At 38.0% G+C, this 72,089-nt stretch overlaps 4 protein-coding genes and 1 long non-coding RNA gene across 6 annotated transcripts; 3 read left to right on the forward strand and 2 right to left on the reverse strand.

The window, feature by feature from the left end:
* Positions 1–3,024: 3,024 nt before the first annotated feature.
* Positions 3,025–3,465, forward strand: LOC131941846 (uncharacterized). Its single transcript, XM_059301409.1, has one exon. It carries the CDS (start codon positions 3,025–3,027, stop codon positions 3,463–3,465), a length of 441 nt encoding a protein of 146 aa, XP_059157392.1.
* Positions 3,466–7,134: 3,669 nt separating this feature from the next.
* LOC131941825 (uncharacterized) lies at positions 7,135–9,534 on the forward strand. Its single transcript, XR_009386683.1, has 3 exons — positions 7,135–7,198; positions 7,715–7,822; positions 9,439–9,534. It is a non-coding gene; the product is annotated as an uncharacterized LOC131941825 (long non-coding RNA).
* Positions 9,535–14,905: 5,371 nt separating this feature from the next.
* On the forward strand, positions 14,906–31,295 carry LOC131941862 (nose resistant to fluoxetine protein 6-like). 2 transcript variants are annotated; one of them, XM_059301424.1, is made up of 15 exons: positions 14,906–15,554; positions 16,075–16,235; positions 17,437–17,518; positions 18,310–18,400; positions 18,715–19,067; positions 19,377–19,541; positions 20,302–20,401; positions 21,185–21,277; positions 21,838–22,006; positions 25,033–25,112; positions 26,231–26,353; positions 28,902–29,028; positions 29,608–29,797; positions 30,282–30,424; positions 31,064–31,295. In XM_059301424.1, the coding sequence occupies exons 1-15, from the start codon at positions 15,137–15,139 to the stop codon at positions 31,178–31,180; spliced, it is 2,412 nt and encodes an 803-aa protein (XP_059157407.1). In that variant the 5' UTR covers positions 14,906–15,136; the 3' UTR covers positions 31,181–31,295. The 2 variants fall into 2 exon arrangements, with proteins under 2 accessions (XP_059157407.1, XP_059157408.1); XM_059301425.1 differs by lacking the exons at positions 14,906–15,554; positions 16,075–16,235; positions 17,437–17,518 and adding an exon at positions 17,765–17,783.
* Positions 31,296–34,500: 3,205 nt separating this feature from the next.
* Positions 34,501–37,979, reverse strand: LOC131941847 (GTPase IMAP family member 7-like). Its single transcript, XM_059301410.1, has 2 exons — positions 37,848–37,979; positions 34,501–35,829 (listed from the first exon to the last, which is right to left on the reverse strand). The coding sequence occupies exon 2, from the start codon at positions 35,644–35,646 to the stop codon at positions 34,501–34,503; it is 1,146 nt and encodes a 381-aa protein (XP_059157393.1). The 5' UTR covers positions 35,647–35,829; positions 37,848–37,979.
* LOC131941848 (GTPase IMAP family member 8) lies at positions 36,264–37,364 on the reverse strand. Its single transcript, XM_059301411.1, has one exon. It carries the CDS (start codon positions 37,362–37,364, stop codon positions 36,264–36,266), a length of 1,101 nt encoding a protein of 366 aa, XP_059157394.1.
* Positions 37,980–72,089: the final 34,110 nt, after the last annotated feature.

Raw genomic sequence — 72,089 nt, forward strand, 5'->3', positions numbered from 1 at the left:
TATGTTTTTATATAAGTTCCATTTCGTTCCGGGATGGGGGGGGGGGGGGGCAGATCTCGAAGAGATGCCTGGAAGAAACTCTGTTTATTTGATAGTCGTGCTAGACCAGGGGTCTCCAAACTTTTCAGTCCGAGGGCCGCATTAACTATCAAATTTCAGTTCGGGGGCCAGTTTCTTTCAGGCATGTCGTGATTTTTCGGAGCAAAGTTCTTCAGCCATCACCAACAAACGTTTTTTCCGTGGACAAAAAGATCTCCGCGGGCCGGACGAGAGGACCTCGCGGGCCGCATCCGGCCCGCGGGCCGTAGTTTGGAGACCCCTGTGCTAGACTATTGGCATTTGTCTAGTGCGCATCATGAAAACAAGAATTCCTCCCATCAACGACGAACAAATGTTTCCCATCAAGGAAAGACAAATTATGCTTCCCACCAAAGAAAAACGGCTGTAGAGCGCTAACTTTCTAACCCGAAAGTCTCGAGTTCGAATCCGGGTTCAAGTCAGTAGAACTTATTACTCACATATTTCAAAGGTTTTTTTTCTCTAGACATGTATAGTATACATGTCGCAAGTGTAAAAGCGGTGTAAGGACGGTATTCGGGACAAAGCTGTTCAAATCTGGCTTTGTTTGTTCTAGCTCTACATTCCGATGAGCGAAGGTATACAAGACTTCCTGGAAAGAACCCCATCACCCGGTTCTGCTCGAGATTCATCTAACCCTGTTGGATGGTGGAAAAACCGAAAACCTTCACAGGGATTCTAAATCTGTCTTGTGTAAAGTTCTACATAGCATATTTTTACATTACGAAATAAGGCACACAATAAAAAGTTGTATATCTAAACTTAGTATAAGTATATTACATAATCTTTATCGTGTTTAGAATTTGTAAATGACTTTTTCATGAAGTAAATTAAATCTTGTATTTAAAATCTGACTTGACCTAACAAAGATGAAAAGGACTGTGTATGTATATCTCTGACAGATTTGTGGAACACTTGCATGTAGTAAAAATCTCATATTCTTCACCATTGTGCCTAACAAACATTATAATTTTATGTGATAAAAATTATACAAGTTACTCCCCTTTAATCGGAAAAATAAATAAAAATAAAATGGCATCAGAAAAAAGAATTAGGCTACTTCCTTTTCGTTTGTTTTCGTGTTATAAAAATTCTAAACTATGCATGGAATTGATAAAGTGCAATGTGGTAGGTAACAAAAAGGTATTTAAATACTACCTTCATGTGTGAGGAGGAAGGGGGGGGGGGGGGGGGGGATCAACGAGAATGACGTCACAATTTTCCTTTTTTTTTAAAACGTAGGCTAATTTGCAAATTTCTTAGATCAATGCCTTCTGTTAACATAGCTTTTTAAAAAAAAAATACGGTTAAAAATTTCATTAAATTTTTTTCATCGTATACGTTACAACTCTAACGTATTTAATACTGCTCAACCAACATACACGTAATTTGGAAAGGGCATAGACGCTGCACGGTAGCAAGGTGTCACCATGCACAGAAACTACAGTTTTATAGGTATTTAGGGGGGTAACACCAAGGCAAAAAATAGCAAAATATATAGAGAAAACTTGAGAGGGGGGGGGGAGTGCAAATGGAAAGTTTAAGGGGGGGGGTGCAAATCAAAGGGTCGCTACGCCTCTGAGGGTGACACCATTAAGTGCCGCACTGGGTGACACCCGACCTCGCTACGCCCTGCGTAATATGGTATTATTGTGAAGTGCTTTAGCTAAAAATTTGTGAAGCAGATAGTCTAACAATTGTTTTCCTGATGTATAAAAAATTCAACACATTTAACTTATTCGGGCGGGCGTCGATCTGCATTTTAATATGATATATCTGTCATTGGTAAGATGTATAAAATTGAATACTAAGCGTCTCAGGGCAGAGTTTCTTCCAGGCATCTCTTCGGGGGGGTGGATGGGGGGGGGGGTAGAAGCCCTCCCCCCGAAAATTTTTTACCGCCCCCCGGACGAAATGAAATTTATATGATTTATATAGAAAATATATACTTTTAACAGTGTCCGCCTCCCCCCCCCCCCGAAGAAAGTCTACGGCCCCCCACCACCCCCCAAAATTTCAAGTGCCCCCCCCCCCCCCCCCCCCCCCCCCGGAAAAAAAAAGGTTTGGAAGAAACACTGTCTCAGGGTGTCATTGTTTACCAACCGAGAACCGCTGGGTACGAATGTCGGACAGTTCGAGAAAGATCCTGGACCACAGTATAAACAGCTGTCTGGCCATTATGTTTGTTCAGCGTTTTCAGTTCTTCTTAGGCTGAATCTGGATGTAAGGTAAAGTTTTCTTAACGTACTTTCTATAAGGTTGATGAAAGTTTTAATGAATGTAGGTTTTTACCTGTCTTTAAAGTTCGGATATATATATATATATATATATATATATATATATATATATATATATATATATATATATATATATATATATATATATATATATATATATATATATATATATATATATATATATATATATATAGTTTTTACATATTACTGAACTATTTTTTAAGGCACACACTTTAAGTTTTGTCTTAATGCATCGATTATAAAGTAACACCGCAATAAACGTAGTCTTCTTAAGTATTTGATAGTATTTACTGAAAAGAGAAACTAAAGAAAGGAAACAGTTTACAAAAACATTTAAAGTTCAAGCGCTTTGGACGTTCGACAGTGTTCCTTATTATTTAATGTCGTTCAACACTTTAAAGCGGTTACTGTTTGTTAAGAAATGTTTGAAGATCACACGGAATAAACCACCGATGTCCGTTTAAAAAAATATTTTGAGTTAGCGCCATATTCATGTCGCACTGGTATATATCTCTCACGTATAACAATATGAAATCGTAAAACCACCTCGATACCCTAAATATTTAGGAATTTAAAATCATGCCACAACAGAACAGCTAAGGATCTCAAACACAAAATCTCATTTTTCTCAAAACTGTGACAACTGTGGTTTATCTCCTGTGTTCTTCGTTTGTTTTGAAAATTTCAGATGCTAGTTCGAGGCACAGTATTGGCATTATGCCTAGTGCACATCGTGAAAACAAAAGTTCCTTCAATCAACGACGAACAAAAGTTTCCGATCAATGGAGAGCAAATGCTCCCCATCAAAGAAAGTCAAATGCTTCCCATCAAAGAAAGTCAAATGCTTCCCATCAAAGAAAGTCAAATGCTTCCCATCAAAGAAAGTCAAATGCTTCCCATCAAAGAAAGTCAAATGCTTCCCATCAAAGAAAGTCAATTTATGCTTCCCACCAATGAAAAACAAATGCTTCCCATAAATGACGATCAAATGCTTCCAATCAATGAAAAACAAATGCTTCCCATAAATGACGAACAAATGCTTCCAATCAATGAAGAACAAATGCTTCCAATCAATGAAGAACAAATGCTTCCCATCAAAGAAAGTCAAATGCTTCCCACATATACGTGAGTTTCTTATCTTTCCAATAAGTATCTTATCCAAGCAATATACTCTCTGTACCGAAGATATAAATTTATTGCTCTTTGTAAAATCACCCGAAAATGCTTCGAGATTAACAAGTAAATGGATTCACTAAAAATGTGGAATTTGAAGACAATATTAAAAGTAAATGGGTGATGAATTTAATTAAATGAGTTAAATTGACTAGGGGGCTAATTAATTATTAAATGGTTTTGGAGATGTGTTGTTGTGTTCATTGACGCTGAGTAATTACCAGCTGGTAGCTACTTAATACTGGCATCCTGTCAGAGGTGGTATCCAGTTGTTGATGGCATTTAGTTGGAGCTGGCATGTACTACATGATGGTGTTTAAGTAGTGCTACTTACTATATGATGGTATTTAAGATGTGCTATGCACTAAATGGTGGTATTTAAGTAGTGCTACGTACTAAATGATGGTATCTCAGTAGCGCTACTACTCACAAAATCTGGTACGTAATTAAATACTGTCGCCTTTTCTATTTGGTGTTAGTATCCATTAAGAAATGATACCTAATTAGTGATGTTATCAACTAATTAATGATAACTAATTACTATTGGCTCCAAGTAATGTTACCTAATTAGTATAGGATCTAGTTTGGAGCTGTTTACCTATTTCCCCCGGAATAATATTAAAGCAGGTTGGTAAAGCTCATGGTTGCTAAACTGAAAAGTCCCGAGTTCGAATTCCCGGGCAGATGAGGCTCAATAGCTGGTGACAACATTCCATCTATGAGAGACAACTCTAAAATCAAACAACTGCTGCGTTGTACTTTGTTCTTGAATGGACAAAGGCTATGAAAGCAAATCCAGAAATAAAAGCAGGCTGAAATCGGATTCAACAGCCTATAATGTGTATAACAGGTTGACAAGCAATACTTAATTGTGTTTGAGGAAATGCCTTCCAACATTATAATTAAAAACAAAGAAGAAGAAAGACTATTAAAGCTAATAACTAATATGACAAAATTCATAAGCAAAAAAATAATCGCCAGTGCAGTCTTTAACAGAGCGATACAAACATATTTCGCCTTTTTTACTTTCTCGTATATACGAAGTATAGAGAAAGTATTGTAATCGTGCGAAAAAATCTATTGAAATTTTAACAATTTTCACCGTATTACACCTCAGTCCTTCATCACATCCGAAGTATAGAGGACTTATTTTAATCGGGCAAAAATTATCAATCCAGATTTACCAAAATTAAGAGGTTTTATGCGTAATCCATTCTGAAAAACTGGGCTTTGCAATTCTGTCCGTATGTCTGTGTGCCTGTCTGTCTGTGTGTGTGTCTGTGTGTAAACACGATTTCTTGAGTACCGTTACAGCTAGGTTGATGAAATTTCATATACAAGTATTTTATCAAAATCGTAGATCCGTAACAACTTTTGAGCAATTTCCGATAACCGGAAGTGGTACTTTTTCTACTTTGAATTTTTCAAAAGCCTATAACTTGAGTAATATTTCAGATAGATAAATGAAATTTCACGTGTGAGTAAAAGATCTAATTCTCTACCTTCTGTTAAATTTTGAGTAATTTCCGTTGACAGGAAGTAGTAATTTATGCTACTTCCGATTTCTCAAAAAACTAATGTAAATTTTTAATGTGCTAATAATATTGCACACTATTATGCACTTTTTTATTTGGCGTTCACTTGGTGTGAAATTCTTTTGTCTACGAGATTTTATTCTATTTTTAAAACTTTAAGTATTTAAAATGGATTAAAAATCATGTCTATAGCCCGAGTTCCCATCCCCTGTTATTTTATATAAGAATATTCGAGAAAGTTTAGGGGAGATCACTCCCGGTTTATTATCCATTGAATTCATCTCAGCAGCTTTATCAACCAATATGTTAGGCAAACTGAGGCGATTCTACCTGGTTTGTTTCAAGCAGAATACGATCCTATGCATGGCCCATACGTGAGTACCAACACATCCAGTGGCGTAGCCAGGATCGTCTCAAGGGGGGGGGGGGGTTCCAATTTTTACACGGGGACAAACTTTCGATTTGCACCCCACCTCAAACTTTCGATTTGCACCCCCCCCTCAAACTTTCGATTTGCACCCCCCCAAACTTTCGATTTGTACCCCCCCCCCCCAAACTTTCGATTTGCACCCCCCTCATAATTTTTATATACATAACGAGGGGTCTATGGGGGGGGGGGGGGTTATGACCCCCTAACCCCCCTGCCTACGCCACTGAACATATCTAATCTGTTGACAATTTGTTAAATACAAAATTCGAACGTGATGAGTACAAAGAAAGTTGTGACGTTTTGGTTGTGTAATAATGTTCTTACAAATGGTAGCTGTTTGTCTTTTCTGTCTAATCTGTAACCACACTGTTGTGTGCTGACGAAAACCTTGGGTCGAAACGTCCTTAGTATTTGTAACTGTCTTTAACTAATGAGGTAGTGAGTGTTTTATTACTAATATTTTTCTTAGGGCTTGTCAGTAGGTCACAAACGTCTAGTTCTGGTACTTGCCAGCTAGTATTTTTCAAACCAAATATTAATTTTTTAATTACATCGGTTAAAAATAAATAAATAATAATTATCATTAAAAAAGTTTTAAAAAACCCACGTTTTCTGATTGAACTAAAAAGTAGAAAATAAATGCTATACATCACAATAATGCAAGCGATCACTCTACTATAAGCGATGCTAAAAGATGTAAGCTAGCTAAAAGAAAAAGATAGCCTTCTTTAAAATGTGATTTTTGTTTTAACGAAGCCTACAATTTGTTATTTAATCGAATTCGCAACAAGTTCTCCTAAACGTAGTTAAAATATTGATATAATATTTATAGCCTAGGTCACCGGTACTTATTTTAATTCTATTATTAGTATTTTTAAAAATAATAATATTTTTTGAGTTATCCTGGAATTTTAAAATCTTAGAGCTAGGCCTAAAAAAATAGCCGCCGTTTTTCAAATAAAAACCATGTTAAAAAAATAATTTATTTCATAACTTTATAGCTCTTCGTGACTAAAGAGATTTGAAATTTTAAGCTAGAGAGACCGAGACTTACAAGCCCTATACTACCTGAGAACAGCGCCGACTAAGGAACATAGTTTAAGGAAACAAATCCCCTTTATGTCTAAAAGGTTACTTATCTGCTTAGCCCGATGTTGATTGTTTGTTGTGGGGGTCGGCGTGGTCGAGTCGGTAAAGCTCATGGTTCGAACCCTCGGGCAGATGAGGCTCGTTAGCTGGGGACAGCCACTCTTCTAGGAGAGACAACTCCAAAATCAAACAACTGCTGCCTTGTAGTTTGTTCTTGGTTGGACAAAGGCTATGGAAGCAAATCCAAAAAGAAAAGCAGACTGAAATCAGAGTCAATGGCCTCAATGGCGCATAACCAGTTGACACGTATACTTAATTGTGTTGGAGGCGTGGTCGAGTCGGCAAAATCGTAGTTGATAAATTCGAACAAAGTCTAGACTTCAAACCCACTGGCAGATAAATCTCTATCCCTTTCAACACTAATAATTAAGAACGAAGAAGAAGATTGTTTGTTTTCCGATAAAGGGAATATAATGCGAATTTTAAGCTACTTTACTCACAATACTGCATGTTTAGTTAACTGAGCTTTAAAATGTTGAGCTAATAAAAGTTTTAACAGCTAATTTTAACACACAGACTATTTTTAGTTCGGATGAGGATGACTCTAGAATGACTAACCATGCCTGCTGTCAATCGTAAGTCGTGTTACTATTATTAGAACTTAGCGTTAGCTTACCGGATATAGGTGGTGGTGGTAATGAGCGGTCGAGTGCACGAGTTGTATCATTGAAGTCTCGAGTTTGATGGATTGGACGTACCTGAGTTCACATAGCTCAGATAAGTACCTGACCGTACGGCGTCATTGAGTCCACATAGCTCAGTTAAGTACCTGACCGTATGACGTCATTGAGTCCACACCGCTCTGATAAGTACCTAACCGCAGGATGTCCATGAATCCCCTGATGAGTGCCTGATTCAAGTTGGGGAAAATAAAAGCGACCCTTGACACTAACAGAAGGGGGGGGGGGTGTTGTTTCGGGCATAAGATGACTAAACAAAACTTGATCTGAGATTTTTTTGATTCTGATTAGATAATGTATGTTCATTTAGTGTCGTGTTTTTCAAAGTTAAATACAGATACAAACGGCTACAAACCTTTTAAATGTAATAACATGTTACAAAATGCTATACACAGTTACAAACTGTTGCAGGATCTCCACCCACCAGACGTACACCAGGCTCCAAGACGTGTCCAGCAGGGACGTCACACTGGTCAGCCTGCCAGGAAAACGTCAATGCTTCCCTACAGAGACTTGCATGTAAATATTAATACTAATAGTTTCGCTGTCTGTCTGACAAGAACGCTCTGTCTGACAAGAACGCTCTGTCTATAATAATAGTTTCGCTGTCTGTCTGACAAGAACGCTCTGTCTGACAAGAACGCTCTGTCTGACAAGAACGCTCTAGAGAAAACATAAGGAAATTAAAAACATGCATAGTATTTCGAAAAACGAAGTATGACGTCGACACATTTAGCATAGAGTAGAACATAATCTCAAACCAGAGAGTGCACACAGTAATATAATGACGTCATTGATTATTGCGTAAACATTGAATAAAAAGGAAATGTTGTCTAATCTAAATGGTTTGCGTGAAGAGTTTTTTGCATACAATTCTTCGGGTAGGGGCGAAGCCCCACCCCACGCGTAAGAACGTCTGAGCCCCCCCCCCCTCCCCAACTCAAAAGAAATTTCTTCATTTCTAAAAAGTGGTTTTCTTGCAATTTCTTTAATGCAATTCTTCGGGTAGTGGCTAAGCGCGACACCAGTGTTTCTTTCAGACTTTTTCCTCCCCGGAGAGGGGTGAGTAATTGAAATTTTCGGGGGCGGGGGTAGAATTTTCGGGAAGGGGGGCGGACACTGGAAAAAGTATATAATTATATTTCGTTGAATGGGACGGTAGACATGTTTTTTTAGGGGGGTGGGGGGGGGGGTGGGGGTGGGTGTGTGTGTGTGTGGGGGGGGGGGGGGGTTTAATTTAGACTTTTTCCTCCCCGGAGAGGGGTGGGGGTACTTGAAATTTTCGGTGGCGGGGGTAGAATTCTCGGGGAGGGGGCGGGCACTGGAAAAAGTATATAATTATATTTCGTTGAATGGGACGGTAGACATGTTTTTTTTTTTGGGGGGGGGGGGGGTCGGGGTGGGGGGGTGGTGTGTGTGTGGGGGGGGGGGGGGTGGGGTGGTTTTAGTTTAGAGAAAAGAGACAGCACTATCAACCTAGCGCCCGTTGTATCCTTCCTCAACGGGCCATTTTTCTCGTAAATAAATAGTTTTGTGATGTTTACACCAGTAGAGATTCATCTCAATATTTCTTCCTCAACGAAAACAAATCATTAATCAATGTACACATTATATATATATATATATATATATATATATATATATATATATATATATATATATATATATATATATATATATATATATATATATATATATATATATACATCTATACATATATATATATATAGATCAGAAATATATATGTATACATATATATATATATAATGCATATATATTTGTAAAATATATGTATGTACATATATATATATATAGCATTTATATAAATAACTATATATTTATACATACATACAGTATATATATATATATATATATATATATATATATATATATATATATATAATTTATGTATGTATTTATGCATACATTGCATTTATTTATACATTCATACATAAATAAATGAATATATATATATATATATAAATAAATATATATATAAATATATATATATATATATATATATATATATATATATATATATATATATATATATATATATATATATATATATATATATATATATATATATATATATATATATATATATATATATAGTTTTTCCCCTCACCATGCAGACAGACGACGACTTGTTACTGTGGATGCAAATGTCGCATGGTTGACCAGATTTTTACCGCACTAGTCTACAACCCGGACTACCCGGCAAGGAGCAACGAGCCCATCGCCCTGAGGTTTGTCAAGGCCCCGGGCTATTGTAGATGTTTAAACAATGCGAGATAAACCTGGGCGTATTGCTATATGAAACAGGTCACATTGTGACATGTACGATTATTGTGACATGTACGAATATTGTGACATGTTCAAACATTGTTTCATGTACGAATATTGTGACATGTACGAATATTGTGACATGTACGAATATTTTGACATGTTCAAACATTGTGACATGTACGAATATTGTGACATGTACGAAAATTCTGACATGTACGAATATTGTGACATGTTGTAATATTGTGACATGTACGAATATTGTTACATGCAAGAATATTGTGAAATGTAAGAATATTGTGACATGTAAGAATATGTTGACATGTAAGAATATGTTGACATGTAAGAATATGTTGACATGTAAGAATATGTTGACATGTAAGAATATGTTGACATATAAGAATATTGTGACATGTAAGAATATTGTGACATGTACGAATAAACACGTCGGATCTGGAGTTGTCAGTATTTCAATGTGTTTTTGTTACTCTTGGCTATACCATATTTGTATTACCTTTTTTGTTACAAGCTTTTACTTAGTTCACAACGTCTGTGGTAAGGTTGTAAATCTTGTAAAATCGTTTTGACCCAATTCTAATGCAGCGATTTCATTCAAACTTTCCATATATTTTCTTCTTCGATGACAATGCAAAAAATATTTATTATGCTTAATATAATAAGACTGAAGGTTAGTCATGGAAATTAAATCAATATACTCAATGATCAAAGGGAGATAATAACAGGATTAAATAATAGCTATCGCGTAATCAGCTCTTCGATAAGGGTTAGCTGTTATCACGGTTGGCTGATTTCTTGAGAGTGAGCTGTTATCACGGTTGGCTGATTTCTTGATTACTAACATACACAAAGAAGGGCCAGATGTCAATCTATTAGTCTGATTTGAAAACAAATATTGTTAGTCGTAGCCTATGTAGATTTATTGTCAACTTTATTTAGAACGAATTACTAAACAGTGTATAATAAAACGAATATAAAAACATTAGTACCAACACTCGTTTAAATACTCTAAAAATAAGAAAATAAAACAAACACAATGTGTAAGAGATCACTTTTTTTTTAAAAAAGCACGTTTTTTTTATTTTACATATTTTAAGTGCATTTAAAAACTTGTTATAATAAAGTTATGTATAATTGTTTTATGTAGCATTAAAAAAATGGTTTAAAAGGGAGGTAATTTAGGCTAGAAACAATAACTGTTAATATTACATACAATCAGTAAAAACAACTCTGATGATAATAAATTAAAAGAAAATCTTAATGATGTGTCTATAAAAAAACAACTATAATACTATATTCCAGTAATTGAAGATTTATATTAAGGGCAGAGTTTCTTCCAGGCATCTCTTCAGGGGGGCGAAGCCCCCCCGAAATTTTTTTACCGCCCCCCCGAACGAAATGAAATTTATATAATTTATATAGAAAATATATACTTTTAACAGTGTCCGCCCCCCCGAAGAAAGTTTACCGCCCCCCCGAAGATTTCAAGTGCCCCCCCCCCCGGAGAAAAAAGTCTGGAAGAAACACTGATTAAGGGTTCTCTATTATTAAAAAAAATCAGCTTCAATATCGGGTTGTTAAATTAGCTTCAAATCTAGTATCAACCAGGCTCTTACTCAGTCAACATGACTTACATTTAGTATCACTGACATATCAGTCATGAGTCATTTTAACTCAATTGCTGGTTTATGGTGTCTTGGCTTGATAACTTCGATACCTAGGACATAATAGAAATAATAATAATAATAATAATATTGATATAAGTAATAATAATAATTGAAATAATAATAATAATAATAATAATAATAATAATAATAATAATAATAATAATAATAATGATAATAATAATAATAATAATGATATAATAATAATAATAATAATAATAATAATGATATAAGTAATAATAATAATTGAAATAATAATAATAATAATAATAATAATAATAATAATAATAATAATGATAATAATAAAATAATGATAATTATAATAATAATGACAATAACATAAATATAATAATAGAAATAATAATCGTTGTAGTAATAATAATTATAGTAATAATAACAATAGTAATAATAGTTGTTACAAAATAATAATTATTATGGTAATAATAATAACAGTAATAATAATATTAATGATAACAAGAAATTGAAATAATTATAGTATTTATACTAATAAATAAAAAATAATAAGATAATAATAAAACTAATTAAAATGATAGAAATAACAATGACAAAAAATAATTATAACAACTTTAATACAAGGTAACCATTATAAAAATAACTAATTCCAACACTTACTATCTGAGAAGGACTACAAAGAGCAGGGTAAGGGAAGCAACAAATCTCTACTAACACTACACCGTAATAAGTCTACTTATCAGACTTTACAATATAGCTAATCGTGAAGAAAAAAAATGTCTAAAATTGTGTAAAATTTGCAGTATAAAACAATGCAAGGCTGTTTACGTATTTTGAAGCTCGATTTAAACTGATAGATCTGTGTTGATACTTTGATTTTAATTTCACTGACATTCAGTGCCGTGTGTTTACATTGTTGAATCAACTGATTAAAGAAAATACAAAGAATGAACTTTTAGCTTACACAGAGAAGATGGTACCAGATAATAGTTTGTTTTTGCGTTCATACTGTTCCAACTAAGGTTGATCAGGTGACTCTCTGATGTATTAGTCCCAGATAGTGCGCGGTGGGTAGCGCTGTGAATGTAATGTGGGCGTCGGCCTTGACTGTTGATATAATTGGAGCGGGGCGTCTCCCTTGACAACATCACTACAGTAATGTGGGCGTCGCACTTGACTGTGAATATAATGGCAGGAGGGGGGGGGCAGGGCGTCGGACTTGATTGAGAATGTAATGGGAGGGGGAGCAGGGCGTCGCACTTGACTGCATATGTAATGTGGGCGTCGCACTTGTCTGTGAATATAAAAGGGGGCGCCATGCACCGTGCCCTTGACACATACCTGTGCATGTAATATGGGCGTCGCCCTTGATAGTACATGTAATGGAGGGGGAGGGGTGCAGGGCGTCGCCCTTGACTGCGAATGCAATGTGTCGTCGCCCATGACAGTGCATGCATAGAAGACGGTCGCCCTAGACTGTGCGAGTTGGTTGTGTCACCCAATGATTCTGCGTCATCGAAAACCACCCCCCCCCAAATCCTTAAGTCAAACACAGCACCCACATACCTGACAATACACAGACACGGGTGATTATATAGAACTCTCTAACCGTTGAAAGGCGATTACACACAGAACTCTCCACTGAAAGGGAATTGAAAAAAGTACGACCGTCGATTTATGCACAAGTGGGACAAGTGTACAGGGTGGATATACAGTCACCGGTGACAAACTGGAACTTAGCTGATATCAGGTAATCTGTGTCCGCTTAATCGTGTGGCAGAGAACCAAGTTTGGTCAATTGAAATGTGGTGATTTGGTTCAATAGAGGTAGGGTGGGGGTGGGGTGAGGGATGGGGGGAGAGTTAGGGTGAATCATTACTTTTAGACTATATATATATATATATATATATATATATATATATATATATATATATATATATATATATATATATATATATATATATACATACAAAAATATAAATTTTAATATATATGCATAGTTATAAATGTATATTATATATATATATATATATATATATATATATATATATATATATATATATATATATATATATATATATTTATATATATTTATATATATATATATATATATATATATATATATATATATATATATATATATATATATATATATATATATATATATATATATATATTATATTTATGTATACATATTCAAATATGAATATATACACGTATGTATATATTTATAAATGTAAATGTACATTTATATATATCTACATAAATAAAAGCACTACCGGCATAGAAAGAAAGTGTCGATATAATTACTTCACGAATTACTCGAATGCCAAGATCCTCATTCAAGTACACAAGACCTCGCCTGTAGGGAAATACAGATGACGGGAAATATTTAATTATTGAATAAACCTGGCACACCCACATATATGTATGAACAGACTCTCACACACAATCACACACCATAGCATGTACACACACAATCACACACTATAGTATGTACACACACAATCACACACTACAGAAACTACAACACAATCCCACACTACAGTCAGTACACACAATCACACACTATAGTATGTACACACACAATCACACACTACAGAAACTACAACACAATCCCACACTATAGTAAGTACACACAATCCCCACAATAGTAAGTAAGTACACAAAAATCCGACACGACAGAAAGTACACACATAACCCGTGTGTACCCTATGAGTCATGTAGGCCTGGGTACACTGAGTTACACTTAACATTCCCCTGGGCGTACTTAATCAGCTAGTTACACTTAGCGATTCGCCTGGGTGCACCTAATCAGCAAGTTACACTTACCTGAAATAATTACCAGCTAAACTTTTTCTGCAATCCGAGTTTCTTTTAATCTGTTTATGCAAGGGGTGGGGGTTCATAATTTAAGTATACAACTTCATAGTTTAAGTATAAATAATATATCGATCTAGCTATATATATATATATATATATATATATATATATATATATATATATATATATATATATATATATATATATAATATGAATTTGTTTTTGGTGAGAAACACTGATTGCAATTATTAGCAATTATATTTAATGTGTTTAAAATAAATAACATTTGATATATTTAATAACGCCTTAAATAACGTTTCAATAACAGGTCTGTTTATTTATACAATTAAATTAAAAAAAGAAAACAACAAACAACAAAGTAAAACAACCAAAAGGAGACAATTTTATTTTCCACTAGGTCTGGAAAAGTTTTTCTGAGTTTTACAGAATTAATAAAATATAAAACACATTTGAAAACGGTTTTGTAATTTTTTTTTGAATTTTTTATTTTATTTATTTATATATATTGTTAGATCAAACAAACGCGTTTTTATATTTCGTGTGCTGTGATTCATCTTTTTTATAACCATAACTCAGCAAGGAAAAATGTTTAGAATGAAAACAGGCTGTAACTTTAACTTATAACCAGATCTACGCCCCTGTAATTCTACGAATAAGACTGTGATCGCAATTCTGATTACAAGGTTATATGAATAAGTAGTTCAGTAATGTTAGGGTGGGATATAAACAGACAACTGATAATCATAATAAATTATAGCGTACTAAGACCCAAAATTTACGGGTATAAAGGCGTTTAGTTGAATCGGGGTACAGGTCTTCGTGTACTATATGTCGACAACTGCGCCTAATTTTGTTAGTTTAACTCTACGAAAATTACAAAACGTACTGAATTTGTATACATCGAACATTATAGTATTGATTTGTATGATTAAAAAACAACAACAACAGCTATGAAGTCATAGAGTCAATTCCAGAATTGATCTTTTTAATATTTTACGGAGACAATTACATAATCTGATGCTTTAAAGATTTGATTTGAATTCTCGAAATGGCTTTTGGATATCACAACTTTCACGTCTTATTGTTATTAGTGTGTTCGCTAATTCGTTTATCAGAATGTGGACAAGATTTTAAGCCTGGGAATCTGCATAACAGTAAAGATGTCTTCACCGGTACGAAAGATCGGCAGGAATTATTTGCACGATTATACAAAGCAATGTCTAACCCCGTTGTACCCGGGACCTTGGGACTTTTTGCTAGTTCATTCACTAATGGACATCGGCTCAAGAGAAGCGCTGTGAACGGAAGCGATGGGATCAACGTCCAGCCGGGCAGAGAGGCAGTAGAGTTGAGCGACAACGTGACGTCACTTCCGGTGGTGACGAACGGCAGTTTAGTGAAATGTGAACACGATTTTCAGACGTTCATGAACGGTGTCACGGCCGGTGAATTCTGGGCATTACAAAGTAGGTATTTTGACAATTGAAACATTCAATATCCTAAAATATATTCAGAGAAGAAAAACGAGATTTCCCGAACGCTCTTAGCACTGATATCCTTTTGGGGAAATCTATTGGTGCTTCTGATTTTCCCCATAGCTGATGAGTATATTAAGAAAAATACCATTACCTTCTCAAAGTATGTAGGCAGTTAAGCACCAATTTAAATATGGAATAACTAAACCATTTGAATTACAGCTTATTCAAAGCTCGATTGCACCTCCTTCTATCCTTGATGCTTATAACAAAAAACTACAACCTTGGTCCCAACGTCATCTATCAATGACCACTAATATATATCTATTCATCGAAAATTATCCCAAACTTATTGGGATACATCCCAAATCCCGATCCCAAATTATAAATAACCAGAAATATACGATGTTCATCTATATCTTGCGGTAAACATTAAGGATATATCCTAAGCCGTAATCCTAATCCCATCTACTCAACAATGCTGATACAACTTGAACATCTCCTCCCATAGTGATGGACGCATGGGGCAAGCCTGGCCCGTCCCTACTGCAGGGGCGGCTGAACATGGTGGGCAGCTATAAACAGTGCCGCGACAGCAGGGCTCCGGACAATACGAGCCTCGGGTTCAGTGGGAGCTACTGTAGTGTGGGGATCTACCTGCAGATGGGGACGGTAGGTCATCAGTTTGTTTTGTTTTGTAGATCTTTGTTTGCATCAGTAGGTCATCAGTTTGTTTTGTTTTGTAGGTCTTTGTTTCAGTAGGTCATCAGTTTGTAGGTCTTATTTCAGTAGGTCGTCAGTTTGTTTTGTTTTGTAGGTCTTTGTTTTATATCAGTAGGTCGTCATTTTGTTTTGTTTTGTAGGTCTTTGTTTCAGTAGGTCATCAGTTTGTTTTGTTTTGTAGGTCTTTGTATCAGTAGGTCGTCAGTTTGTTTTGTTTTGTAGGTTTTTGTTTCAGTAGGTCATCAGTTTGTTTTGTTTTGTAGGTCTTTGTTTTGGTAGGTCATCAGTTTGTTTTGTTTTGTAGGTCTTTTTTTCAGTAGGTCGTCAGTTTGTTTTGTTTTGTAGGTCTTTGTATCAGTAGGTCGTCATTTTGTTTTGTTTTGTAGGTCTTTGTTTCAGTAGGTCATCAGTTTGTTTTGTAGGTCTTTGTATCAGTAGGTCGTCAGTTTGTTTTGTTTTGTAGGTCTTTGTTTTGGTAGGTCATCAGTTTGTTTTGTTTTGTAGGTCTTTGTTTTGGTAGGATATCAGTTTGTTTTGTTTTGTTTTGTAGGTCTTTGTTTCAGAAGGTCATTAGTTTGTTTTGTTTTGTAGGTCTTTGTTTCAGTAGGTGGTCAGTTTGTTTTGTTTTGTAGGTCTTTTTTTCAGTAGGTCGTCAGTTTGTTTTGTTTTGTTTTGTAGGTCTTTGTTTTAGTAGGTGGTAAATTTGTCTTTTTTGTTTTCTAGGTCTTTGTTTCAATAGGTCGTCGTTTTGTTTTGTAGGTCTTTGATTGTTTTGTTCTGTTGTGTTTTGCTTCTTAGGTTATGAATTTTTGTAGTGTTTTGTTTCGGTAGGTTTTCAGTGTTTTTTTTTTCGGTATATTAATCTCTATTTTGTTTCGCGGGTTTTGTTCTGTCGTGTTTTGTTTCAATAGGTTGTGGTTTGTCCTGTTTTGTTACGGTATCTTACGGCTTTGTCGTGTTTGTTTTGGTGGGTTATCCAATATAAGTCGCATTTATAATTCCTTGCTAATGCTTGCTGCACATTAGATCTGACTTGATTGAACTATCGAAACTTATGACCAGTTGAAATGACTGAAATCCATGCCATTATGTTGTATGTAACCTCCACGTAAAACTATATCATGTTCTACCTAACTTTCTATCGTTGTAGCTTCCTGGCGCCGCTGGTCAGATTGGGGCATGTGTACCAGACTCATGCTCTGAGTCGGATCTCCAGATAGTCTTAGGTCAAGGTACGTGGTCTGGTCACATAGATTTAGTGATCTCAGGATAGTCTTAGGTCAAGGTACGTGGTCTGGTCACATAGATTTAGTGATCTCAGGATAGTCTTAGGTCAAGGTACGTGGTCTGGTCACATAGATTTAGTGATCTCAGGATAGTCTTAGGTCAAGGTACGTGCTGTGGTCACGTAGATTTATTGATCTCAGGATAGTCTTAGGTCAAGGTACGTGGTCTGGTCACATAGATTTATTGATCTCCAGATAGTCTTAGGTCAAGGTACGTACTGTGGTTAGTTTATATGTTAAACAGTTGGTTAAAGTTAAGTTAATGGGACGCCGTGGTTGGATAGTAGAGCGGTCGACTACAAGCATTATACATTTAGACCCTATTTTTAAGATCATTAAATTTCAGCCACAAATATTAAATGTATACTAATAGTACGACAATTCAAAGAAAAAAAAACATAAGTAAGTTTTTGAAAAGTTTTTTTGTTTATAGAGGAGAAGGTAATTTTAAATTTTTTTTTACAAATTGACTAAAAAATTAGGAAAAAAAAAAACAAGTTTGCAAAATTCAATGAAACTATGCACAGACATGTAGAATGATAAAATAAACAATATGAGAATTTTTTTCAATGTATCTTAAAAATAAATTAGTTATCCACATTAACATGAGTCATGCCTCAACTTCAGGGAACTTTGAGGAATTGTTTCACTAAAAGTACAGTAAAAAAATTGTATGCATTGTATCTAAAATAAGAATTGTATAACATAACAATAACTGATAGATAATTTTTTTTCAGGGCTGAAAGATTTGAACCTGGGCATCATGTTGACCAGTGTGGAGATCAGAACTGACCACAGGGAGATCACCACTGCTACGATTGTTGCCATGTAAACATTTGGTTTATCTCCCATTATAATAAATACTTACAATATATAAGGGTTTCTTTCAGGCATTTTTCTCCGTGGTAAGAGGGGGGGGGGGGGGGTCGTGTGATACTAGTATATATTTTCTATTTTAACTCTTTCGTTCAGTTGAGTGTTTTTCCGAGGGGGCACACCCTACCCTCCCCCCCCCCCCCCCCCTCCCATAGAGGTTCCTGAAATAAACTCTTCATACAATTTTATTGCAATTTTAAATTTATATTTTAAACACGAATGTTTTTTAAAATCTTTTTTTAAATAAACTTTTCTGTTTTGACTAGATGCGTTTTCTCAGCGATCGGTGTCCTTGTGATTGTGGGAACAATGTATGATCTCATTTTCATACAAATTCCAAAATGGAAATCACAAAAAGTCAAACGGACGGAAAAAACTGCTGAGAAAAACTTAAGTCAAGAACACAGCCAAAGTCCGGTCACTCTCATTGCAATGACAGACACAGCTGAGGCCAACGGTCAAAGGGAAACAACTGATAAATTTGCAGGAAATAAAAACAACTCAGAGTTGAAACAAAGGGAAGGAACCCCTGCCAGTAACGGTAACTGTGACGTTCACACACAGTCAGCAGGGAGCAATTCTGTTGACAAAACTAAAGAAGGGAAGAAAAAACTGAATGGTGTGTTGATATTGTTAGAATAATATAATTGACATATAATTTAAGATTTTATAAATTTTAATAAAATACGAGTTATTTTCAACTTAGTTTAAAAAATGTATTAGGTTTTTTTTTTTAAATTTTATTATTTTAAACTAATTTCAACTTTGAATTCATATTTAACTTTCAATATTTATAATATGCCGGATGTCTGAGTATATATTTAAAAATTTTTTCTAATTTTTTACAAGATATTTTAAACAAATATTATATGCTTCCAAATTTATTTAAAAATAAATTATATAGTCCGCCTTTTCTTGCTCAATCTAGCGTGTATCATGATTCTACTGGCGTTCTCGGTCTACACAAATGGATCTAAAGTCTTAAACACAGCGCAGCCACCTGGATCATTATCGGCTATAAATGGCATACGTTTCCTCAGCATGTCTTGGGTCATCCTTGGACATACGTACTTTACCGCCACGTTAGAAGTTGGTCAGTTGGAACAACTTTTATTTTATTGCATTTCAACTTTGGTTTCAAGTTCCTAATAATCAAAATTAGAAATAAAATATAAGCCCAGTATAAAAATAAAATGGGGCGGCGTGGTTGGATGGTAGAGTTTACGAGTGACTACCCGAATATCTCGGGTTCGAATCCTGGAAAAGGTCGTCCCTGAGTCAACTCAGCTCTGATGGGTACCTGATCACGTTAATGACGCTGGGTAAATTGCCGACCACATTACCCACCCACCCCGCATGCCGAGGTCATTGAAAAATAAGAACTCTACTTCATCTACTTCGTCTTGTGAACGGGAAAAGATGATGCAGATGATACTAAATAAACATTTCCTGTCCCTTGTGTTGAGAACACATGTGTTGTATATCCTCAACAATATAAGACGACAATGTAACAACTTACTAATCTATAACAACTAATCTATAACAACTAATCTATAACAACTAATCTATAATAACTAATCTATAACAACTAATCTATAAGAACTAATCTATAAGAACTAATCTATAAGAACTAATCTAAAACACCTAATCTATAACAACTAATCTATAACAACTAATCTATAACAACTAATCTATAACAACTAATCTATAACAACTAATCTATAACAACTAATCTATAACAACTAATCTATAACAACTAATCTATAACAACTAATCTATAACAACTAATCTAAAACACCTAATCTATAACAACCGTATCACATCATGTAACGACTCTAACGTTCCTATTTCAGGCACTGTCCCCATGACAGCGATTCTAGACCACCTAAAAGACTGGACCTTTGATGCTATCTACAACGCTGGGCTAGCTGTGGACACGTTCTTTACTTTAAGGTGATTAGAACAAGAGATTAGCACGTCGAGGGGCGGCTTAACGAAGCGGTAGAGAGTTAGACTGCTAATCCGAAAAAGTTTCGATCGGTACCTAGCTTACATTAGAACAAAGGCGACTGGGTATAGTGCCAGAGGCGTAGCGAGGGGGTGGGGGGGGGGGAAATTGGGGGGGGGGGGGGGAATGGGGGGGCGCCAAAATGGGTTGGAAAAAAAATTGAAAGTTTGAGGGGGAGCAAATCAAAAGTTCCAGGGGGGGTGCAAATCGAAAGTTTGAGGGGGTGCAAATCGAAAGTTTGTCGCCGGGCGCCGGGAAGGGTCGCTACGCCTCTGTATAGTGCTGACTACATTATCTCTATGTAAGCCGAGGTCATTGAAACAGATGAACTCTACTTCATCTGCAACCTTGGTCTTGGGCACAAACGGGAAAATATGATGATGATTAGCACGAAAGAAAAAAATTAACGTAACAAACGTGGCTAACACTACAAGTATGTGCCATCTTGCTAATCCCCTGGTTTGTCATAACATTGCTGACCCAGAATGTCTGTGTCTATGTGGGGTTCTCTCGTGAGTGATGGAATCCTGAACGAATAATGCAAGTAGCGTCCCTTTAAAACATTAAGTTTTATTGTCCATTGACGATTTGTTTTTTACTTAATATTTCTTGTTACTTCCCATATATTTAACTCTGACTGGGTTATTTACCCCCTCTATTCAAATTTCCCATTATGACTGTTTTGCTAGTTACCTCCCTTTATGTCTATCTACATTTAACCCGTACAGTGGTCTGCTCGTTGCCTATCTAACCTTCAAGGAGATCAAGAAAAAAGGCTGGAAACTGAACTGGCCTTTGTTTTATTTTCACCGCTATTGGAGGTAATTATTTTACATCTACGTAGTTATTAATTAAAACATTAAGCTATAAGAATAGTAATTTAGTATAATGCTGCCGTACAAAAAGTAATGAAAACTTAATAGGTCAATAAAGTGAAACAGGTCTATAATTATTGTTCGGGCGTTTTTGATGGTATTATTTTAAAACTTATAAGAGAAAGCAAATGGTTCATAAACGCAATTTTTATTTTCAAAGAGGTATAGGTCTTATAGGTCTAGTTATATATATATATATATATATATATATATATATATATATATATATATATATATATATATATATATATATATATATATATATATATGCCATAAATATATACATATATATATATATATATATATATATATATATATATATATATATATATATATATATATATATATATATATATATATATATATATATATATATATATGTATGCTATTTCTCTCTTTCACTCTTATATATCATATATAAGTCTAGTTATATGTCTGAATAAGTGTATGTCCACGTGTTTATATTTCTAAATCTCCATGTGTAAACTACCATACTAAACCCCTAGACTGACCCCGCCCTATATGCTGACTATGCTGATGGGCCAAGGGTTCCTGGCCTTCATGGGGTCGGGGGCCACCTGGTCCATGAAGATGCCATCAGACAGGGAAAACTGTGAGGCAAACTGGTGGACCAACTTGATCTACGTCAACAATGTCGTGCATGTGGACAAGATGGTAGGGAATTGTATGGGATGGTAGGGGATGGTATGGTAGGGTAGGGGATGGTAGGGGGTGGTATGGTAGGGGATGGTATGGTAGGGGATGGTATGGTAGGGGATGGTAGGGGATGGTATGGTAGGGGATGGTATGGTAGGGGATGGTATGGTAGGGGATGGTATGGTAGGGGATGGTATGGTAGGGGATGGTAGGGGATGGTATGGTAGGGGATGGTATGGTAGGGGATGGTATGGTAGGGGATGGTATGGTAGGGGATGGTATGGTATGGTAGGGGATGGTAGGGGATGGTATGGTAGGGGATGGTATGGTAGGGGATGGTATGGTAGGGGATGGTATGGTAGGGGATGGTAGGGGATGGTATGGTAGGGGATGGTATGGTAGGGGATGGTATGGTAGGGGATGGTATGGTAGGGGATGGTATGGTAGGGGATGGTATGGTAGGGGATGGTATGGTAGGGGATGGTATGGTAGGGGATGGTATGGTAGGGGATGGTAGGGGATGGTATGGTAGGGGATGGTAGGGGATGGTATGGTAGGGGATGGTAGGGGATGGTATGGTAGGGGATGGTAGGGGATGGTATGGTAGGGGATGGTATGGTAGGGGATGGTATGGTAGGGGATGGTATGGTAGGGGATGGTAGGGGATGGTATGGTAGGGGATGGTATGGTAGGGGATGGTATGGTAGGGGATGGTATGGTAGGGGATGGTATGGTAGGGGATGGTATGGTAGGGGATGGTATGGTAGGGGATGGTATGGTAGGGGATGGTAGGGGATGGTATGGTAGGGGATGGGATGGTAGGGGATGGTATGGTAGGGGATGGTAGGGTAGGGGATGGTATGGTAGGGGATGGTATGGTAGGGGATGGTATGGTAGGGGATGGTATGGTAGGGGATGGTAGGGGATGGTATGGTAGGGGATGGTAGGGGATGGTATGGTAGGGGATGGTAGGGGATGGTATGGTAGGGGATGGTATGGTAGGGGATGGTAGGGGATGGTAGGGGGTGGTATGGTAGGGGATGGTATGGTAGGGGATGGTAGGGGATGGTATGGTAGGGGATGGTAGGGGATGGTATGGTAGGGGATGGTATGGTAGGGGATGGTATGGTAGGGGATGGTATGGTAGGGGATGGTATGGTAGGGGATGGTAGGGGATGGTATGGTAGGGGATGGTGTGGTAGGGGATGGTATGGTAGGGGATGGTATGGTAGGGGATGGTAGGGGATGGTATGGTAGGGGATGGTATGGTAGGGGATGGTATGGTAGGGGATGGTAGGGGATGGTAGGGGATGGTATGGTAGGGGATGGTAGGGGATGGTATGGTAGGGGATGGTATGGTAGGGGATGGTAGGGGATGGTATGGTAGGGGATGGTATGGTAGGGGATGGTAGGGGATGGTATGGTAGGGGATGGTAGGGGATGGTATGGTAGGGGATGGTATGGTAGGGGATGGTATGGTAGGGGATGGTATGGTAGGGGATGGTATGGTAGGGGATGGTAGGGGATGGTATGGTAGGGGATGGTATGGTAGGGGATGGTATGGTAGGGGATGGTATGGTAGGGGATGGTAGGGGATGATATGGTAGGGGATGGTATGGTAGGGGATGGTAGGGGATGGTATGGTAGGGGATGGTATGGTAGGGGATGGTAGGGGATGGTATGGTAGGGGATGGTATGGTAGGGGATGGTAGGGGATGGTATGGTAGGGGATGGTATGGTAGGGGATGGTAGGGGATGGTATGGTAGGGGATGGTATGGTAGGGGATGGTATGGTAGGGGATGGTATGGTAGGGGATGGTATGGTAGGGGATGGTATGGTAGGGGATGGTATGGTAGGGGATGGTATGGTAGGGGATGGTATGGTAGGGGATGGTATGGTAGGGGATGGTATGGTAGGGGATGGTATGGTAGGGGATGGTATGGTAGGGGATGGGATGGTAGGGGATGGTAGGGGATGGTATGGTAGGGGATGGTATGGTAGGGGATGGTATGGTAGGGGATGGTATGGTAGGGGATGGTAGGGGATGGTATGGTAGGGGATGGTATTGTAGGGGATGGTATGGTAGGGGATGGTATGGTAGGGGATGGTATGGTAGGGGATGGTATGGTAGGGGATGGTATGGTAGGGGATGGTATGGTAGGGGATGGTATGGTAGGGGATGGTATGGTAGGGGATGGTATGGTAGGGGATGGTATGGTAGGGGATGGTATGGTAGGGGATGGTAGGGGATGGTATGGTAGGGGATGGTATGGTAGGGGATGGTATGGTAGGGGATGGTAGGGGATGGTATGGTAGGGGATGGTTTGGTAGGGGATGGTAGGGGATGGTATGGTAGGGGATGGTTTGGTAGGGGATGGTAGGGGATGGTTTGGTAGGGGATGGTAGGGGATGGTGCTAGTGTGGTTGTTGTGGTGTATTAGTTGTGATGTGGTAGTGTGTTGCTTTAATAATTGTGGTAGTTGGAATTATTGCGGTGATGTTGTTATAGTGATTTGGTGTCGTGGTTTACATTGTGATGCTAATAGTTATTGGGCATATTGTCGTGATGTTGTTATAGTGGTGTGGTGTTGTGGTGGTGTTGTAGTGAACAAAGATGCCATTTGAGAATTTATGAACCAACCTAAAGCAAATTAATGTTGTGTATGTGTAAAGATAATAGAAGATTAGTGGTGATGTGTGAAGGTGTTATGTGGTTATGATGGTTAGTGGTGATGTGTGATGGTGTTATGTGGTTATGAGGTTAGTGGTGATGTGTGATGGTGTTATGTGGTTATGAGTATGAGTGGCGATGTGTGGTTCTCTAGTGGGTGATAGTATTGTGTGGTTACAGGTGGTATTATGTTGTGGGTAGTGTCGTGTGGTTGTATGATTATACTATGTCAAGATGGTGAAACTAGTGGTGAAAGTATGGTGGCAATTAAGTCGGATTATAATTGTACCACACATGCACACAACTGCTCCCACCCCATGTTTAACTCACTCCTTACTTATATGCGATAAACTGTAAATTTTACATCATCAGTGCATGCTCCACTCCTGGTATCTCAGCAACGACATGCAGTTCTATGTCCTGAGTCCATTGATGATCGTACCGTTCTATTTGTAAGTTCTATGTCCTGAACGTTCTATTTGTAAGTTCTATGTCCTGAGTCCATTGATGATCGTACCGTTCTATTTGTAAGTTCTATGTCCTGAACGTTCTATTTGTAAGTTCTATGTCCTGAGTCCATTGATGATCGTACCGTTCTATTTGTAAGTTCTATGTCCTGAACGTTCTATTTGTAAGTTCTATGTCCTGAGTCCATTGATGATCGTACCGTTCTATTTGTAAGTTCTATGTCCTGAACGTTCTATTTGTAAGTTCTATGTCCTGAACGTTCTATTTGTAAGTTCTATGTCCTAACCGTTCTATTTGTAAGTTCTATGTCCTGAACGTTCTATTTGTAAGTTCTATGTCCTGAGTCCACTGATGATCGTACCGTTCTATTTGTAAGTTCTCTGTCCTGACCGTTCTATTTGTAAGTTCTATGTACTGAACGTTCTATTTGTAAGTTCTATGTCCTGAACGTTCTATTTGTAAGTTCTATGTCCTGAGTCCACTAATGATCGTACCGTTCTATTTGTAAGTTCTATGTCCTGAACGTTCTATTTGTAAGTTCTATGTCCTGAACGTTCTATTTGTAAGTTCTATGTACTGAACGTTCTATTTGTAAGTTCTATGTCCTGAACGTTCTATTTGTAAGTTCTATGTGCTGAGTCCATTGATGATCGTACTGTTCTATTTGTAAGTTTTTTGTGTGCACACTGAAAACGTTTCATACTTTTACAGTGTGTCCGTTTAATGAGAATTGTTTGGGCAGGCAATGACTATTTATCTTAAGTTTTAAACTACCAATTCGTTCATAATTTTTTAAATATGAAAAGTGCTACTCATTTTGCTACTAGTTGTTTTGATGATTTTGTTTTGATATGATGTTGTTATTTTGGCGGTTTTTAATTAGGCTTAGACTATGTTAAGGATGGTGTTGTGATTATGGTGTTGTGATTATTGTGTTGTGATGGTGCTTTGTTAAGGATGGTGTGACTGTGGTATAGTGATTGCATTTGTATGATGTTCCTATGTTAAGGATGATGTTGTGACGGTAGGATAAGTGGTTGTGATGTTATAATGGTGCTGTGATGGTCTATCGCATACTGTTATATTATACTTATTTCTCCAGTCACTATGCTGCTGGTGTGGTCAGCTGCCTGGTGTTTCTGCTGGCCCAGATGATCACTTCCGGTGTCTTGTCAGTGGACAACAACTGGACAGCCGTGGCGCTCTTCAGTGGTCCAGCTCCTAAGTAAGGTCTTTATAGTGGTACAGGGGGGAGGTAGTGGGGAGAGTTTGGAGAGCTAGTGGTACAGTAGGCAGAGTGGGGAGAGGGTGGAGAGAGCAGGTGGTACAGTGGAGAGATAGTGGGGAGAGGGTGGAGAGAGCAGGTGGTACAGTGGAGAGATAGTGGGGAGAGGATGGAGAGAGCTGGTGGTACAGTGGAGAGATAGTGGGGAGAGGATGGAGAGAGCTGGTGGTACAGTAGGCAGAGTGGGGAGAGGGTGGAGAGAGCTGGTGGTACAGTGGAGAGATAGTGGGGAGAGGATGGAGAGAGCTGGTGGTACAGTGGAGAGATAGTGGGGAGAGGATGGAGAGAGCTGGTGGTACAGTAGGCAGAGTGGGGAGAGGGTGGAGAGAGCTGGTGGTACAGTGGAGAGATAGTGGGGAGAGGGTGGAGAGAGCTGGTGGTACAGTGGAGAGATAGTGGGGAGAGGATGGAGAGAGCTGGTGGTACAGTGGAGAGATAGTGGGGAGAGGATGGAGAGAGCTGGTGGTACAGTGGAGAGATAGTGGGGAGAGGGTGGAGAGAGCTGGTGGTACAGTGGAGAGATAGTGGGGAGAGGATGGAGAGAGCTGGTGGTACAGTGGAGAGATAGTGGGGAGAGGGTGGAGAGAGCAGGTGGTACAGTGGAGAGATAGTGGGGAGAGGGTGGAGAGAGCTGGTGGTACAGTAGGCAGAGTGGGGAGAGGGTGGAGAGAGCAGGTGGTACAGTGGAGAGATAGTGGGGAGAGGATGGAGAGAGCTGGTGGTACAGTGGAGAGATAGTGGGGAGAGGGTGGAGAGAGCAGGTGGTACAGTGGAGAGATAGTGGGGAGAGGATGGAGAGAGCTGGTGGTACAGTGGAGAGATAGTGGGGAGAGGGTGGAGAGAGCTGGTGGTACAGTGGAGAGATAGTGGGGAGAGGATGGAGAGAGCTGGTGGTACAGTGGAGAGATAGTGGGGAGAGGGTGGAGAGAGCAGGTGGTACAGTGGAGAGATAGTGGGGAGAGGGTGGAGAGAGCAGGTGGTACAGTGGAGAGATAGTGGGGAGAGGGTGGAGAGAGCTGGTGGTACAGTAGGCAGAGTGGGGAGAGGATGGAGAGAGCTGGTGGTACAGTGGAGAGATAGTGGGGAGAGGGTGGAGAGAGCTGGTGGTACAGTAGGCAGAGTGGGGAGAGGGTGGAGAGAGCAGGTGGTACAGTGGAGAGATAGTGGGGAGAGGATGGAGAGAGCTGGTGGTACAGTGGAGAGATAGTGGGGAGAGGATGGAGAGAGCTGGTGGTACAGTGGAGAGATAGTGGGGAGAGGGTGGAGAGAGCAGGTGGTACAGTGGAGAGATAGTGGGGAGAGGGTGGAGAGAGCTGGTGGTACAGTGGAGAGATAGTGGGGAGAGGGTGGAGAGAGCAGGTGGTACAGTGGAGAGATAGTGGGGAGAGGATGGAGAGAGCTGGTGGTACAGTGGAGAGATAGTGGGGAGAGGGTGGAGAGAGCTGGTGGTACAGTAGGCAGAGTGGGGAGAGGGTGGAGAGAGCAGGTGGTACAGTGGAGAGATAGTGGGGAGAGGATGGAGAGAGCTGGTGGTACAGTGGAGAGATAGTGGGGAGAGGGTGGAGAGAGCTGGTGGTACAGTAGGCAGAGTGGGGAGAGGATGGAGAGAGCTGGTGGTACAGTGGAGAGATAGTGGGGAGAGGGTGGAGAGAGCTGGTGGTACAGTAGGCAGAGTGGGGAGAGGGTGGAGAGAGCAGGTGGTACAGTGGAGAGATAGTGGGGAGAGGGTGGAGAGAGCTGGTGGTACAGTGGAGAGATAGTGGGGAGAGGGTGGAGAGAGCAGGTGGTACAGTGGAGAGATAGTGGGGAGAGGATGGAGAGAGCTGGTGGTACAGTGGAGAGATAGTGGGGAGAGGGTGGAGAGAGCTGGTGGTACAGTGGAGAGATAGTGGGGAGAGGGTGGAGAGAGCAGGTGGTACAGTGGAGAGATAGTGGGGAGAGGATGGAGAGAGCTGGTGGTACAGTGGAGAGATAGTGGGGAGAGGGTGGAGAGAGCTGGTGGTACAGTGGAGAGATAGTGGGGAGAGGGTGGAGAGAGCTGGTGGTACAGTGGAGAGATAGTGGGGAGAGGGTGGAGAGCTGGTGATACAGTGTGGAGAGATACAGGGGAAGAGGTAGAGAGGGGAGATAGAAGAAGATGGAGAGAGCTGCGGAGTTCATGATAGCGTCCTTTAAGGACCTAAATATAACATTAGAAAATGCTTTGGCTCTTCGTAACAGTAACTTTTGTTTGTTTTTACAACTAATGAGGATTAAATAATCAACTAACTTAAACTCTTCTACAATTATATGGTTAGGGAGTTAATAAAAAAAACAGGATCTAATATTACATAGATTCAATAGGGACCTCATAGTGTTAGTTTTTTGTGGTATTGCTGTTTAAGTTAAGATTAAGGTCAGCCTAATGTTACAGGACAGTCAATAGTTGAAAGATAAATTAAATTCGCATTGTTTTAAGTAATATTTTTTGTTTTTTGTTTCTCCACAGAAAGGACGGACTAGATTGGCAGACCCACTATTATTTCGCCCCCTACGGTAGAATAGGTCCCTACATCATAGGGGTCATGGCCGGGGTCTTGTTGGCTACTTGGAAAGGGAAACTTCGACTACACAAGGTAGGTCTAAGTCAGGGACCTATCACGATGTTTTAAAAAATAGTGGATATATAATAAAATACATAATAATATTTAAAATTACTTCAGCTAAAATGTATTTAGGAAGCAATTCTTGGGGTAATAGAAAGTCAAGTTCTCCTCTCAGATCTAACGATGAAGTAGAGTTTACTTTTATTGGCCTTTGCCTCACGTGTATAAAGTTCCCCTTTCAAACCTTACGGTCTATAGGGCAAGTGAAGTAGAGTTCACTTGTTTCTGTGACCTCAGCATATGAAGAGATAGAGTGGTCAGCACTATGCCCAGCCGCCTTTACTTTCCCTAACGTGAGTTAGGTACCCATCAGAGTTGGGTGGACTCAGGGACGGTCTACTGACTTGAACCCGGATTCGAACTCGAGACGTATGGGTAAGCAGTCCAGCTCATGTACCCATTAAACCTGGGTGGATTGTGTCACTAATCCAGATAGAGATCTGAACTCAGGACCTTCGGGTTAGCAGTCAAGCGCTCTACCACTCGACCACGCCGACTCACTCTTGGAGTTTTTATCATTAACCTGATCCAAACCTTTGTCTCACCCAGGCTGTTGTTGCGGTAGGATGGTGTGTTTCCACTGTCAGCGCGCTCGCGGTCCTGTACGGTCTCCATGGTGACATTAGCGGTGAGCGCTACAGCACAGCGCCCGTGTCGGCCTTCTACAACGCCGTGTCAAGGGCGGTCTGGGGCGCGTGCATTTCGTGGATTGTTTTGGCCAGCGCGAGCGGATATGGAGGTCAGTCTGGAGCTACACTCACACAGACACACACAGAAATACACACCAAACACAAAGCACACACCTTTACATAGACACACACAAATAGGGCCTACACAGACATACACTCTCATATATATATATATATATATATATATATATATATATATATATATATATATATATATATATATATATATATATATATATATATATATATATGTATATGTATATGTATATGTATATGTATATGTATATGTATATGTATATGTATATGTATATGTATATGTATATGTATATGTATATGTATATGTATATATATATGTAAATATATATATATATATATATATATATATATATATATATATATATATATATATATATATATATATATATATATATATATATATATATATATATATATATATATATATGTTATCGACTCTTCCTATAATTGATACTTAGATAAACAACTGCCCATACATATGTTTAAATATGCCGTTAGGTCCAGTCAACAAGTTCCTGTCCTGGTCAGCCTTTGTCCCATTGAGCAGGTTGACCTACATGGCGTATCTCATCCATCCTTACATCATGGTCATCTATTTCGGCAACCTGGAGTCCGCGTATCACCTAATGGATTCCAGTCTGGTTCGTACTCACGTTTAACTTTATTTTGTTTCGTCTGGTGGTCAGACGTCTTAAAAAAAACACCTGTACGGATGATTATGTTCTACAAAGTGGCGGAACTAGAAGAAAAGGGCCACCCCGCAAAAAATTGTGGGCCCCCTATATATATATATATATATATATATATATATATATATATATATTTTTTTTTTTTTTTTTTTTTTTTTTTTAAACAATAAAAAATTTATTATGGTCGGCTATGGGCCCCCAAAAGGCGTGCCAGCCCACCCCCCCCCAGCATTGCAGGGTCTGGCGGCACTGTAGTTCCGCCCCTGGTTCTACACTATATAACTTGTTTTATATAAGCCTCCACAAGAAATCATGGAGTATTGTAAATTTCGTATAGAGAAACACGATGAAATCTAAAAAAAATGGCTAGCTATTTAATCAAGAGATTGGTAGTTTATAGAAAGATGCCCAAACACTTTTATTTCTCAAATAGTTATTTTACCAGTTACAATCATATCGATTTAAATCACAGGATAAACATTTGACGAGCCTCCATCAACTAAATATTCTAATCTTATCATTTCCTCATAGTTTAAAATCTATAAAGTTTCATTCAGAATAATATTATAATAACATCTTTTTTGACTTTAGGTGGTGTCGTTCTTAGGTCTGCTGGTGGTATCCAACATGGCCGCCTTCCTGCTTATGTTGGGGATGGAATCTCCGATGATCGCCTTGGAGAAAGTTTTGTTTACCAGAAAACGATAAACTATGGGAAAATCGGAACTAGCTGATTATTTCATCGATTATTGGAAAAGCTACCCCTTTTAAAAAGTCACACCAAATGTACTTAAATATAATTAAAACGAAAAACACACTTTACTCTATCTCTCACAGTAACTTGAAAATTTTTTTTTTATAGCTTGAGAGAATCTCTTGTAGAATTTTAAAAAATATTTTTTCTGTGTCATAAATGATTTAAAATGTAATTGATTCTTGTTAATTTTGTACTTTGTGAAAGTATGCGCATTATCAAACATACACATTTGCAAAATGTATGAAAAGAGAGTGGATAGTTAAAAATATTGCGCACAAGAGATAAAGAAATATACCGAAGAACCGTAGAAATTAAAGCAGTTTTAATTTTAGAGCACATTTCTTAGAAAAATATCTGTGACCAAACAATCTCATGAAACAAAATCAGTCAAATTTCTAAGACAAAACATTTCAGATTAAACATGATTTAACCTGGAATAGTTTTCCATTTATGTAACTAGCAAATTAAAACAACAATGATTTTGTTTATAATATTTTAAAACATTAAATCTAGTAGACATGTATATTACCTTTTAGTTTCTCTGAATCAGTGGCGTAGCGAGGTCGGGTGTCACCTGGTGCGGCACTTAATGGTGTCACACCCCCAGAGGCGTAGCTACCCTTCCGGGGAGAAACTTTCAAATTTTCGATTTGCACCCCCCCCCCCCCTCAAGTTTTCGATTTGCACCCCCCTCAAGTTTTTCCCTATATATTTTGCTATTTTTTGCCTTGGTTTCACCCCCTTAAATGGTGTCACCCGGTGCGGTCCGCACCCCCGCCCCCCCCCCCCTCGCTACGCCCCTGCTCTGAATATATGTTAAGATTATATATGCAGCATCATTTGGTGCTTTTTTAAATAGTAGTTAGGTTTCATTTACAAAATACATTGGCCAGTCACATGCGCAATAGTACGTCAATGGAAGATCTGTTAATAAACATCCGTCCATTTCAAACTAATAAACAGGATGTAGGACTGAATAACGGAAGTAAAACATCACTAAGGAAACAGAGTAAAGAAATCCTCAAAAGGGAGGAGAAAGGAACGTGGGAAATGTTGGAGAGATCTGCCGAAACAAAGATTAGGGAACCTTTGCTGACTTGCCAGTGGGTGTAAACATAGTTGCAGGTCGAGTTCGTTTACAAAATGTCGTCTCAGACCTGTACTTGCTATGGAATAATTTTTTATGTGAACTGAATGTGGTATTCTGACAGGACGCATATTGTTTGTTCACATTAAAAATACACTTGATACTTCTTGGTTAGTTCTTCAACATTTTTTATCATCATCCCACTAATTATCTAAAGCTCAAATACGTTAGTTAAAGTTTGTTTTTCTTTGATCATTAAAACATTTTTCAAATAAAATGACACGAGAAAAATAACAAAGCTACCAGATACCTTTCTACAATGAAAAATCAACACCCAATAAAAAATGCAACCAAATCATCAGATTTATAGTTTTTAAGTTGTTTTCATTAATATTATCATCCAAAGAGGCAATGTTGACTCGTGACTTTAACAAACTACATTTTCGTTGTATTTCAAGACTCAGCCTGGGCAACTGATGTTCTAATAATAATTTCTCCCTCTACAGATAACATTTCTCGAATTCTTTGTTTGTGTATCGACCTTTCTCACTCAGCTTGACAGCTGATCGGATCAACTTAAAAACAGCTGTTTTCCTCTGTTTCTTAAACGTCTAAGTCTTTTTTATCTATAGCTGTTTGGGTATTTTAGAGCACGCTGGTCCGTCTGTACAATATGTCTATGTTCTACATTATATAAATTGTATTATATGAGCCTCTAAATGGAATCATGGTGGGAAACTAATACAAAACGTCTAAATGAAAGAAAGTTGTCTTGGTAATGGTGAAGTGTTAGTTGTCATCTTCTATACCCCCGGCTACATTTTAAATTCTAGAGTGTAGCCGTGTTTTTTTGTTGTTGTTTAGATCCGCTGCGTTGAAATTTTCGGACGTAAAATACCAAGTATCTGCACGTCAGTATTTCAAGAGAGTGGGTGATCTGACGTGGGCTGATTATGTTGCGAATGAAATGATCAGGAAGATTAGGATTGCCCTTTGTCTTTATGGTTTCTTGAATGACGGTTGGTAAAATTGCTTGAGTGTTGAATAGGTCTGGTCCTTCATCGTCAGGTAGATCCTTTAAGATGGTTATAGCTGAAACGGGTTGGGCCCATGATTTCATTAAGCCCAATGAAACGTAGTCCGGGTGACTCATCTAACCGGCTCTTGCCTTAGAGGTATTCAGACTGGGCAACCCCATTGTTGGTTCTTGTGATATTTGCATAGTCCATTAATATATACGGATGAAATGGACTCTCTTTTAAAAAAAGTTTATAATTAATCCTCTCTTCCGCTTCCTCCAGGGGTTTAGGTGGTAAGAGCAGGTTTACATGGACTCCGTGTCTCTGTATTTATGTGAAATGTATGTTTGTGGAATACTTGCATATAGTAAAAAACTCGACTGGGTCGCCAATTGTGTAATATTCTTAAAGTGTTCATTTTTTAACTGAAATCTCTATTTACTTTACTTCATCTACCTTATAAACTGTGAAATCTAAATGGGTACTTTATTTTGTGTATGTCGCGTTGTTTTTGCTTATCGTTTAAAATCTACCCCTATTTCATTTAGTATTAGTTCTAATGTATAGCTGTAACATATCAATAAATTCGCTTTGTACAAACAATAAGAATTATAATTTTGTCCAAGCAATAAACAATTAAAATGCAGAATTAAAAAAAAAATGTACAGTTTAAAAATAAAATAAAATGAACAATTAAAAATAAATTAAAATGTACATATAAAAAATAAAATGTACAAGTAACAAGAAATTAAAGTGTTGTACACATTAAAACAGACTGTTGTACAAGACTTGTAGTAAATGGGATAATGTTGCAGGATGGAAGAGCATACGAGTGCTAACAGGAAAGTCTCGATTTCGAATCCCAAGTTCGTGTTTGAAGAACGTCCCAGAGTCACACGGCTATGATGTATATCTGACAAAATTTAGTGAAAGTACCGTTGGCTGGGCATATTGATGACGACAATATCCCTTCATTAGCCGAGTTCACTGAGGAAAACGCCCCCTCGGGTTCGAAAGGGTACTTATTTTGCAAATAGTAAGAAATTAAAAAACTATACAGTAATTTTCATTTGCATAGAATATATTTTTCAATGTGAAATAGTTTAAATGAATTTATATTTGTTTTTTAATTGTTTTATTCCATAACAAGCAATCACAAGCATTATTAATCATATATTTCCAACCCGCCATTGTTTGTCTCGTTTTTGTTCGTACAAACAGATTTCTCCATATTATGTACAGCAACAGCATAGGCAAGTCCAGTACCAAGTCCTGCAGTAACTATTGTTGTTGCTACGATTACACCCACCCAACCGAAAAAGTCTGTTAAAAACGGCTTGTGATTTTTAAGATCCGCTTCAGATTTTTTCAAACGTACGATATCGCCTAAAGCACCTTTAAAATTGGAGTTTAATATCAGTTTATCTCTAAGCTCTTTGATTTGATTCTTGGTGTCTTCTGGGAAGTTATCAATCGCACAAGCATTTACATGCAGGTTTTCGGCTCTGTTTTTAATTAAGCGGATAAAGCTTTCATCGTGTGCGCTCGAACCTTCTAATGTTTTTTCAATCATTTCCTCCAGCAAACAAACTTCACGCTGTATGTTAACGCTGTATTCATGAAGATTATGTTTTTGTAAAAATTCTTCTCTTTTTTCACTAAGATTTTTTAATAAGCCCCCATTGTATCGTCCATTTCGCTTTGATAAATCTCGGACCATATCTACTAATTGTCTTAGAGCAGCTTCTTGTTTTGATTTGAATTCTGGCTTGTTTTTGTTGTAAAACAAAATAATTCTGTTATTACATTCACTCAACAAGTCTTTGAACAATCCTGTTTGTGTTTGGCACCATTCATCAAAACTTCCTGGATTCTGTTTTTGATGACGATCAAATCTATCGCCGTTTGTCATAGCTATAATACAATGCTTCATTACAAAATCTTCCCCAAGCAAAGTTTTGAAATCAATAATGACATTTTTGTCTTCGATGGTAACTTTTTTTCCAAATTTTAATACTAATATTATTGCGTTGACACCATTACAGCACTGACTAATTGCACAGCAAAGTGTCTTAAGAACCGCTTCCCTTGTCTGTTTGGTGTCGTATAATCCAGGAGTGTCGATCACTCCGAAATGCGCATCGATAGCACTGTTATACTGAATTTTTAAGTCAGGATCTTTAGTACAAGAATTCACATCATCCGATGTATCAAATAATTTCTTGTTAAGAATACTATTTCCAAGGGAACTTTTTCCATATCCAGTTTTTCCAATAATCATTATGTCTAATTCTCTTATATTATTTTCCATCTTAGGAGGTTCTTTATTAAGCTCACAATTATTATTTCTCAGTCTTTTTGAATAATTTTTATTTTAACATCACCCTGCTTAAATTAACTATCGCAGCATCTGTCCTCGACGTTAATAAAGTTGCTTTGACGAGTCATCAAACACATATTTTGACTTCCAATTATTTTTTGGTTGCTTGTGAACCTTAAAGAGCAATACAAAGAAAATTTAAATAAATGTACTAACTTTTGTTACAAACTGTTCGCTACTAAAACTGTAGGGGTCTATTTTGTTTCCTACAGTGTAACGATCAGGATAGATGTATTTTATATTTAGAAAATCACTATCTAGTCTGAAAACATAAGTAAATTTTTATTCTAAAGGAAACTGTGATGCATGTATAGATGATAAAGTGATTTATGTAAAAAATGTGTGTGTCTATAATTTATAATCGTTCATAAATGTCTCTAACACATCTTAATATTCTAACTATCTTGATGATTAATTTTCAACTGTCACGAAACAGTTCAAAATAAACCATCTATATCCTGCGCATAACAAGTTGTGTCGTATCTGTATCGTCCACTTCACATTTCACCAGTCTGTTATCGGTAATAACACTTGCAATTTATCTACTATTAGTCAACAAATGCTTGGACAACGTTTTTGAACTGTTCTTTCCAGTTGCGTGTTACTTTCACAGATATTGCAACAGCTACAGCATTTACAACAGGGGTGCTGACCAAAAGGTTTTTCTTAAATTTTGTCCACTTCAATATGTTCGGCATTTTACCCTTAGTCTCCTCAATCTCATTTTTTATCTTTTGTACTTTATATTTTAACTCTTTCAGGGCACAATTTTTTTGTATTTGCTCTTCGATTTCATTTAATAAATCGTTGATCGATAAATCGATTTTTTCAAAATCTATATTTACTTTGTCAGTGTTCATAATGATATCCATCGAATTTCGCGCTGATAATTTGTCAACAAATTGACAAACATCATAAGCCAGCAGATCAATTTTTTTTCGAATATTCGCCTTGAGATAAACTAGGTTGTTTTCTTCAAGCAATTGTTGATATGCTGCAAAACACACTTGAAAAATATCATCTGTATAGCGTTCTTTTATGTTAGAGACTATTTTAAAAAAACGACTAACTGACTGTTCTTTTTTCTCAAGGTTGCTGAATAAAACGATTCTATAGAGGCACTTTTCGAAGAGCTGTTTCACAGGCCCAGACTGCCGCTTGCACCACTTGAGAAAAGCAGCGTTATCATCATCATCATCACCATCATCATCATCATACGAATCAAAATCTTCTCCGTTCGTAAAAACGATGATGCCGTTGTTTCTTAAACATTGCTCTCCAAATACTCTCTCAACTGCCACCACGCATTTTTCATCTTCGTCTGTGAATCTATCACCATATGCAAGCACAATGACCAACGCGTTGAACCCTTCAGGACACTCAGTCATCAACAGAGCTAGCTCATCTATATTGACATCTTCTTCGCCACAGCCCAACAAAGGTTGGTGGTCAACAACTTGTACGAGTGTCTCCCCTCTCCGTGCCCATCTAGACGCAGCTAAAACACATTGTGTGGTACTCGTGGAAGACGACGTTTCAAAATAATCCTCGCCTAAAATAGAATTACCCGTTGAACTCCTACCCGTGCCTGTTTTCCCGATAATGGCTATTGTTAAACTTTGTTTCTGGTGTGAACAACTACCAGCCATTATACAATGTTATATTATCAAACGTTTCTTTTCAGGTTTGTTTATTTCTGCAGACAATGGTATCAATATATTAATTTAACACCCTAGTTTTAAATAGCATAGTCTCCTTGTGTTAACTTACAATGTATTTGTTAATGCTCAATTAAATACACTTTATTGTATTCATGCATAAACAAAATCTATTTTAACACAATAAAATCAGTCTTTGATATAAATAAACGTATATTTTGCGCATTCTCACTAGAACACGTTTATAAACTAAAACATAAAACACACACACACATATATATATATATATATATATATATATATATATATATATATATATATATATATATATATATACATATATATATATATATTTGTGTGTGTATATATATATATATATATATATATATATATATATATATATATATATATATATATATATATATATATATATATATATATATACGTAAAAAGAAAATTATAGTATAGACGTACCTGTTGTTACCAATAAATATTTTTCCGTGTTGCAAAAATTTCTCTCCTGCAGCTATACTATAACAATAAATGACATTCGTGTATGATAACAGATAGCGCAAGTGAAGTGGGTCAGTAGAAAACACTTCTGGCCCATTAACAGTAACTTTGGACTCTTTCGTTTATCATACACATTTTACTAGAAAATAGATTTGGGAAAGTTGACGGTACTAAATAGGTTATCGTGTGGCCTTCAAAACATAAAAAAACGCTGGATGAATAGAACGCGTGATGCGATGTAAAAATAATTCTATTAACTATTTAAATTATTAAATATATAATTTTTAAAGTAATATCCAAAGTCTTCTTTTAACTATCTTTAAACCGCACTTTGTATTGTTTTCCGTTTACAAATTTTTTTTTATTGAAACCAAATTAAACCAAACCAAATATCTGGATTTTAAAAATAGTATCGTCATGTAGCGATTCTTGTGTCTTATATTTCAGCAATATAATAAGAGTAAATCTTTGTGTGTGTGTATTTGAGTGTGTGTTTAGTGTGTGTGTGTGTTTAGTGTGTGTGTGTGTTTGTGTGTGTGTGCGTGCGTCCGTGTGTGTGTGTGTGTGCGTGCGTCCGTGCGTGTGTGTGTGTGTGTGCATGTGTGTGTGTACGCGCGCGCCTGAATATTAGTAATATATATATATATATATATATATATATATATATATATATATATATATATATATATATATATATATATATATATGACCAAGGGTAGTAGCAGCAGCATGTGTGTCGTTCTTTCTTAGGTTTTGTGCAATCCCTTCCTCACGGCACCCAAATGCGACAGAGGTGTGTACAACCTCCTGTCTGTAGGTATTCGTCGACGGCTTAGGAAATCCCACCTCTAGGCCGAGGACACCTCATTTGGTACCGATCCACCCACCTGTTATAAAGAAGTACACTCTGCCCGCAGGTTCAATATTACTTCACTTTATTTCTTCAAGAATAATCAGTTCATATAAATAGGTGAATCTCAACAGACCTCCACTGTCACAGGTCCACATACTGTATCACTCCGTAACTCAATCTACTAACACTTTTATCTTCTGTCTCTCAGCTCACAGCTTCTATCTCTGCGTTTCTGCATACATCTATCTCGCTCTACATCTTCTGTCTGGCTCTCCTCACACCCAAAAGTATCGCTCTTATACAGTCACAGTCACACGCAGGTGTACATCCTGTGTTGACAACAATGTCAAACCATTCTATTTCGATACCAACTATTGCATCGTTTCTATTAATAACTTGTCCATTTGTCCTCAAGTTGACAAGTAAAATTCTATTTTAGTCACCCCAGCTAGACGTCTATCAGTTGCATCATAACTATAAATAACTCAGTTCAGTTCTGGCCTTGACCATGTCCTTGTTGACAGACACTATTATGTTGTTTTTGTAACTACACCAGTTACATATACATATATATATATATATATATATATATATATATATATATATATATATATATATATATATATATATATATATATATATATATATATATATATATATATATGTATATATATATATATATGTGTGTATATATATATATATATATGTGTGTGTGTGTGTGTGTATATATATATATACATATGTATTTTTGGGTAGGGTAGAGATTGTGCTAATTATTTATAGTTCTTCCACTACATGTGACTACCCTTTTACTATTAGGACAAAGATTGTTACGTGTAGATAACATTTCTCATGTAGGAAGTTATGTAAACATGATAACATTTTTCTCAAAAAGAAAATTACCTGAAACAGGTAAAACGCTGAGAATATTGTTTTTGCAATTAAAAAATAAAGAGATAATAGAGCAATACAGTGATCTAACCCATACCTTATAATTATAATGAAAAAGTATCTTTAAAGAACACAAAAGCAGCTGCTAAGTCAAGCATGTAAGCTCTGAACAGCAAAAAACCCCATTATTTTAGTTATATATATATATATATATATATATATATATATATATATATATATATATATATATATATTTTTTTTTTCGTTAAATGCACGCATTTTATTACTATATTTCATTAGATTTTATGACGCATATACACTCGTATGTGAGTATCTGAATGCATCTGTTTAAATCCTAACATAGCGCTAACTGTAACCAAGTCTCTAACACGTAACTTACATCTAAGGCACTGAAGATTTACGGCTAAAACACAACTATTTGAGGAAGGAGAATAGATAAACACATGTGTATTAAGTTTTAAAATTTAATTTTACTGAAACGCCGCAGAGGGAATAACTGCCTGGAATGCAAATGCTAACAATACAAAAAAAGAAATAGATGACAACCTAAGGTTGACATAATAAAATAGTGCTTTTAGTTATATACAGGCAATTCAGAATTTTTCATTAGATTTACTTCATCAATCTGATTAAATAGCGAAATTTTATACCAACTCTAATTTCAAAAAGTTTACGCTGAATTATTTTAGCATTTATTACAAAAAGATATTTAATTCAGATTGAATAAAAAACAATTTGTAAAAAAAAGTGTTTAAGTACTTTGTAACATACTAAATTAATTAATGGACTGTTTTGACATTTGCAATTAAATGTATAAACATATACACATCTATTTTAAGTGAGTGATAACTTCCCCTAGTTCGCTTGTCTTAATTAATATTACAGGAATCATTATGTCAAATTGTATTGTTTTTTACAAGAATCACAAAACGGATTGTGTTGCATTCATTTTTTAACACGTTTTTATTAACTCAGCTTCGCGTTTATTTGTTGTTAAAATTGACAACGAAAATTAGCCCACTTCTGATTGCTCTAGAGATCTGAAATTCGGCATGCAGGCTATTTTCGCCTAACCATTTCAGATGCAATCATAAAAACTAGCAATTAGAGACATAAAATTAGCTTAATTAAATTACGCCCCTAGGACCCTAAAATTGAGGACATGATTTCTCAAAAACGCATGTAAATTTATAAAGTACTAATAATATCCCGCACTTTTATACACATTTTATTAGGCGTTCACTTCGTGTGGGACGGAGTGGTCTAGCGGTAGAGAGCTGGACTGCTAACCCGTTAGCCTCGAGTTCGAATCTGAGTTCAAGTCCGTAGACCGTCCCTGAGTCCACCCAACTCTGATGGGTACCTAACTCCTGTTAGGGAAAGTAAAGGCGGCTGGGCATAGTGCTGACCACACTATCTCTTCATATGCCGAGGTCACAGAAACAAGTGAACTCTACTTCACTTGCCCCATAGACCGTCAGGTTTGAAAGAGAAACTTTTCACTTGGTGTGCAATTCTTTTTTTTATAACCACGTTTTTTTAAAATGTTTTACAGTGTAATGCTTAAGGTGGGTGGAGAATCGACAGTTAATCTGTTCGAGGAGGGATGGACGGAAAAAACGTGGGTCGGGCAGATTTATGATTAAAGCGAAAAGCACACAACACACGAATTTTGGAAATTTGATGGTGAACGTACCCACATTTTTTGTCATCAAATGTATGAACAGTCATCACAAGAACCTGCACAGCTCGAGAAAACACAAAATCTACGAGCAGTCATTGGTAGATCCCCTAGGGTCGGAAGAAAAATTTATTTTCTACTTTTTAGTCCACAATAAAAACGTGGTTTTTTAAAAAGTTTTTTTTAAGTATTTTAATTCGATTGTGTTAAACAGTTTACATGTAAGGGGGGTAATTCATAAATGATGTCAAGCTTTTTTGGACTGTTACCTCCCCTTCCCACCGTCACACATCTAAAATAACGCCACACACCAGCCTACAATTCTCCTCTAAACTGCAGTTTAATTTCTTTCAAGATATCGATTTATTTCTAAATTAATAACTAAGCTCAGTCAATATAGCGTAATTTTAATGATTTCGATTACAATAAATTTTTTTTTTTTTTAAATTGCGGCTAAAATTTAGTTTCCAATATATTTTAAATGCAAAAGTGTGACGTCACACACACTATACGATCCCCCCACCCTCCTCTCCTCACCACACATTGTCAAAATAATTACCAACTCCCCCCCCCCCCCCCCCTCCCGCTAGAAGTGTGACGTCATTCTATGCATTAGTAATCAATGTACTTTAATTTCCTCGTTTAGAACCGACACTGTATAAAGCACATTCAACACAGTCTATCTGTTAATGTTAATTTTGACATCAGAATATCAATGATTAGGTGGGCATCACTATATGGGACGGCGTGGCCTAGCGGTAGAGCGCTTGACTTCTAACCCGAAAGTCTCGAGTTTGAATCCGGATTCATTGTCAGCAGTGTTTCTTCCAGACTTTTTTCTCCGGGGGGGGGGGGGGAAAGAGGAAGGGGCCTGGAAGAAACTCTGATTGCCAGTAGACCGTCCCTGAGCCCACCCAGCTCTGATGGGTACCTAACTCACGTTAGGGAAAGTAAAGGCATCGAGCTAAACACACTATCTCTTCATATGCCGAGGTCATAGAAACAGGTGAACCCTACTTCACCTGCCCCAAGGACCGTCAGGCACTATAAGGGAACTTTACTTACCTTAAATAAATCTCATACACACTGCAGAGTGTAGCCACGATTCCGGTGCATTAAGAAAAAAAATAGTGCAATAGCGAAATCATTAATGGACGTGAATAAATGATGATCTTAACAATATCCTGAACAAATAGCAGAAAATAACCACAAACGTAACTAACATGTGAAACAACGTGGTCGCGTGGTAGAGCGTATGAGTTCCACCCTGGGAGTCTCGAGTTCCATTGTTGGTGTCAAGTCCATACCACGCCCTTGATTCTGCCCAACTATTATAGGTACCGAAACTACGTCACTAAAGCGAAGGCACATTAGACTACAGAGAACACATTATTTGTTTACATGACGAGGTCACGGAAACAGATGAGCTCTACTGTATCAGTCCAATCGACTGTATGACGAAACCTTTATCTCCGATTATCGTTACATTGAAGTTGTATTTTGTCATTTTACAAGTTATTGTAATAACGATTATTTCAATTATATATTTCCCACAACACCTTATTTAAAATCGAAACAAAATTATTCATTGAGGCAGTCGTAATAATAAATCGCAGATAAAAATACAATTTGATTGAAAAAACTTTTATCATATTCACAAATAAAAGAAATCGCAAATGAAAAATTCATTAAAAAATTATTTTCCTTAACCTTACTGAAGCTATAAGCTGGTATGAATGAAATTTAAAGCCTTGGCGCTCAATGATGAAAATTGAACATAGATTTTATATTATATTATATATCGTATCCATCAATGAATTCCATATGAAAGAGAATATATTTTCCATCAATTAGATTAAAAATTCGATATTCTTGAATTGTTATTAAATAAAATAGTTTGTTGTGTTTTTATTGCAATATTTATTGATTAAATGAAATGTTTCAATTATTCTAATGTTTAACACCATTAGCTATGGCTAGGTTTCCATGTTGAGTATAACATATTTCAGGGTTCATGCAGAAAACGTTTGAGAAACACTGACATACTCTCTTCACCCCTCACACAACAAAATGTTAGCGCTGATAATATCAATGACGGCCTTAAGCATGTTGTGTAAAATTCATTAACTGCTGGTACTGGGTTAGTGATTATGGTGTCATATAAGGTTGTGTATGGGATAGGGTGTCATGTTTGACATGTGGTGCTGGGGTTGTGAAAATAGTGTCATGGTTGACATATTGTATAAAGGTTTGTGAAAATGGTGTCTAGTTTGACATATGGCGTTGGGGTTGTGAAAATGGTGTCATTTTTTAAATGTGGTGTTGCGGCTGTGAAAATGGTGTCAAGTTTGTCCATATAGTGTTGGGGGTTGTGAAAATGGTGTCATGTTTGAAATGTGGTATAGGGGGTTGTAAAAATGGTGTCATGTTTCACATATGGTGTTGGGGTTGTGAAAATGGTGTCATGTTTGAAATATGGTGTTGGGGTTGTGAAAATGGTGTCATGTTTGACATATGGTGTTGGGGTTGTGAAAATGGTGTCATGACTGACATATGGTGTTGGGGTTGTAAAAATGGTGTCATGTTTGAAATTTCGTGTTGGGGTTGTGAAAATGGTGTCATGACTGACATATAGTGTTGGGGTTGTGAAAATGGTGTCATGACTGACATATGGTGTTGGGGTTGTGAAAATGGTGTCATGTTTGACATATGGTGTTGGGGTTGTGAAAATGGTGTCATCTTTGAAATATGGTGTTGGGGTTGTGAAAATGGTGTCATGTTTGAAATTTCGTGTTGGGGTTGTGAAAATGGTGTCATGTTTCACATATGGTGTTGGGGTTGTGAAAATGGTGTCATGTTTGAAATATGGTGTTGGGGTTGTGAAAATGGTGTCATGTTTGACATATGGTGTTGGGGTTGTGAAAATGGTGTCATGTTTGAAATTTCGTGTTGGGGTTGTGAAAATGGTGTCATGTTTGAAATTTCGTGTTGGGGTTGTGAAAATGGTGTCATGCTTCACATATGGTGTTGGGGTTGTGAAAATGGTGTCATGTTTGAAATATGGTGTTGGGGTTGTGAAAATGGTGTCATGTTTGACATATGGTGTTGGGGTTGTGAAAATGGTGTCATGACTGACATATGGTGTTGGGGTTGTAAAAATGGTGTCATGTTTGAAATTTCGTGTTGGGGTTGTGAAAATGGTGTCATGACTGACATATGGTGTTGGGGTTGTGAAAATGGTGTCATGTTTGACATATGGTGTTGGGGTTGTGAAAATGGTGTCATGTTTGACATATGGTGTTGGGGTTGTGAAAATGGTGTCATGACTGACATATGGTGTTGGGGTTGTGAAAATGGTGTCATGTTTGAAATGTGGTGTTGGGGTTGTGAAAATGGTGTCATTATTGACATATGGTATAGGGGATTGTGAAAATGGTGTCATGTTTGACATATGGTGTTGGGGTTGTGAAAATGGTGTTATGTTTGAAATGTGGTGTTGGGGTTGTGAAAATGGTGTCATTATTGACATACGGTGTTGGGGTTGTGAAAATGGTGTCATGTTTGACATATGGTGTTGGGGTTGTGAAAATGGTGTCATGTTTAACATATGGTGTTGGGGTTGTGAAAATGGTGTCATGTTTGAAATTTTGTGTTGGGGTTGTGAAAATGGTGTCATGTTTCACATATGGTGTTGGGGTTGTGAAAATGGTGTCATGTTTGAAATATGGTGTTGGGGTTGTGAAAATGGTGTCATGTTTGAAATTTCGTGTTGGGGTTGTGAAAATGGTGTCATGTTTGACATATGGTGTTGGGGTTGTGAAAATGGTGTCATGTTTGAAATTTCGTGTTGGGGTTGTGAAAATGGTGTCATGTTTGAAATTTCGTGTTGGGGTTGTGAAAATGGTGTCATGTTTCACATATGGTGTTGGGGTTGTGAAAATGGTGTCATGACTGACATATGGTGTTGGGGTTGTGAAAATGGTGTCATGTTTGAAATGTGGTGTTGGGGTTGTGAAAATGGTGTCATTATTGACATATGGTATAGTGGATTGTGAAAATGGTGTCATGTTTGACATATGGTGTTGGGGTTGTGAAAATGGTGTTATGTTTGAAATGTGGTGTTGGGGTTGTGAAAATGGTGTCATTATTGACATATGGTGTTGGGGTTGTGAAAATGGTGTCATGTTTGACATATGGTGTTGGGGTTGTGAAAATGGTGTCATGTTTAACATATGGTGTTGGGGTTGTGAAAATGGTGTCATGTTTGAAATTTCGTGTTGGGGTTGTGAAAATGGTGTCATGTTTCACATATGGTGTTGGGGTTGTGAAAATGGTGTCATGTTTGAAATATGGTGTTGGGGTTGTGAAAATGGTGTCATGTTTGACATATGGTGTTGGGGTTGTGAAAATGGTGTCATGTTTGAAATTTCGTGTTGGGGTTGTGAAAATGGTGTCATGTTTGAAATTTCGTGTTGGGGTTGTGAAAATGGTGTCATGTTTCACATATGGTGTTGGGGTTGTGAAAATGGTGTCATGTTTGAAATATGGTGTTGGGGTTGTGAAAATGGTGTCATGTTTGACATATGGTGTTGGGGTTGTGAAAATGGTGTCATGACTGACATATGGTGTTGGGGTTGTAAAAATGGTGTCATGTTTGAAATTTCGTGTTGGGGTTGTGAAAATGGTGTCATGACTGACATATGGTGTTGGGGTTGTGAAAATGGTGTCATGTTTGACATATGGTGTTGGGGTTGTGAAAATGGTGTCATGTTTGACATATGGTGTTGGGGTTGTGAAAATGGTGTCATGACTGACATATGGTGTTGGGGTTGTGAAAATGGTGTCATGTTTGAAATGTGGTGTTGGGGTTGTGAAAATGGTGTCATTATTGACATATGGAATAGGGGATTGTGAAAATGGTGTCATGTTTGACATATGGTGTTGGGGTTGTGAAAATGGTGTTATGTTTGAAATGTGGTGTTGGGGTTGTGAAAATGGTGTCATTATTGACATATGGTGTTGGGGTTGTGAAAATGGTGTCATGTTTGACATATGGTGTTGGGGTTGTGAAAATGGTGTCATGTTTAACATATGGTGTTGGGGTTGTGAAAATGGTGTCATGTTTGAAATTTCGTGTTGGGGTTGTGAAAATGGTGTCATAACTGACATATGGTGTTGGGGTTGTGAAAATGGTATCACGTTTGTAATAGGGTGTATTTTTTTATAAATATGGTTATTATGGTTGTGAAAGTGGTGTTTGGATTGGTAACAAAAGCTATTTACAGATCGATTTTTTTTCGGAAATAAATATTATTTTCTAAAATATACTCTGACTCAGACTTTAAAAGAAATATTTTAAGCAAAACTAAAACTTACTGGACCTCTTATCTAAAAAAAATAATAAGGAGGGGGGGGGTAATGGTATCACTAAATGAATGTCAGAATAGTCCTGGGGTTATTTTTAAGTTGTTCAAGGGTGACAAGGAAGCAGAGCTACTTCCAGGTGTCTACCGCCCCCCCCCCAAACGAAATAGAATTTATAAAGAAAATGTATACTTTAACTAGTGTCCGGCCACGGAAATTTTAGTCCGCACTGAACATTTGGTAATAACGCCTAGTACTTTTGACTACTCACCCAACCACTCAACCACCCAACCAACCACCCAAACACCCAACCAACAAACCAACCACCCAGCCACCCTACCACCCACCCAACCACACAACCACCCAACCACCGAACGAACCACCCAACCACGCAACCACCCACCCAACCATCCACTCAACCATCCACTCAACCACCCACACAACCACCCAACCACCCAACCACACACTCAACCACACACTCAACCACCTTACCACCCAACTACCCAACGAACCACCCAACCACACACTCAACCACCTTACCACCCAACTACCCAACGAACCACCCAACCACACACTCAACCACCTTACCACCCAACTACCCAACGAACCACCCAACCACACACTCAACCACCTTACCACCCAACCACCCAACCACCCACTCAACCACCCAACCACCCAACCACCAAACCACCAAACCACCCAACCAACCACCCAGCCACCCTACCAACCACCCACCCAACCACCGACCTACCCACCTAACCACCCACCTAACTACCCAACCACCTACGCACCCATCCAGCCACCCACCCATCCATCCACCCACCCACCCAAACCCACCCTCTCACCCTCTCACCCACCTACCCGCCCACCGCAATACGAAAATTCTCGTCCTACCCGTTTTATATTTCGCTTTATCTGAAACATCAAACTACGTCAACTTTCGCTGACATTTGTCAAAACAAATCCGCCCAGTCGAGCTCCCAATTATTAAAGATATTTCACTAAACAATTTATGAGGGCGTAACAGTTTCTGAAAGGGTATCAGTTAGGCGTTGGTCACTTTCAATAATTTAGTTGTTTATGTCAATAAAACCCAGTTCTCCCTCGCACTTTGTTAATAACACAGATGGAATTCGATGGTGAAGTTTAGCGTTGGGCGTTAATAAGCTTTCAACAATGTCTGTGAAGTTTATATGTCTGTTTCTTTCTGGATGTAAAGACAAGCAGTGGTATGTACTAGTTGTTATGTTGTATGTCAAGTTATACAGTTGTTATGTTGTATGTCAAACTATACAGTTGTTATGTTGTATGTCAAACTATACAGTTGTTATGTTGTATATCAAACTATACAGTTGTTATGTTGTATATCAAACTATACAGTTGTTATGTTGTATGTCAAACTATACAGTTCTTACAATGCCTTGCGACTGGGAACTGTTATAAAGACGATTACATATGAAACATATACTAAAACGTGATGAGTGTAAATAGCGCTGCTTAACGGTCAGCGGTCTATTTATAGAGCTCTTAGTGCTCCAGCTATGATATAAATGGCCCCAGATGGGGTGCTAAAGGTATCCAGGACTCTACGAGCCTTAAGATTTAACGAACCCCTTCTCGAGTTCTACAGACACCTTCTATGGTACTGTAGGCCTGAACTTTGGTGCTACACATGTAGGCGCTGTTGGTGAAATCTGTGGTGGAAAAGGCTACATCCACAGTGCTACTGATCATAACAATGGTGGGATTAAAATATGGTGATAGGGTTTTTAGCAATGGCGCTATAGGATGCAGATATGGTACTATTGTAGCAATGTTGATAAACAATGTTAATACGGTGTTATTGATCTCAGCAATGTTGGTACAAATCCTAATACGGTAATAATGATTTAGCAGTGTTGGTACACAATCCTAATACGGTACTAATGACATTAGCAATGTTGTTATACGATCGTAATACGGTGCCATTGATCTCATTAATGTTGGTACACAATCTTAATACGGTTCATGTATTATTGACAATGTTGATATCATATCTTAATACGGTACTATCGATCTCAGCACTGTTGGTACACGATCGATCCTAAAACAGTAATGATAAAAGCAGTGGCGTAGCAAGGTCGGGTGTCACCCGGTGCGGCACTTAATGGTGTCACCCCCACCCAGAGGCGTAACGACCCTTCCCGGGGACAAACTGTCAATTTTCGATTTGCAACCCCCCCCCCCCCCCCCACCCCTCAAACTTTCGATTTGCACGCCCCTCAAACTTTTGATTTGCACCTCTTAAAAGACTATTTAACACTCGAATTAATCACTTAATTAAGTAGAATTATCATTTTTCTCTAAATATTGTGCTATTTTTTGCCTTGATCTCACCACCCTAAATGGTGTCACCCGGTGCGGTCAGTACCCCCCGCCCCCGCTACGCCCCTGGATATAAGCAATGTTGATATACTATCTTGAAACGGTACTATTGATCTCAGCAATGTTAGAACACCAGCCTAATGCTGTATTAATGAAATTAGCAAATTGGTACATGATCCTAATACAGTAGCAATGATCAGAGTTTTTTCCAGGCATATTTTTTGGGGGTGGGGGGGGGGTGGGGGGGGGGGGGCTCCGCTCGAACGAAATGGAATTTATATAGAAAATATATACTTTTAACAGTAAACGCCAACCCCCCCTCCCCCCCCCCCCCCGGAAATTTTAGTCCGCCCCCCGAGAATTTCAAGTGCACCTCCTCCCCCCTGAGAAAAAGTCTGGAAGAAACACTGGTATTGATCTTAGTGATTGTGTTCAGGGATCACAATACGGGGCTAGAGGGAATGGTTGTGAGAGAGGAGAGGAATTCGTTTTTTAATGCGTGGGTTACGTCACATAGAAGGCCACTTTATTTTCCCTGTGAGTTTAACAGACTAGACCAATGTTCTAAGCGACATTCATCTCAAACTTAAAACGATTTGCTATTATAGCTCTGCTTTATCTGTATAATATATGTCCCCATTCAAGTCAGTATACCGTCCCTGAGTCGACCCAGCTCTGATGGGTACCTAACTCACGTTAGGGTAAGTAAAGGCGGCTAAGCATAGTGCTGACCACACTATCCCTTAATATGCCGAGGTCACAGACACAGGTAAACTCTACTTCAATTGCCCCGTAGACCGTCAGGTTTGAAAGGAAACTTAACTTTACTAAGTTGCATCTTGCTTGCTATCTTTTTTTTTTAGCATTTCTTATCGCATTTTTTGAAGGTAAAGCTTTCAGTACTTATTTTAGGCAAAAAAGGATGCTTTTTACATTCGTTAGAGGGTGAATGTCAATGCATATTAAAATAATAATCATTTAAAATCAGAGACATAACTTAATATAATTAAATTAATATAATTATTTAGTAACTCGACATAAGTTAAGCAGTTATTTTTACCTTCAGCACGGCAACAAGGCGCGGAACATTTTTAATGTCTTTTCTAAACAATGAAAACAAATATTTTTTTACAATATGTTTAAATATATGTAGGCCTACTTCAGTTTTATTCCTGAATCTTAGTATTTTGTATAGCGTGCAATATTTGACTCGGTCGGTCGGCTCAAAATGAATGTTTACTTATTTAATTACATATCATGTAGATGAGCGATTAAAACACTTCGTTTATGATCGGTGATTTTAGTGTTATTTTTCCCACCGATAAATTCAGTTACAATTATCGAGTAACAAAATAATCAAACTTGCCCGGCACGAAAAACAAATTTCTTTTAAGAGTTTAAAAATTGTTTTTGTTAAATTTCGGACCTGGGTTTTTAATCGGGCAGGTGAAGTAGAGTTTATCTATGTATGTGTCCTCGGCAAATGAGATATAGTGTGATCACTTCCATACGCAGCCGCCTTTCCTTTATGTCAGCCGCCAGGGCTGAACAGGATGAGGTACGTCTTATAGACTCGATACGATACTTTTGGGGACAGCAGTCGTGTGCTAACCACCCCACCCCTCCCCGCCACCCGATCCACGCCGGCACGCTAAGTACGTAATCGATCAGGTAATCACAGAAAAAGAGAGGGAAGACTTTTTCTTTTTTAATGAATACGATATTAATATATTAATTTTAAATTGAAACGATTCGTATTTAATTAAAAATATTGTTAAATTTAGAATTAGTTAGTAATAGTATAAGGGTTATGTAGAGGGAACGGTTTAAAAAAAATAAAAATAAATATGCAAAGCTTCTCAGAAAGCATTGTTGTTTTATAAATCAAATGTGATTGTTTAACTGTTTCCAATTAAAACTATATTTAAAATATTTTTAAATTTGATATAGATTTATGTTTTACTATAAGAATTCAAAACTTATACATGGCTAATGAGGCGTATCTGAGTCGGCTCATATTTTATGTGTACTTGGTGCTAATCAGGAAAAGAGAAGACACTTGCTTAATTTTGTCCATAGGGACATAAGGACATAGCCACTTCACAGCCAAAACACATTAGCAGTGCCAAAAAAAAAACAGCAGGTTAAGGGCTTGGTAATGTGCGAACTGTAACAGGTTAATGGCTTGGTAATGTGCGAACTGTAACAGGTTAATGGCTTGGTAATGTGCGAACTGTAACAGGTTAATGGCTTGGTAATGTGCGAACTGTAACAGGTTAATGGCTAGGTAATGTGCGAATTGTAACAGGTTAATGGCTTGGTAATGTGCGAACTGTAACAGGTTAATGGCTTGGTAATGTGCGAACTGTAACAGGTTAATGGCTTGGTAATGTGCGAACTGTAACAGGTTAATGGCTTGGTAATGTGCGAACTGTAACAGGTTAATGGCTTGGTAATGTGCGAATTGTAACAGGTTAATGGCTTGGTAATGTGCGAACTGTGTCGCATTTGCCTTATAATTTGCTATAAATCAATCTTTTAATTAAAAAAAAAAACAAGAATTAATAAATTTAGAATAATAATTTGAACTTCTTTTTCAGGTTTCTATTCAACCAACTGCACCACAGAAAAGCATCAAGTATTGATTATAAAATTTGAAGGAGAATGGACTGCAGACCAGACTGGTCACCATTTATAAATCCCACAACAAAGACAATTGACTCGTGTTATTTTGTTCAACATTTCAATGGAAGTTTAACACAAGCTGGCGATCTATGTAAAAATATGCAAGGGAACATGGTAACCATAGAAACAGAAGAAGAGTTCCAGTTTGTACAAGAACTTCTAAAGAAAACACTGAATGTCTCAGGTCCAGAGACTTGGTGTAGACAACAAAACAACAGTGTGTGTCTGGCCTTGAACCTAAATCGACATGGGGGACATTTTAGGTGGGGTCAAGGTCGGCCACTGGTCATATCTCCGCCTTGGTCATCAAGCCTTGAAGAAAGTGGAGATTGTGTCACGTAGGTTTTATCACGTGATGAAACTGGACACAGTGGAGTCTGGCGTCAAGTTGATTGTAATGTGAAAGATCGATATGATGTCATCTGTGAGGTAGAAATGTTTCTAAAACGTAAACCGGACTACATAACAATGAGACAAAAGTTTTTAAAGTACAATAATGACGTCGTTTCTGTCGCTGCTTATTTTGAGGATAATGCTTTCTTTCATTGGTATTTCGAGGGAGAGTTACCATATCTCCGTTTTAGCTGTGAAGATGAATCTACCAAATCTACAGCTTATTCCTTAGTCTATGACAACCACCGAGACAGCCCAACTGGTAGAGAGGAAGAGCGTTCTACAACAGACAAAAGGAATCAACTATTGTACACCGCAAGTTATACAAGTGTTAAGTCGAATGCTGAGTATAATGAATCCCATAGCAGCAAAGTTGAAATTCAGCGTGTATTACATTTACTGTGTAACTCCCAAGACGATCTTGAGTTGTTTACTAACACAACTGTATCAATTAACGGTATTCGTTCTTCACAATGGCCAGATATACTGACAAGCAGTAATATCCCTGCTGCTATTGAACCAGTAGGATCTAACAAAACTATGAGAGGTCGTTTGGACCCTATGTGTTTATACATAAAATCACTCGAAGGATTCGTCAAAGGTTGCCAACATCTGACCCACCTACAGAACTGTACGACATACAAATGTCCATCTGGCTACTCTAAATGTCCACTGTCTTATTGTATCCCAGAGACTTACGTCAATGACGGGACACAGGATTGTCCACAGGGGGAAGATGAAAACAATCTGTTCAAGTGTTTCAATACGTCACAGTATGTTTTCCTAGAGAACGTTTGTGATGGTTTCAATGATTGTCCTAGAGGTGACGATGAAATGAACTGTAACGTTGAATGTCCTAATGGTGTAAGATGTATTTCAGAGACTGGGATTGTGGGTAAAGGATATCATTTTTTTATCGACACAACCAAATACTCCAGTTTTATAAGTGATTCCATTCGGTATTTTTTTGTCAGTAAAATAGAAATTAGTTCAATTACAATTACCGGGGGAAATAATTCGAAATCGACACATTTAATTTGTGATTCTATAAAATTAAAATCAGAAAAACTTAGTTTCTTGACAATAGATAAAGGAAATACCATAATGCATGCCGACTTTAGATTTCATTTGTTTAAAGAAATTACATCAACTAGAAGTGTTTAAAAAATGAAAAGACTTAAAACATTTGATTTGTCACACAACACAGAACTAGCTAATTTTAGCTCTTCTCTAGAGACTTTACATTTGACTTGCACACACATTTCAAGTCTTGAGAATCACGTATTTTACGATATGCGAAACCTCATCATCATCATTTTTCCTTTGTAGCCTCTGGGGAGCAGAGGCTGCAGTTACACTTTTCCAACGAAAAACCTAAGAGTTTTGAATTGGGAAAAACGGATTTAAACTAACGTAAAAATTATCTCTAACGGTTTTACAACTGCAGACACTTGCTATCACAGGCACTAAATTGAAAGATATGGGATCCAATTATTTAATAATCGAACATTATACGAGTTATATATATATATATATATATATATATATATATATATATATATATATATATATATATATATATATATATATATATATATATATATATATATATATATATATATATATATTTATATATATATCTTTACACCTGAAGTTACATCGTTGTTTCCAGTTTCTATAATTTTATGCATCTGTAATTTATATAATTTGACTCAATTTTTATGCTATTATAATATTTGATGCCCGTTATCAAATTTAGCTAATGCAATTTTTAGCATGGTATACACATATCCTAGGTGGACTGTTTCCTTTGCACAAATCAATATATTTTTTTAATTGTATTGTTACATACTCAATTTTGTACAAGGCATGAAAGAATTATCGTTTGGGCATTCAATTTGCAAATCTAATTTAATCTTAACGGCTTAATAAATGTCAGTTTAACCGTTCGTTGAGTTTCAATCTGGACGCCTCCAAGTATGTTTCTATTAATTTGGTGGTGATCTTAGACCAATTTTGTCGTTTTTGGTCTCATGCACATTTTGTCTTGTTTTTTTTTGTTATATACACATGTTGTCGTTTTTTTTGTCATACACACATTTTGTCGTTTTTGGTCTCCTACACATTTTGTCGTTTTTGTCTCCTACACATTTTGTCGTTTTTGTCTCAGACACATTTTGTCTTGGTTTTTGGTCATACCCACATTTTGTCGTTTTTGTCATACACACATGTTGTCGTTTTTTTGTCATACACACATGTTGTCGTTTTTTTGTCATACACACATTTTGTCGTTTTTTTGTCATACACACATTTTGTCGTTTTTTTGTCATACACACATTTTGTCGTTTTTTTGTCATACACACATTTTGTCGTTTTTTTGTCATACACACATTTTGTCGTTTTTGTCTCCTACACATTTTGTCGTTTTTGTTTCAGACATATTTTATCGTTTTTGTCATAGACACATTTTATATTTTTTGTCATTGAACCATTTTGTCTTTTTTATTGTCATAGACGCATTTAGTCTTGTCTTGTCCACGTCGCCCGCGATCGTCCAACATACCGAACCACTTCCTAGATCCGTACCATCATGAGTAAACAACATAATCGATCTTTATCAATCATATCAATCGATGCCATCAAAAAATAAACCGGACGTGTTCGACACGACTGAATGAAAGTGGAGGGTGGAGGTGGAGTCGTCTGCTAGGAGTTGTGTCTGCTGTGTTTGACAGCCGTGGTGTGGGGTGACTGTGTTTGACAGCCGGGGTGTGGAGTGACTGTGTTTGACAGCCGGGGTGTGGGGTGACTGTGTTTGACAGCCGTGGTGTGGGGTGACTGTGTTTGACAGCCGGGGTGTGGGGTGACTGTGTTTGACAGCCGTGGTGTGGGGTGACTGTGTTTGACAGCCGTGGTGTGGGGTGACTGTGTTTGACAGCCGTGGTGTGGGGTGACTGTGTTTGACAGCCGTGGTGTGGGGTGACTGTGTTTGACAGCCGTGGTGTGGGGTGACTGTGTTTGACAGCCGTGGTGTGGGGTGACTGTGTTTGACAGCCGTGGTGTGGGTGACTGTGTTTGACAGCCGTGGTGTGGGTGACTGTGTTTGACAGCCGTGCTGTGACTGTGTTTGACAGCCGGGGTGTGGGGTGACTGTGTTTGACAGCCGGGGTGTGGGGTGACTGTGTTTGACAGCCGGGGTGTGGAGTGACTGTGTTTGACAGCCGGGGTGTGGGGTGACTGTGTTTGACAGCCGGGGTGTGGGGTGACTGTGTTTGACAGCCGTGGTGTGGGGTGACTGTGTTTGACAGCCGTGGTGTGGGGTGACTGTGTTTGACAGCCGGGGTGTGGGGTGACTGTGTTTGACAGCCGTGGTGTGGGGTGACTGTGTTTGACAGCCGGGGTGCTGGGTGAGAGACGATCTCTTAACGTGGAGCTGTTTGGCGGCCCGAGGTTGTGAAAGGGGGGGGGTAGACTGCCCTTTGTAAGCAACAGCCAGATCAGGGGCGTAGCGAGGGGGGTGCGGCGGAGGGGGGGAGGAGCAAGTTTACGTTATGGCGTCAGCCCCCCCCCCCCCTCTCCCCCACCCTTGTAGGGATTTGTCAAATTTGCTCTTAAAAGACTATTTAACACTCTAATTAATCACTTAAGCAAGTGGAATTATCATTTTTCTGTATATATTTTGCTATTTTTTGCCTTTGTGTCACTTCCCTACGTGGTGTCACCCGGTGCGGTCCGCACCCCCACCCCCTCCTCGCTACGTCTCTGCATCTACTTGCCTGGGGAACGTTATGTATTACTTCGCCATCACAGAGGTTTGTGTGGTAAAAATAATGTGAAGGTGTTGACAAATTTTCAAGTAGTGTAAGAGAGAAAACGTTGTCTTAAATAAGTTCGGCAACACACGTTTCTGGCTATTCTCAATATCAATGAAAGTTTCAGGTTTGATATGCTTCAAATCATAGGCGTAGCGACCCTTCCCAGCGCCCGGGAACAAACTTTTAATTTGGCGCCCCCCTCGGGAATAACCTTTCAATTTGCATCCCCCCCCTCCATACATTTTTTAGATTCGTCATGCAAAACTGCATGAGATTTTAATTTGATTTTACAATCCATTTTGGCGCCCCCTAAGGTCGGCGCCCGGTGACGTATGTGCCCCCTGCCCCCTCGCCACGCCTCTGCTTCAAGCTATTCTAAGCTTTAATGAAGTCTTCGTAACAATATGCTTCAAGCTATTCTAAATTTTAATTAAGTCTATGTATTTAATACATATTTAATAACGACCGAGTGAACAAGTCTAGAGCGTCGTGTCACATTCTGAAAGTGCCAGTAAAAAACAAGTGAACAAGCCTAGAGCGTCCATGTCACATTCTGAAAGTGCCAGTATATATATATATATATATATATATATATATATATATATATATATATATATATATATATATATATATATATATATATATGCAACTCTGTCTGTCTGTAGAATTTGTTGTCAAAATTATTTGCAGGAATTACAGAACTAAACATTGACACAGACAGTAGAATTTGTTGTCTAATATCATTAACACTTAGATACTTTGGTGTGTAGGTTACTTGTACACACTCCCTCCCAATGCAAGGAAATCATTAAACATATTTTTATATAGAAGTTGTAACTTTGATGTGTAGGTTACTTGTACACACTCCCTCCCAATGCAAGGAAATCATTAAAAATATATTTATATAGAAGTTGTAACTTTGGTGTGTAGGTTACTTGTAAACACTCACTCCCAATGCAAGGAAATCATTAAACATATTTTTATATAGAAGTTGTAACTTTGATGTGTAGGTTACTTGTAAACACTCCCTCCCAATGCAAGGAAATCATTAAAAATATATTTATATAGAAGTTGTAACTTTGGTGTGTAGGTTACTTGTACACACTCCCTCCCAATGCAAGGAAATCATTAAAAATATATTTATATAGAAGTTGTAACTTTGGTGTGTAGGTTACTTGTAAACACTCCCTCCCAATGCAAGGAAATCATTAAAAATATATTTATATAGAAGTTGTAACTTTGGTTTGTAGGTTACTTGTAAACACTCCCTCCCAATGCAAGGAAATCATTAAACATATTTTTATATAGAAGTTGTAACTTTGATGTGTAGGTTACTTGTACACACTCCCTCCCAATGCAAGGAAATCATTAAAAATATATTTATATAGAAGTTGTAACTTTGATGTGTAGGTTACTTGTACACACTCCCTCCCAATGCAAGGAAATCATTAAACATATTTTTATATAGAAGTTGTAACTTTGATGTGTAGGTTACTTGTACACACTCCCTCCCAATGCAAGGAAATCATTAAACATATTTTTATATAGAAGTTGTAACTTTGATGTGTAGGTTACTTGTACACACTCCCTCCCAATGCAAGGAAATCATTAAAAATATATTTATATAGAAGTTGTAACTAAACCTTTGTTCTCCCTACTCCCTTAAGAAAGTTTCTATAGCCTGACTCTGACCTGGAGAAAAAAACATCTGAAAGAAACCCTGCTTGTAGTAATCACTTGGGGTTCAATGAAAAATATTTGTGACTTCTAGTTACACTGCAGCTTTGCTAATCACGATTTGCGAGACATTATTTTGTTAATGTGGTAGTGTGAGACAATAGTGTTACCTACGACAACATCATTGTGATACCCTCTCACATCATTTTATTTGGAAGACAACTTGAATTTAGCTAAGTACATATACTGTATCACTTATGGTTTGATTGTATTATATAAAAAAAATATTGGTGAAGTCTTTTTTAGAAAAAGTAACTAGCAGAATAACCTTATTTCAAGTTATTCAGATGTTTGAATTCTGTTTGAAGTATATGCAACCAGGTTTTGGAAGGAGTTGTGCGACTCAATAGCAACTCTAAAATTAAGAACGAACAAGAAGAAAGGAGTGGGATTATGAAATGCAAAACTCAACAATGCTAACGTGTAATTCCAGGTATTAAACGTATGGGCCTTTACAGAGTCCAGTTCTGAAGAGTACCTGAATTAATTTGGGTAAAAGTCAAGAAAAATGGACATTATGCTGACTACAAAATACTTTTAACTACTAGATAGACAGGTGAATTATATGTCTCTGAACCCTGATTCAGACCTAGATAACATCAGATATGTTGGACAGTCTATCTTACATGATGACTGTAGTAAATTGTGAGCTTGGAATAAACGTACCCACCCAACATTCGAACATGGTTGTAATTGACACAATGGATCACAATAAACACAAGCAAATGACAGTTTTTGAAACATACTTTAATGTAAGAATTTTAAAAGAACCAAAGTCAACAAAATGTTAACAAAATAAATATTATCTTTGTTAGTCTGACACCAACTCATGGGAAAGACAGCAATCTGCTTACAAGACACCAGCGTGTTAACAAGGCACCATTCTGCTGACAAAACACCAGCCTGTTAACATGACATCAATTTGTTGACAAGACACCACCAATCTGCTTACAAGACACCAACAATCTGCTAACACGACACCAATGTGCTAACAAGACACCATTCTGCTAACAAGACACCATGCTGCTGACAAGACACCAATCTGCTAACAAGACACCAGCGTGTTAACAAGACACTATTCTGCTGATAAGACAGCAATCTTCGTACAAGACACCAATCTGCTAACAAGACACCAATCTGCTAACAAGACACCAATCTGCTAACAAGACACCAATCTGCTAACAAGACACCAATCTGCTAACAAGACACCAATCTGCTAACAAGACACTATTTTGCTGACATGACAATAATCTGCTAACAAGACACCAATCTGCTAACAAGACACCAATCTGCTAACAAGACACCAATCTGCTAACAAGACACCAATCTGCTAACAAGACACAAATCTGCTGATAAGAAATCAATCATCAGACAAGACACCATTCTGCACACATACTCATATTTTTTGTGGAGACAGCAGTATGGAGCCTCCAATCAATGTAAGCCTAATTACATGGCATCACATCTCCATAGATGATCATGTTGAAGCCTACTGACATGGCATCACATCTCCATAGGTGATCATGTTTCCCCAACAGTTACATGAATGATCTACTATAGCAAACACGTCGCATTATCTAACATAAGGCAAAGCATAATCTATACATAGATGAACTGCTAAGTTCTAATTTACAGCAACAGACTTGTAACAAAAGGTTAACCACAACATTAACAAGTTGTGACTAAATGGATAGGCTATACGAAACTAAAATCCATATAAAAAACCTAATACAAACAAAATTATGGTTTGAGTTGACATCCTATTCCATTGCGGACGTAATGGGAAATTGTGATGACAAACCAAGGAGCTAGTCGGGTGTTTTACAACGTTGTCGCAACTTTGGGACAGAATATTTTAATAGACTCGAATGTTTTAAAATGTATTCTGGATGCACTTTGATCTCTGACAACAAGACATCTAAAACAGATTTTATCTTGCTGTTACTGGAGCGCTTTAGCTTAGTAGATGAAAGCAATTTATCAGCTGTTTCTTTAGAACATTTTAGTCTCTTTTGTAAATATTCATTTTTTGTTTTGCAGCCTTCTAAAGCAACAAGATCTGCATTCAATCTCTTGTAAGTTCCTTTTTTCTCACATAGCTTAAAGTAGTTATCGACCGGTATACCTGCAGCCTCCCTGAAATCCCATCTCTGCTTTAATCTAGGCACAGAATATTTAAACAGTTTTCTATGCACAATCACATAATTTGAATTTAGTTTTGCTTCGTTAAGAAAAAAGTCTAAAGTACTTTTCAGTTTATTTGTTTTGATGTCACGCAGATATAGACAAGATAACAGATAATCAGCTGTTCTTTTGTCACAATCAAGTCTCATTTGGAGATACTCAGAAGGACAAGTGTATCCTTCTAATGCATCAAGCTCATCACACATGTTCTTGTATCCAATAACAAAACCCTTGCCACCACATCCCAAAAAATTAAAAACTTTGTCCTGACTTCTGACAGGATTGTCAGTCAACAAGGACCTAGCCTGTAACAGCTCCAACCTCCTGTTGAGTTCCTCGTGTGAAGTATGCAGCCATGGCCTTACATTTTTTATGATCAGAGACAAAGGTAAATTGTAAGACAACAGCAAGTTAACTTTTTGCTCTAGCAGTGGTATAGACATGGTTCCCAAACGTGGATGTTGAGTAATAAGTGATTCAACATCCTTCTGATTGCAGCGAAATATTTGAGCAATACGTTCAGATTTATTGGCACATCCTTCTAATGCATCAAGCTCATCACACATGTTCTTGTATCCAATAACAAAACCCTTGCCATCACATCCTAAAATATAAAAAACTTTGTCCTGACTTCTGACAGGATTGTCAGTCAACAAGGACCTAGCCTGTAACAGCTCCAACCTCCTGTTGAGTTCCTCGTGTGAAGTGTGGAGCCATGGGCTTACAGTTTTTGTGATCAGAGACAAAGGTAAATTGTAGGACAACAGCAAGTTTACTTTTTGCTCTAGCAGTGGTATAGCCATGGTTTCCAAACTTGGATGTTGAGTAATTAGTGATTCAACATCCTTTTGATTGCAGCGAAATATTTGAGCAATACGTTCTGATTTATTGGCACATCCTTCTAATGCATCAAGCTCATCACACATGTTCTTGTATCCAATAACAAAACCCTTGCCATCACATCCTAAAATATAAAAAACTTTGTCCTGACTTCTGACAGGATTGTCAGTCAACAAGGACCTAGCCTGTAACAGCTCCAACCTCCTGTTGAGTTCCTCGTGTGAAGTGTGGAGCCACGGGCTTACAGTTTTTGTGATCAGAGACAAAGGTAAATTGTAGGACAACAGCAAGTTTACTTTTTGCTCTAGCAGTGGTATAGCCATGGTTTCCAAACTTGGATGTTGAGTAATTAGTGATTCAACATCCTTTTGATTGCAACGAAATATTTGAGCAATACGTTCAGATTTATTGGCACATCCTTCTAATGCATCAAGCTCATCACACATAATCTTGTATCCAATAACAAATTCCTTGCCACCACATCCCAAAAAATTAAAAACTTTGTCCTGACTTCTGACAGGATTGTCAGTCAACAACGACCTAGCCTGTAACAGCTCCAACCTCCTGTTGAGTTCCTCGTGTGAAGTGTGGAGCCATGGGCTTACATTTTTTGTGATCAGAGACAAAGGTAAATTGTAGGACAACAGCAAATTTACTTTTTGCTCTAGCAGTGGTATAGACACGGTTTCCAAACTTGGATGTTGAGTAATTAGTGATTCATCATCCTTTTGATTGCAACGAAATATTTGAGCAATACGTTCAGATTTATTGGCACATCCTTCTAATGCATCAAGCTCATCACACATGTTCTTGTATCCAATAACAAAACCCTTGCCACCACATCCCAAAAAATTAAAAACTTTGTCCTGACTTCTGACAGGATTGTCAGTCAACAAGGACCTAGCCTGTAACAGCTCCAACCTCCTGTTGAGTTCCTCGTGTGAAGTGTGGAGCCATGGGCTTACAGTTTTTGTGATCAGAGACAAAGGTAAATTGTAGGACAACAGCAAGTTTACTTTTTGCTCTAGCAGTGGTATAGCCATGGTTTCCAAACTTGGATGTTGAGTAATTAGTGATTCAACATCCTTTTGATTGCAACGAAATATTTGAGCAATACGTTCAGATTTATTGGCACATCCTTCTAATGCATCAAGCTCATCACACATGTTCTTGTATCCAAAAACAAATTCCTTGCCACCACATCCCAAAAAATTAAAAACTTTGTCCTGACTTCTGACAGGATTGTCAGTCAACAAGGACCTAGCCTGTAACAGCTCCAACCTCCTGTTGAGTTCCTCGTGTGAAGTGTGGAGCCATGGGCTTACATTTTTTGTGATCAGAGACAAAGGTAAATTGTAGGACAACAGCAAGTTTACTTTTTGCTCTAGCAGTGGTATAGCCATGGTTTCCAAACTTGGATGTTGAGTAATTAGTGATTCAACATCCTTTTGATTGCAACGAAATATTTGAGCAATACGTTCAGATTTATTGGCACATCTTTCTAATGCATCAAGCTCATCACACATGTTCTTGTATCCAATATCAAATTCCTTTGCACCACATCCCAAAAAATTAAAAACTTTGTCCTGACTTCTGACAGGATTGTCAGTCAACAAGGACCTAGCCTGTAACAGCTCCAACCTCCTGTTGAGTTCCTCGTGTGAAGTGTGGAGCCATGGGCTTACATTTTTTGTGATCAGAGACAAAGGTAAATTGTAGGACAACAGCAAGTTTACTTTTTGCTCTAGCAGTGGTATAGACATGGTTTCCAAACTTGGATGCTGAGTAATTAGTGATTCAACATCCTTTTGATTGCAGCGAAATATTTGAGCAATACGTTGAGATTTATTGGCACATCCTTCTAATGCATCAAGCTCATCACACATGTTCTTGTATCCAATATCAAATTCCTTTGCACCACATCCCAAAAAATTAAAAACTTTGTCCTGACTTCTGACAGGATTGTCAGTCAACAAGGACCTAGCCTGTAACAGCTCCAACCTCCTGTTGAGTTCCTCGTGTGAAGTGTGGAGCCATGGGCTTACATCTTTTGTGATCAGAGACAAAGGTAAATTGTAGGACAACAGCAAATTTACTTTTTGCTCTAGCAGTGGTATAGACACGGTTTCCAAACTTGGATGTTGAGTAATTAGTGATTCAACATCCTTTTGATTGCAACGAAATATTTGAGCAATACGTTCAGATTTATTGGCACATCCTTCTAATGCATCAAGCTCATCACACATGTTCTTGTATCCAATAACAAAACCCTTGCCACCACATCCCAAAAAATTAAAAACTTTGTCCTGACTTCTGACAGGATTGTCAGTCAACAAGGACCTAGCCTGTAACAGCTCCAACCTCCTGTTGAGTTCCTCGTGTGAAGTGTGGAGCCATGGGCTTACATTTTTTGTGATCAGAGACAAAGGTAAATTGTAGGACAACAGCAAGTTTACTTTTTGCTCTAGCAGTGGTATAGCCATGGTTTCCAAACTTGGATGTTGAGTAATTAGTGATTCAACATCCTTTTGATTGCAACGAAATATTTGAGCAATACGTTCAGATTTATTGGCACATCCTTCTAATGCATCAAGCTCATCACACATAATCTTGTATCCAATAACAAATTCCTTGCCACCACATCCCAAAAAATTAAAAACTTTGTCCTGACTTCTGACAGGATTGTCAGTCAACAACGACCTAGCCTGTAACAGCTCCAACCTCCTGTTGAGTTCCTCGTGTGAAGTGTGGAGCCATGGGCTTACATTTTTTGTGATCAGAGACAAAGGTAAATTGTAGGACAACAGCAAATTTACTTTTTGCTCTAGCAGTGGTATAGACACGGTTTCCAAACTTGGATGTTGAGTAATTAGTGATTCATCATCCTTTTGATTGCAACGAAATATTTGAGCAATACGTTCAGATTTATTGGCACATCCTTCTAATGCATCAAGCTCATCACACATGTTCTTGTATCCAATAACAAAACCCTTGCCACCACATCCCAAAAAATTAAAAACTTTGTCCTGACTTCTGACAGGATTGTCAGTCAACAAGGACCTAGCCTGTAACAGCTCCAACCTCCTGTTGAGTTCCTCGTGTGAAGTGTCGAGCCATGGGCTTACAGTTTTTGTGATCAGAGACAAAGGTAAATTGTAGGACAACAGCAAGTTTACTTTTTGCTCTAGCAGTGGTATAGCCATGGTTTCCAAACTTGGATGTTGAGTAATTAGTGATTCAACATCCTTTTGATTGCAACGAAATATTTGAGCAATACGTTCAGATTTATTGGCACATCCTTCTAATGCATCAAGCTCATCACACATGTTCTTGTATCCAAAAACAAATTCCTTGCCACCACATCCCAAAAAATTAAAAACTTTGTCCTGACTTCTGACAGGATTGTCAGTCAACAAGGACCTAGCCTGTAACAGCTCCAACCTCCTGTTGAGTTCCTCGTGTGAAGTGTGGAGCCATGGGCTTACATTTTTTGTGATCAGAGACAAAGGTAAATTGTAGGACAACAGCAAGTTTACTTTTTGCTCTAGCAGTGGTATAGCCATGGTTTCCAAACTTGGATGTTGAGTAATTAGTGATTCAACATCCTTTTGATTGCAACGAAATATTTGAGCAATACGTTCAGATTTATTGGCACATCTTTCTAATGCATCAAGCTCATCACACATGTTCTTGTATCCAATATCAAATTCCTTTGCACCACATCCCAAAAAATTAAAAACTTTGTCCTGACTTCTGACAGGATTGTCAGTCAACAAGGACCTAGCCTGTAACAGCTCCAACCTCCTGTTGAGTTCCTCGTGTGAAGTGTGGAGCCATGGGCTTACATTTTTTGTGATCAGAGACAAAGGTAAATTGTAGGACAACAGCAAGTTTACTTTTTGCTCTAGCAGTGGTATAGACATGGTTTCCAAACTTGGATGCTGAGTAATTAGTGATTCAACATCCTTTTGATTGCAGCGAAATATTTGAGCAATACGTTGAGATTTATTGGCACATCCTTCTAATGCATCAAGCTCATCACACATGTTCTTGTATCCAATATCAAATTCCTTTGCACCACATCCCAAAAAATTAAAAACTTTGTCCTGACTTCTGACAGGATTGTCAGTCAACAAGGACCTAGCCTGTAACAGCTCCAACCTCCTGTTGAGTTCCTCGTGTGAAGTGTGGAGCCATGGGCTTACATCTTTTGTGATCAGAGACAAAGGTAAATTGTAGGACAACAGCAAATTTACTTTTTGCTCTAGCAGTGGTATAGACACGGTTTCCAAACTTGGATGTTGAGTAATTAGTGATTCAACATCCTTTTGATTGCAACGAAATATTTGAGCAATACGTTCAGATTTATTGGCACATCCTTCTAATGCATCAAGCTCATCACACATGTTCTTGTATCCAATAACAAAACCCTTGCCACCACATCCCAAAAAATTAAAAACTTTGTCCTGACTTCTGACAGGATTGTCAGTCAACAAGGACCTAGCCTGTAACAGCTCCAACCTCCTGTTGAGTTCCTCGTGTGAAGTGTGGAGCCATGGGCTTACATTTTTTGTGATCAGAGACAAAGGTAAATTGTAGGACAACAGCAAGTTTACTTTTTGCTCTAGCAGTGGTATAGCCATGGTTTCCAAACTTGGATGTTGAGTAATTAGTGATTCAACATCCTTTTGATTGCAACGAAATATTTGAGCAATACGTTCAGATTTATTGGCACATCCTTCTAATGCATCAAGCTCATCACACATGTTCTTGTATCCAATATCAAATTCCTTTGCACCACATCCCAAAAAATTAAAAACTTTGTCCTGACTTCTGACAGGATTGTCAGTCAACAAGGACCTAGCCTGTAACAGCTCCAACCTCCTGTTGAGTTCCTCGTGTGAAGTGTGGAGCCATGGGCTTACATTTTTTGTGATCAGAGACAAAGGTAAATTGTAGGACAACAGCAAGTTTACTTTTTGCTCTAGCAGTGGTATAGACATGGTTTCCAAACTTGGATGCTGAGTAATTAGTGATTCAACATCCTTTTGATTGCAGCGAAATATTTGAGCAATACGTTGAGATTTATTGGCACATCCTTCTAATGCATCAAGCTCATCACACATGTTCTTGTATCCAATATCAAATTCCTTTGCACCACATCCCAAAAAATTAAAAACTTTGTCCTGACTTCTGACAGGATTGTCAGTCAACAAGGACCTAGCCTGTAACAGCTCCAACCTCCTGTTGAGTTCCTCGTGTGAAGTGTGGAGCCATGGGCTTACATCTTTTGTGATCAGAGACAAAGGTAAATTGTAGGACAACAGCAAATTTACTTTTTGCTCTAGCAGTGGTATAGACACGGTTTCCAAACTTGGATGTTGAGTAATTAGTGATTCAACATCCTTTTGATTGCAACGAAATATTTGAGCAATACGTTCAGATTTATTGGCACATCCTTCTAATGCATCAAGCTCATCACACATGTTCTTGTATCCAATAACAAAACCCTTGCCACCACATCCCAAAAAATTAAAAACTTTGTCCTGACTTCTGACAGGATTGTCAGTCAACAAGGACCTAGCCTGTAACAGCTCCAACCTCCTGTTGAGTTCCTCGTGTGAAGTGTGGAGCCATGGGCTTACAGTTTTTGTGATCAGAGACAAAGGTAAATTGTAGGACAACAGCAAGTTTACTTTTTGCTCTAGCAGTGGTATAGCCATGGTTTCCAAACTTGGATGTTGAGTAATTAGTGATTCAACATCCTTTTGATTGCAACGAAATATTTGAGCAATACGTTCAGATTTATTGGCACATCCTTCTAATGCATCAAGCTCATCACACATGTTCTTGTATCCAAAAACAAATTCCTTGCCACCACATCCCAAAAAATTAAAAACTTTGTCCTGACTTCTGACAGGATTGTCAGTCAACAACGACCTAGCCAGTAACAGCTCCAACCTCCTGTTGAGTTCCTCGTGTGAAGTGTGGAGCCATGGGCTTACATTTTTTTTGATCAGAGACAAAGGTAAATTGTAGGACAACAGCAAGTTTACTTTTTGCTCTAGCAGTGGTATAGCCATGGTTTCCAAACTTGGATGTTGAGTAATTAGTGATTCAACATCCTTTTGATTGCAACGAAATATTTGAGCAATACGTTCAGATTTATTGGCACATCCTTCTAATGCATCAAGCTCATCACACATGTTCTTGTATCCAATAACAAAACCCTTGCCACCACATCCCAAAAAATTAAAAACTTTGTCCTGACTTCTGACAGGATTGTCAGTCAACAAGGACCTAGCCTGTAACAGCTCCAACCTCCTGTTGAGTTCCTCGTGTGAAGTGTGGAGCCATGGGCTTACATTTATTGTGATCAGAGACAAAGGTAAATTATTGGACAACAGCAAATTTACTTTTTGCTCTAGCAGTGGTATAGACACGGTTTCCAAACTTGGATGTTGAGTAATTAGTGATTCAACATCCTTTTGATTGCAACGAAATATTTGAGCAATACGTTCAGATTTATTGGCACATCCTTCTAATGCATCAAGCTCATCACACATGTTCTTGTATCCAATAACAAATTCCTTGCCACCACATCCCAAAAAATTAAAAACTTTGTCCTGACTTCTGACAGGATTGTCAGTCAACAAGGACCTAGCCTGTAACAGCTCCAACCTCCTGTTGAGTTCCTCGTGTGAAGTGTGGAGCCATGGGCTTACATTTTTTGTGATCAGAGACAAAGGTAAATTGTAGGACAACAGCAAGTTTACTTTTTGCTCTAGCAGTGGTATAGCCATGGTTTCCAAACTTGGATGTTGAGTAATTAGTGATTCAACATCCTTTTGATTGCAACGAAATATTTGAGCAATACGTTCAGATTTATTGGCACATCCTTCTAATGCATCAAGCTCATCACACATGTTCTTGTATCCAATATCAAATTCCTTTGCACCACATCCCAAAAAATTAAAAACTTTGTCCTGACTTCTGACAGGATTGTCAGTCAACAAGGACCTAGCCTGTAACAGCTCCAACCTCCTGTTGAGTTCCTCGTGTGAAGTGTGGAGCCATGGGCTTACAGTTTTTGTGATCAGAGACAAAGGTAAATTGTAGGACAACAGCAAGTTTACTTTTTGCTCTAGCAGTGGTATAGACATGGTTTCCAAACTTGGATGCTGAGTAATTAGTGATTCAACATCCTTTTGATTGCAGCGAAATATTTGAGCAATACGTTCAGATTTATTGGCACATCCTTCTAATGCATCAAGCTCATCACACATGTTCTTGTATCCAATATTAAATTCCTTTGCACCACATCCCAAAAAATTAAAAACTTTGTCCTGACCTCTGAAAGGATTGTCAGTCAACAAGGACCTAGCCTGTAACAGCTCCAACCTCCTGTTGAGTTCCTCGTGTGAAGTGTGGAGCCATGGGCTTACATTTTTTGTGATCAGAGACAAAGGTAAATTGTAGGACAACAGCAAGTTTACTTTTTGCTCTAGCAGTGGTATAGCCATGGTTTCCAATCTTGGATGTTGAGTAATTAGTGATTCAACATCCTTTTGATTGCAACGAAATATTTGAGCAATACGTTCAGATTTATTGGCACATCCTTCTAATGCATCAAGCTCATCACACATGTTCTTGTATCCAATATCAAATTCCTTTGCACCACATCCCAAAAAATTAAAAACTTTGTCCTGACTTCTGACAGGATTGTCAGTCAACAAGGACCTAGCCTGTAACAGCTCCAACCTCCTGTTGAGTTCCTCGTGTGAAGTGTGGAGCCATGGGCTTACAGTTTTTGTGATCAGAGACAAAGGTAAATTGTAGGACAACAGCAAGTTTACTTTTTGCTCTAGCAGTGGTATAGACATGGTTTCCAAACTTGGATGCTGAGTAATTAGTGATTCAACATCCTTTTGATTGCAGCGAAATATTTGAGCAATACGTTCTGATTTATTGGCACATCCTTCTAATGCATCAAGCTCATCACACATGTTCTTGTATCCAATAACAAAACGATTGCCATCACATCCTAAAATATAAAAAACTTTGTCCTGACTTCTGACAGGATTGTCAGTCAACAAGGACCTAGCCTGTAACAGCTCCAACCTCCTGTTGAGTTCCTCGTGTGAAGTGTGGAGCCATGGGCTTACATTTTTTGTGATCAGAGACAAAGGTAAATTGTAGGACAACAGCAAGTTTACTTTTTGCTCTAGCAGTGGTATAGCCATGGTTTCCAAACTTGGATGTTGAGTAATTAGTGATTCAACATCCTTTTGATTGCAACGAAATATTTGAGCAATACGTTCAGATTTATTGGCACATCCTTCTAATGCATCAAGCTCATCACACATGTTCTTGTATCCAATATCAAATTCCTTTGCACCACATCCCAAAAAATTAAAAACTTTGTCCTGACTTCTGACAGGATTGTCAGTCAACAAGGACCTAGCCTGTAACAGCTCCAACCTCCTGTTGAGTTCCTCGTGTGAAGTGTGGAGCCATGGGCTTACATTTTTTGTGATCAGAGACAAAGGTAAATTGTAGGACAACAGCAAGTTTACTTTTTGCTCTAGCAGTGGTATAGACATGGTTTCCAAACTTGGATGCTGAGTAATTAGTGATTCAACATCCTTTTGATTGCAGCGAAATATTTGAGCAATACGTTGAGATTTATTGGCACATCCTTCTAATGCATCAAGCTCATCACACATGTTCTTGTATCCAATATCAAATTCCTTTGCACCACATCCCAAAAAATTAAAAACTTTGTCCTGACTTCTGACAGGATTGTCAGTCAACAAGGACCTAGCCTGTAACAGCTCCAACCTCCTGTTGAGTTCCTCGTGTGAAGTGTGGAGCCATGGGCTTACATCTTTTGTGATCAGAGACAAAGGTAAATTGTAGGACAACAGCAAATTTACTTTTTGCTCTAGCAGTGGTATAGACACGGTTTCCAAACTTGGATGTTGAGTAATTAGTGATTCAACATCCTTTTGATTGCAACGAAATATTTGAGCAATACGTTCAGATTTATTGGCACATCCTTCTAATGCATCAAGCTCATCACACATGTTCTTGTATCCAATAACAAAACCCTTGCCACCACATCCCAAAAAATTAAAAACTTTGTCCTGACTTCTGACAGGATTGTCAGTCAACAAGGACCTAGCCTGTAACAGCTCCAACCTCCTGTTGAGTTCCTCGTGTGAAGTGTGGAGCCATGGGCTTACAGTTTTTGTGATCAGAGACAAAGGTAAATTGTAGGACAACAGCAAGTTTACTTTTTGCTCTAGCAGTGGTATAGCCATGGTTTCCAAACTTGGATGTTGAGTAATTAGTGATTCAACATCCTTTTGATTGCAACGAAATATTTGAGCAATACGTTCAGATTTATTGGCACATCCTTCTAATGCATCAAGCTCATCACACATGTTCTTGTATCCAAAAACAAATTTCTTGCCACCACATCCCAAAAAATTAAAAACTTTGTCCTGACTTCTGACAGGATTGTCAGTCAACAAGGACCTAGCCTGTAACAGCTCCAACCTCCTGTTGAGTTCCTCGTGTGAAGTGTGGAGCCATGGGCTTACATTTTTTTTGATCAGAGACAAAGGTAAATTGTAGGACAACAGCAAGTTTACTTTTTGCTCTAGCAGTGGTATAGCCATGGTTTCCAAACTTGGATGTTGAGTAATTAGTGATTCAACATCCTTTTGATTGCAACGAAATATTTGAGCAATACGTTCAGATTTATTGGCACATCCTTCTAATGCATCAAGCTCATCACACATGTTCTTGTATCCAATATCAAATTCCTTTGCACCACATCCCAAAAAATTAAAAACTTTGTCCTGACTTCTGACAGGATTGTCAGTCAACAAGGACCTAGCCTGTAACAGCTCCAACCTCCTGTTGAGTTCCTCGTGTGAAGTGTGGAGCCATGGGCTTACATTTATTGTGATCAGAGACAAAGGTAAATTATTGGACAACAGCAAATTTACTTTTTGCTCTAGCAGTGGTATAGACACGGTTTCCAAACTTGGATGTTGAGTAATTAGTGATTCAACATCCTTTTGATTGCAACGAAATATTTGAGCAATACGTTCAGATTTATTGGCACATCCTTCTAATGCATCAAGCTCATCACACATGTTCTTGTATCCAATAACAAATTCCTTGCCACCACATCCCAAAAAATTAAAAACTTTGTCCTGACTTCTGACAGGATTGTCAGTCAACAAGGACCTAGCCTGTAACAGCTCCAACCTCCTGTTGAGTTCCTCGTGTGAAGTGTGGAGCCATGGGCTTACATTTTTTGTGATCAGAGACAAAGGTAAATTGTAGGACAACAGCAAGTTTACTTTTTGCTCTAGCAGTGGTATAGCCATGGTTTCCAAACTTGGATGTTGAGTAATTAGTGATTCAACATCCTTTTGATTGCAACGAAATATTTGAGCAATACGTTCAGATTTATTGGCACATCCTTCTAATGCATCAAGCTCATCACACATGTTCTTGTATCCAATATCAAATTCCTTTGCACCACATCCCAAAAAATTAAAAACTTTGTCCTGACTTCTGACAGGATTGTCAGTCAACAAGGACCTAGCCTGTAACAGCTCCAACCTCCTGTTGAGTTCCTCGTGTGAAGTGTGGAGCCATGGGCTTACAGTTTTTGTGATCAGAGACAAAGGTAAATTGTAGGACAACAGCAAGTTTACTTTTTGCTCTAGCAGTGGTATAGACATGGTTTCCAAACTTGGATGCTGAGTAATTAGTGATTCAACATCCTTTTGATTGCAGCGAAATATTTGAGCAATACGTTCTGATTTATTGGCACATCCTTCTAATGCATCAAGCTCATCACACATGTTCTTGTATCCAATAACAAAACGATTGCCATCACATCCTAAAATATAAAAAACTTTGTCCTGACTTCTGACAGGATTGTCAGTCAACAAGGACCTAGCCTGTAACAGCTCCAACCTCCTGCTGAGTTCCTCGTGTGAAGTGTGGAGCCATGGGCTTACAGTTTTTGTGATCAGAGACAAAGGTAAATTGTAGGACAGCAGCAAGTTTACTTTTTGCTCTAGCAGTGGTATAGCCATGGTTTCCAAACTTGGATGTTGAGTAATTAGTGATTCAACATCCTTTTGATTGCAACGAAATATTTGAGCAATACGTTCAGATTTATTGGCACATCCTTCTAATGCATCAAGCTCATCACACATGTTCTTGTATCCAATATCAAATTCCTTTGCACCACATCCCAAAAAATTAAAAACTTTGTCCTGACTTCTGACAGGATTGTCAGTCAACAAGGACCTAGCCTGTAACAGCTCCAACCTCCTGTTGAGTTC

Source organism: Physella acuta, unplaced genomic scaffold, assembly GCF_028476545.2.
Source record: "Physella acuta isolate Inbredline_101_S28 unplaced genomic scaffold, ASM2847654v3 ptg000374l, whole genome shotgun sequence".
Classification (NCBI taxonomy): domain Eukaryota; kingdom Metazoa; phylum Mollusca; class Gastropoda; family Physidae; genus Physella; species Physella acuta.

Excerpts from the sequence above, each read along its gene's own strand:
- LOC131941846 (XM_059301409.1), top strand. The coding sequence starts at position 3,025 with ATGCTAGTTCGAGGCACAGTATTGGCATTATGCCTAGTGCACATCGTG.
- LOC131941847 (XM_059301410.1), bottom strand. The coding sequence starts at position 35,646 with ATGGAAAATAATATAAGAGAATTAGACATAATGATTATTGGAAAAACT.
- LOC131941848 (XM_059301411.1), bottom strand. The coding sequence starts at position 37,364 with ATGGCTGGTAGTTGTTCACACCAGAAACAAAGTTTAACAATAGCCATT.
- LOC131941862 (XM_059301424.1), top strand. The coding sequence starts at position 15,137 with ATGGCTTTTGGATATCACAACTTTCACGTCTTATTGTTATTAGTGTGT. Across the intron at positions 15,555-16,074 it reads TGAATTCTGGGCATTACAAA|TGATGGACGCATGGGGCAAG; the intron begins GTAGGTATTTTG and ends CTCCTCCCATAG. Across the intron at positions 29,798-30,281 it reads CAGCGCGAGCGGATATGGAG|GTCCAGTCAACAAGTTCCTG; the intron begins GTCAGTCTGGAG and ends ATATGCCGTTAG.